Genomic DNA, 72,089 nt, shown 5'->3' on the forward strand with positions numbered 1-72,089 from the left:
GAAGACTGGATTCAGAATGGTAAGCCTTTTTCCTTAGGCCCAGGATCAGATGCAGAAGACACGATGAGCGTTCTGCTGCTGAGGATGCAGAATAACGCAAAGCAAGATTCATCCATCTGGTGTGGTTTAAATAGCCTCCTGTAGTGCTTAGGTGTCTCCTTCCACAGCCACGCCTAAGAAAAGAGTTCCTGCTTTCCAGAAGAGTTCCAGTGTTCTGAATCTAGGGAGTGGCTCCTGCCCCACCCAACAGGAAAAGTAGTTCCAAACAGAAGAGGATCAGAGACTCAACTGGCAGGCAAGTAAGCAGCATGGTCTGCTGCAGGTAAGTCCACCCAAGCATTATGAGCCCGGCGCTTCCAGCGCTGGGACTGGGCATATTTATGAGCCTGGTGCCACTGGCGCCAGGACTGGGTCCAAAAGGTCCCAATTGGGACTGGTTGGCACTCGGAACCTGGGTTATGGATCTGCTTCCAAGGGAGTTGGGAAAACCCTGACCTTTTGGAAGCAGAGATCATGACAACTGTCTCGAGGACGAAAGTCTAAAAATCAAGGACAACATGGAGGCATACCTTAATTCCCCCCATAAAGTCTTTGAAGAAGACAAGTGTGAGGGAATGCCCACTGCCTATGTGGATGGATGCTCTTACCATGTTGACAAACAACGGGGAAAAATAATGTGTGGCCGGCGTAGGGAATGCATGGGGTAATGAGTCCCCAGAACCCTCCGCTGGGTACAAAATTGGTCCCAGAAGTAGTCAGGTAGCAGAGTTGATGGCTGTGCATCAGGCCATCCTCACTGCTGTCCAACATCAACTCCACAAACTGGTCATAATCACAGATTCAGATTATGTACGGATGGGTTCGTGGAGCACCTGGTTAATTGGAAAACCAGAGGCATGTTATGTACTAATAACAAACCCTTGAAACATGGGAAGTTAATTGAAAACATTGATGATCTGGTCACTGTGAATGGGATGACCATCTACTGGAAGAAGATCAAGGGTCATTCCAAAGTAGAGGGACCAGACAAAACTGGAAATGACTTACCTGATCAGCTGGCCAAAACCGGGGCCATCCAAGGGGATCTAATTGAGATTGAGTCCCTGTTGGGGGAAATCCAGGTCACTGCGATCACTAGGTCCCAGACAAATTCCCACAATGATTTTTCAACTGCACAATGGAGTAAGGAGACCCCAGATGCTGATTTGATTACGACTCAGAATGGGGATCCAATAATTGGTAAGTTTTACCAACACATTGAGGACCATGAGAACTTTCCCCTGACGGATACCAATTACATTGGGAAAGAGGACCTTAGAGTGTTGATGAAATGTCCAAAAATGTTCCGAATCCAAGACGGTTTGTTGGTAAGGAAATCCCAGCTGGCCATGATCAGTGGGTGGTCCCTACCTCATTCCGAAGCCTTATGTTAAGTCACGCCCATGATGCGGCAACCGCCGGTCATAGGGGGTTTCATACAACACTTGAGATCTTAAGAGAGGTTGCATACTCGCCACACATGGGGCAGGACCTCAAGCAATACTTGAAGGGGTGTCTTGTGTGTGCACAATTTCAGCCAACATCCCTCGCACACCGTGCGCCTCTCCAAAAGAGGGGGATGACACTGCCATGGTCAGATTTGCAAGTCGACTTCATAGGCCCGTGATTCACTCCTCTGGTTGAAATAAGTACATGTTGACGGTTACATGCTAATTTACTAAATGGGTGGAATGTCTCTCGGCCCCAAACTGTAAGGCAGAAACAGCAGCTGCCCTGATGATCAACCACATCTTTTCCCGTTTTGGTCTACCCCAAAGGATCGAGTCAGACAGAGGTAGCCATTTTACCAGCGAAGTAATGACTAAGATGTGGGAGATACTGGGGGTTAAAAGGAAGCTACACATTGCTTACCAGCCAGCCTCTTCTGGTGCAGTAGAACGTTACAACCAAACCATTGTGAGCATATTAAAAAAGTTTGTGGCAGATTCTGGGCCAAGTTGGGATATCCGATTACCTCTGGTCCCAATGGCCATCAGATCTACCCCTTCATCTGCAACTAAAATGTCACCATTTGAGCTGATGACTGGACGCAGGATGGTGCTTCCCTAGCATTTGCTCTACAGGACCCAAGAGCGAACCTTGATCAATGCCTCCACAACGCATGAGTATGTTGAAAATTTAAGGAAACAATTCCAACATGCTTTTGCCTATGCTCAGCGAAACCTAGAAAGATCAGCCGATAGCATGAAGACTCACTATGATTTGAAGACTACTAGGAAAGAGTACAGTGTAGGGGACCGGGTTTATCTATACAATTTCCAAAGGAATCAGGCCAAACAGCAGAAATGTCTGCCTAAATGGAAGGGACCTTTTGAAATTGTAGACAAGATCTCCCCAGTAGCTTACAAGATCTGCATCCCCAAGGGTAGTTTGGCGGAAGGGGAAGACAAGTGGGTCCATATAAATCAGCTAAAGTGTTGCCATCCCAGGCACACTCTGCAGCAACTGGAGGAGTCCTCTGCAATGCCAGAGGGGGCCGCTCCAGAGTAATACAAGTCCAACCCTAAAATATTCCACATGTAGCCTATAAAATCCTATGATTCTTGAATGAAAATGTCTCCTGATGTATAAAATGCATATGTTCGCCCCACCATTAATAGTGGTGGGGAAATGTCTACGAATATGTTTCTGTCGCTTTGCTTTGTCATCCTAGGAGAGATAAACCATGGAGACTGATCAAGGAGGACGACCCAGGGACCGGGGGCAAAGATCCGAGGGGCCCGGGGTACCGCCCAATACTCCCATCAGGACCGGCAAGGAGAACTGATCGATCCACCCTGATGGAGGAAAAGATGCTGAACTTTGCCATCGGCGGAATCGGAAGAAGATGAGGCGAACATCCCAGATCTTGCGAGTTCCATCAGTGAAAATTCAGAATGGCCATCGCAAGAGGGGGGCTTGTGGGATGTTTTTACACATGCATCCAAGCCCTACCACAGAATTGTGCATTACTGGCATTGAAAACATCATGATGGCCAGAACACCCCAGAAAATGCACAGGGAAAACATGAAAAATAGGTTGCCATCCATTTTTGCCTCTGTTAATGTTAATACAAGAGACCATTGCCAGGCCCTATCCTTTGTCTACACACAGAGCAAAAACCAGTGCAAAGAAATGTGGTGCTGTTCAAAATCTGAAATGTATTAATTCAAGACAGCTCCCAAAAAGGGGTGCAGTACCGGCGCTTGACACTAGCCGGCGCTAGCAGTCTAAACTCTGACAGGAGGCCTGTCTTTCAGGAGCTGACAAGGAACCTGAGTTATCTGGAAACTTCAAAGCCTTGCTGGTTAATGAGAATTCTTAACACCTACTGTTCCAGGCCCCACATCAGAAGGCAGTCTGATCTAATTAAAAGTTCAAGAGGCCTCTGTCCATGGGAAACATTCACATCTGCCCTTACCAGCAACAGCACAGGAGATCACATGGTCGAGTTAATCGAATGCAGAGTGGCACCCTCGTGTGCTGACCTCAGTCAACACAATAGACTCTTCAGCTGAATAGGATATGCTGATTTGAAGTGTAATTGTCAACAGTTGCTCTGGGGGAAGGAAGACATTTGATCTCTGAGTCAAGCCAAGCTCCTGGGGGTGGACCCAGACTCAGATGTGAATTTCATTAAGGGCAAATGTATGTTTTATTTAATTGCTTGTAAAATATTGTATTAAGCTTACAAACATGTACAATTTGGAGATTCTTAATATGAAAAATGTACCTACAAATTGAGACTAAATTCAACTCTGTGTGATGTTCTGAGACCGAACCCCGGGATTTATGAATATTGTGGGTACGGTGTTGATGCTAGAGACATGATAACTTATAGAAATATGCTCAGGGAGTGGGTGTACCTCCGTGTAAATTTTGAGGAAAAACCAATATGGCGAAAGTCAGTAAAAAGCGCAAAATGTTGTCGTTTCTAAACCCAAGCTCGTAGAAACATGTGCTTGAACCAAACTGTACCTTAAGCAATCTGTGAGGTGTACATGTAATTTCAACGTGTGTATCTGGGAAACCTGTTTGTTATGAAAAATTAATTTTCTAAGTAAAATCAAAGGGGCGTTTCTTCAATAGATTGTAAATTGGTAGCACTGGATGACTCACAACTCTGTTCCCCAGTCAGGCGACAGAGAATCCTATAGCCTATAAGGATCCTCAGAGGGTTGGGCATAGAAAGTCAGCCTTCCCACCCACTTTCAAAAGACAAAAAAAGAGCCACTGAGACCCAGGTAGAGACATTCACTTCCCACTCAAACTGATTTCTTGCGAAGCACTTTGATGGAGGACTTCAAATTCAGGAAATATCCAGAGACCAGAATTTAGAAAAACAGACTCCAGACTTCAAATCCAGACAGATCCTGAGATCCAGAATTTAGACTCCAGAATGACATGATGACGCCAATACGGAACCCCACCACACCACCTCAGGTAAGATACAATGCAGCCCATATTGCAAACCAGGGCATAGTGAAGCACACATTCGGAGTGCTCAAGTCACGGTTCTGCTCCCTTGACCGCTCTGGTGGGCAGCTACTAAATGGGCCCCAGTAGTCTGCAGGATCATTGTTGCAGCATGTGTCCTGCTCAACGTTGCAACCCGGCGGGGCATACCGGTGGACATGGTGGTGCCCCCACATCCCCAACCACACCCACGTCCGCTGCGCATGGGAGGGCATGTGGGGAGGCAGCCCGTACCCAGCTTGTGGCTACATTTTTCACTTAAACTCCTCCCCCCTGTGGAGTGCACACAGGCCTGGCACATACCAGGTGACAATCGATGATGACAAAGGGATAGTCAACTGTCACAAGCTAAACACCCTGAGAATGTGTCCTTGGAATTGCAGCATTGTGTGCATCCCTAGCCACCTAAATAAACACAATCCCGTGTGACCAAAAGACACACATGCAAGCCACAGATTGCAAACCCCCCATGCAAAATAGCACATCCAAATGCTGGTATGTCACCTAAACCTCCCTCGACTCCAGGTCACCCACCCCACACACCATGGCATGGCATGCAATGTGAAAACCTCATTATAAATATCAACACACATGACACAGCTGTCACAAAGCACACTTTTCCAAATGGGAACAGGGCACAAACAATCCCCTCAGACACGCACTATGAAGAAAAGAGTGATCAAAAACATCCAACCTATACTAAAAGTATATAAATGCATGCCACCAAAGGCCTGAACACCAAAACCTCAAACCTTTTGTGGCATGCATTTCAGGGAATACCCCCAAAAAAGAGAAAATACGGGTGCTGCATCGTTGTCCCCCGTAACACCCTGCTCACTACACCACAAAGTACAGTGAGTAGTGTCAGTGGCCTGGAAACCCCTGCAGCTGCATAAAAAAACAAAGGAAATAAATGAGCCAGCGGTGCCAGTCCCCAATCACAAACGTCAATGTGAACATGCGCAGCAGGGACACAACATGTCTCAGAAGGGAAGTAGTGGGTGGATGTTGGGGTAGGGGGTTGGCTTGGGGGTGTGTAGTGTGTGCTGTGGGGAGTGTTTTCAGGGAGATTGAATACAGGTTAGCATAGGAAATGCATGAACATACACTGTAGCATACTCTTTCCATGTTAACCACTCTTTTGCGGAAACATCTGCAATGGAAACATGTTGCTGTTTCTGTGACACATCACAAGCAAAGCCAAAACAGGACTATCAATATTACCAGCATAACACATCATGAACACAGGACCCAACAGTCACAATGTCAGACAGTGAGCAAACACCATAGCACAAGTCCCTCAATGTGACATTGCCACCACACGTCCCCCTACCATCATGAGAGTGGCCTTGACGGCTAAAGTGGGTATGGGACCACATACAGCATGAAGTGCATCAACAATGTATACAGACAAGGCAATACGTGAATTAGCAGAATGAAATCATGCACAGTCAACAATATACTCACCAAAATGCAGTCCAACCATGCACTGAAGAAACCATCATGAATCCCCAATAGGGGTGTATACACAGGTTGGACCAATGCCTCTGTGTAAGTTTCTGTCACACAATGCCATCCTTGCAAGCCCATGGAAAGGGGAAGCAGAAGTGGCATATGTGTCCGGACCTCAAGCCACAAACACAAGCACAAGACAAGCCTGTATAGGCCCAGCCGGAACACACAGTGGATGCCATCAGATGCCACATAGCACCACACTGTAACATAAATGCACAATAGACAAAAAATAAAAATGCCCATAGTGGAAACAGGGGCTTGGGGGGCCATCCAGGAGGGGGGAGGTGCAGGGTGCACCTCAACACCCACATGTGTCGATGTTGAGACAAAAAAAATCCTCCATGGGCTCATGGTCTTCACGGCATGACCTGATTGAGAGATAGATCATTGTTGTTGTTAACCCCTGGTTGTACATCAGGAGGTGCGCGTGGCACACTGTGCCTGACCATGCATAGCCCCACCAAGCCTCTCCACAGCAGAAAACATACCCCCGGTACCCCTTGCGCAGTCAGCTCAAATAAGGCTATCCCCGGAATGAGTCCCAGGGAAACCCTCACGAGGGGATAAAAAACCCTGGGTTGAGCTGCTAGAGAGCGTACATAAATGTTCTTCCTTTTCCGGTGCCGTATGACTCACTCTTGCCTTTCGGAATCTGAAGGTAATGGATTGTTTCAAAACAGTCCAGCTATAGATGTGTTAAAGAAGAGAGATTAGTTTTAGAAAGAAGTAAAAAATCAGAAAGATAATAGAAAAAGGACTAATCCTCAACCCTTACCACAAGTGCTAAACTGTTGGGCGCTCGGTGGAGAAGAATAAGGTCCCCAACCAAAGAGCCTTCAAGTACTGTACTTAAACCTACACCAAATAATAAAGATTTATCAGATTGGAAATGATAACACACAGTGTATACTAATAGATTCCTAAAATAAGAGGATTCCCCAACCTGGATGGACGAAGGCTGACAAGTATTCAAACTTGCGGGTGACTTGAAAAGAATTCTGGAGAGGATTCTGGGAACGGTAGTTCCGGTAAAAGAAAGTTGAAGTTGTACCTCCTAAATAAGTTTCGTTTCCTAAACAAATAACAGCAAGATGAATAATTATGTTTTCCTATCCCGGACTTGGAAGAAACCAAGGAAGACCAAAGGACTGTACCAGTGCCTACCTGCTAGCACCGAACATAGGTTGTACCGAAATGACAAAGAAGCTGCCGACCCCAAGTGAATGCTGGATGGTACGCTACAGTAAAGAAAGGCGTGCTGATCTAACAGGACAAAAAGAAGGGAAAAAAGGTTCCCGAATAAGTATACACAGTCTGTAAAGAATACAATACTAGCACAAGTAAGCACAAGTCAGACTATCCCTACAGCGTACTTACGAAGCGTTTCGCAATCTCTGAGAGAGTAGCAACGCGACGACTTGTCTGTTCTTCCTGCTTTTAAAGTGTAGCTCCTTCCCTTCAAGGGCGGGGCCATACCTTCTTGGCAGATTACTGCTTCCGGTACGGGCGTCCTAACCACTAGACTGTCACTGCCGCCGATAGTCCAAACTTCCTGAAACTCGGGAGATACACTCTCGCCGTAATTCTGGCGTGATGTAATAGAGGAAACCATTACAATGCGGCCTATTTCTCTGTGAATCCACTGTGTCGGGAGGTAGACATGGTCAGTTGCATGACTGTCCAGTGGTGTGTGTGCATGTGATCAGCATGTCCCATGATGCATGTGAGGTTCAGCCCACCATTGTATGTTCCAACAGTGCCTTGGACATGGATGCAAATGTCTGTTGCATGTGCCATGCCTGTTTCTGCATATGTGTTGCTTGCACTGACCCATGTTTTGTGGAGGGGGATGATGGAAGTGACGTTTGACAGTGCCACTCATGTGCAATTGCTTTGTGTCTAGGAGACTATTGTTCATTACCCTGTTGCTTGTTTTCAATCTCTCCCTGTTTACAGCGGCGACTGAGGAAGAGGGCGGAGACGCCGCTGTGGAGCAGAGTGGCAGGGACGCCTCCACCATGTGGGGACGCATGGCCCAGTCACCCTCCCAGGACATGTCATCTTCCAGGAGCGAGGGGACTGGTGCTGCGTCCAAGGCCGGGCCTGTCGATGGGATGCCCAAGAGGCGGAGGTTGGAATTTGGCTCCTCATGAGCCCACCCAGGGGCTGTCCACAGCGGAACACGGTGCAGAGGCATCCAGGTTGGTGGTGGGTGAGGAGGAGGAGTAGGCCGCATCAGACCCACACATGGGGCTTGGTGGGGGTGGTTCCACTGGTGCAAGTGGTGCAGTCCAGGGGCAGGGGCAGGAGGCAGCACAGGTCGCCGCGGAGGGGCTTGTGCATGTTCCTATCCCTGATACTGAGTCTGCATCACCAGGCACCAGCAGGGATGCCCCGTCCCAGGCCCGTCTGCAGGTAGGGGGAGGCCCATGTCAACTGGCACTCCTCTACCTGCGGACGTGGTGATCTGTGACAGGGTTGAGCCCTCATAATCGGTGTCGTGTTGCACACACATGACATTCGTGATGATGTGCGTGCTTCCTGGGTGGACCACGCACGTCATCACGAACAGATGTGGGCCAACGTGGGCTGGCTGGGAGGGCTCAAGGTCCGGGGTTTCCTCCATGTGCAGGGCACTCTTGCAATCCTCTCCTCCTCTTTACTCACTATGCGCCAGTCGTCCTCCATGCCGTGTTCCAGCCCACATGCCGCCAGGGCCGCCTGTGGACCTGCCCAAGCCACCACGGCCACGCTGATGGAGAACCCATCCCGCCACAGTCGGGAGTTGGAGGTCCAGCAGAGGTGGTCAGCCCAGCAACTGGACCCCAGCCAGTGGAGGATGTGCAGGCACCATCAATTATGGCACGTGCACGTGCACCATTGCCCCAGGCATTTCCATCTTCCCAGGGGCTGTCATGGTTGCAGAGGCAGTTGGCATTGAGGCATTGGCAGGTTCGATGTGGGAGGCATCAGGGCTCTGGGCCATCTAAATCATGGGGGCAGGCACAGGCCGATGGGCAGGAGGACACTGGACTACGTGTGTCTTCCATGTGGCAGCATTTGGGCCAGCAGATAGATGCAGAGAACGGGTGGGCGGAGAGGGCACGGCTCACCATGGTCAGGGCAGAGAACTTCATGCACCGGGCATTGAGGCAGGCAGCATTCGTTGAGGAGACTCGCAGGGAGTTGGTGGAGACCATGGTGACGTCCCGGCAAGCCCTTGAGGACAGAGCCCAGGCCCGCCTCCGGGACATCAACATGGAGTTCGATGATGCCCTGGCCAAAGACATTAACATCAAGAAGTGAGCTGTAGGACTAGCCCGCCGCCTTTGTAAATAGTTGTTTAGAGTTTTTTGGACATTGCTCCACTTTCTGTAAATAGTTGAAATTTGTATGGACCTTTTCCCTGGATGTTTGTATTTTTTTTGGAATCATGGACCCTTGGAGACTGAACATGCACATAGTTGGATGTTTTGTGGATTTCAATTTTTTTTTGCTATGACGTAATGGTTTTATTTTTTCTTTCTTTATGGACATGCGGAGGTGCTGAAGGACGATGGACCATGTTTTTATTTTGGATCGTTTTCCATGGATTTTTTGCACAATCAACATTGCTTTTCATTCACATTTTCAAGCACTTTTTTGTTTCTTAGCCATGATTCATTTCCATTTTTTTATGTTTATTTATTTTAATACATTTACTTCATGACCAGTGTTGGTGTGGTCTGCTCTAATTTGCTTTGTGCATGTGTCAGCTGTCATTGGATCAGTCATGTGTCACTGTTATGTGCCTATGTTGCACATGTCTAGGGGTACTTGCACGTGTGCTTCTGGGATTGACGTGGGGTGGGGCATGTGCTGGGGAGTGGCGACAATGGATGGCCGTGGATTTCCATTGTGGGGGGTTTCAATCGTGTTGAATTTGGCCGTGCATCCGATACTGGGGTCTGTGTTTCCCTCAACGGGGTGGGGGTACATGAGTCGGGGCCTGCTGGCAGTTTGCCGTCGCTTGTGGGGGTTAAGGGGATATGAGTCGGGCCTGCTGGCAGGTTGCCGTCACTGGTGGGGGTTGGGGGTACATGAGTCGGGGCCTTCTGGCAGGTTGCCATCACTGGTGGGGCTTGCGGGTACTTGAGTTGGGGCCTACTGGCAGGTTGCCGTCACTGGTAGGGGGTGGGTGGACATGAGTCGGGGCCTGCTGGCAGGTTGCCGTCACTGGTGGGGGTACATGAATTGGGGTCTGCTGGCAGGTTGCCGTCACTGGTGGAGGGTGGGGGGACATGAGTCGGGGCCTGCTGGCAGGTTGCTGTCACAGGTGGGGGTGAGGGTTCATGAGTCGGAGCCTGCTGGCAGGTTGTCGTCACTGGTGGGGGTGAGGGGATATAATTGCCATCACTGGTGTAGGTGGGGGGACAAAAGTCTTGGAATGCTGGCAGGCTGGCGCAAGCTCCCTCTCTGTGTCGCTGCGTGCGCTACTTTTGTGCTGAAATCTATGAATTACCCCCAAGGTGTGTAGTGCAGTGACGTGTGTTTTCCAGATTATGAATAATGGGAAAATATTCTTTTCAAACAGTGCCTTCCGCTTCTTTTATTGTCAAGGAAGTGCTCTGTAAATTGAGTAGGCTGCCAAGTTCACCCAGCATTTCATATCATCTTCCTCTCTTTGTTTAGGTCTTGAGTGAGGCATCCATTTGTTAAAAATGTGTGTTTTCTAATCAATGGGCCAGGCGTTGTTGTTTTTTTAATCCAATGCGTTAAATAATCACCTAGATTGTTTAAAGATATTCTGAAATGTATTACTTTCCGACAGGGGCGTTGCTAGGGGGGGGCTAAGGGGGCTATAGCCCCTGATCTTTTGCTTGTAGCCCCTGATAGAATCTCAGGAGCTACAGCCGAAAGACTAGCTAGCCCCCAGTCCCAACAGTTCTGACATCAGCGTAGCCCCGGGTCTTTTCCAGACCTAGCAACTCCCCTGCTTTCCGAATCCTTCATAGAACGCCTCCTGAAAAATATGAAAAGGAGTTACAAGTAAGCCATTTCCAATCCCTTGAAGCGACTGTAGATACATTTAACTAGTTACACATGGAACTAGATCTTCTATTGTCGTAAAAGAAATTTCAAAATCCTCTGTCCAAATTCGGCGGACTGAATCATTAATATCCGTCTTTACAGAGCCAATGAACATGTGGTCTAGAATGTGTCCCATATGGTGAGAGGGGTTTGTAATGGGGGATTTTAGGTCCAGAGCATTCAAAGGGGAAATAAAGGGTTATCTCTCCCAACACATAAATACTAACACTCACCGTGATTCCTGTCATGGGATGCAGACAATTGCAGAATTCGGTAAAGAGGTGCACTGTCTGCCTCCCAATCACTGGGGGGCAGATCCATGCCCTCTAGAACAAGACCATAATGCTTCCATGGCCAAGCCCTGGACCTAAGTGCCTGCTGAGAGTGAATGTGAGGGTTAGGAGGCTGTTGTTGCAAGAAGTTGAAAGAATAATGGGATACAATATAAGCATCATATGCTGGGTTCCACTTGATGCACTGCCAGAGGGAACTGTATGGCAGCTTCACTCATTTTCTCCATCCCATTTCAAACCTGGGGATGTTGATCCAACTGTCAGTGTAGCATGGAGAAAAGACAATGACTGCATTGCCCATGCTCAGCCTAGGGGAGATTGCCTGTTGACACTGGGAAACAAGATCAGCTGCTCATGTGTTGTTGAAATGCTGTTGCTCTGCCTGTGACAGTAACGCATGGGAACAGTGTAATATTGGTTTCAAACATTTGGTTATGATGTTATTCAATGAATTCCACCATCTAAAGGTGCTAAACTCAGAGTTGGTTCATCAATACACCCCTCTGTGCTATGGTGGGATGGGTGCCCACATTAAATGTGCATCCTCTCCCATGCAGCTGTGTGTTGGACATTATTGCATGTCCCCCTCGTGACGGGAGTATGGCAAAATATGTATGCACCCCCTATGCCCAAAGAAGTGCACCAGAAATTAAGAGTGTGAGCCCATGGTTCCATAGTGCTATAAAATGTATTGGGTTCACTCTTTTCTGTGGGAGTATGTCATAAATTAGATGTGCACCCTTTTCTCTGTGCTGTGCATTAGGAATTGTCTATGAGCTGCCCCTTCCCTGGGGCAGTGTAGCAAAAGGTAGGTGCGTACCTACTTGCCTGTGGCAGTGCAGTAAATATTTGTGCTAACCCCTTTTTCGTGCAGGAGAATCTGTGTGTTGAACTCAGTTCCATGCTGCAGTGCAGTACAAGTTTAGTGTGTACTCTCTTCCCTGTGGGAGTGTTAGACATTGTATATGCATGCCCTTTCCATCAGATTTGCAGCAAATATTAGCAGAACACTCCTTTGCCGGTGGGCGTGGATTAGACATTGATTGCACTACCCCTTGCCTGCAGAAGTGACACATAAATTAGGCATGTGCCTCTTTCCTTGTAGGAGTGTGTTAGACATTGTGTGTGCATGCCCTTCACTGTGGGCATGCAACAAACTAAAGGTGTGAGCAGCCTTCACTGTAGGGGTGCATTTGAACATTCCTGTGAACCGCCTTCCCTGCAGGTGTGGTGAAAATTAGGTGTGTGGCCCCTTCCCTGAAGGAGTGCATTAGAAATTGAATGTGTGTACCCTTACCTGGATCCGTGCGACAAACATTAGGTGTGTGCCTTCTTCCCCGCAGAAGTGCATTTGAAAGTGTGTGCATCCATATCACTGCAGGAGTGCACCAACAATTATGCGTGTGCCCTCCTACCTATGACAGTGTATTAGAAATGGTGTGTGCACCCTCTTCCCTTAGGGAGTGTGATAAAAATAAGGTATTTCAGTGACATAAGGCCTCATTATGACCCTGGTGGAATTGGTTTAACGGTGCTGATAATGGTGCCGGTGCCGTTAAACCCATTCCGCCCTATTACGAGGTTCCCTTGCGGGACCCGCTCTGGACGTCTGGTCAGACCAGACGTCCTTTGCGGGTCCCGCGAGGGGACCAGGGAGCTAACAACAGGCCTGTTATTAACGGGCCTGTTGTTAGCTCCCTCACCATTCCCATTGAGCCCTATGGGGGCTCGAATGGGGAAGGGTATTTTGAATGAGGAATTAACGGGTCCTCCAAGGTTGGAATGGCCCGGTAATTCCTCATTCAAGGAACTCGGACCCGAGTTTGGAGGCAGCCATGCCCTTATTAGGGGCATGGCTGCATCCAAACTCGTAATGAGGACCATAGTCAGATCGCTTGGGACAGTGCTATGTCCAAGATGGGAATTGTGCATATATCCCTATGTTGTATTCTTATCATGGACATAAAATGTGTATCAGGTTTGCTACTTCTCACTCTGGGACATCAACACACTAGTTGCCTTCTATCACTATCATACTCACAGTATCATTTAATATTCAGACCAAGAGCTAGTAGTATCCTTGATGCCAAAAATAATAGACACCCACTTCAGTGCCCTGGGCCTAACTTCTGTGGGCGGTCCTTTGTACATAGAACAGAAAAATAAAACATTCATCAAAATCTAAATTTCGATGAAAATTGCACCATTTACCCATGTCGTACCTTCCACCCCAATTTTAAACAACTGAGTCAATGTTCAAACACTTCAAATGCATCCGGGTATCCCTTTAATTCAGAACGAAAACCATATCAATTACGGGTGCACTAATTAGGGAACCAAGAACAGTGCCCTAGCATTATTAATAGCCTTTAATGTCAGCTATTCGTCCCTGTTCTTCCTAAAATCTTCCAATATTACGTGCTTATTTCCTCCAGGAACAGGTTTAGATAAACTTCCCAGCTCATTTAATGCATGGGATGCCCCAACTTTAATGAATTCTGCTCTTACATGTTTTACCCAAGGAATTTCTTGGGATTCACCACTGTGGAAATGATCAACCAAACTAATGTGCGATAAAAGGTATCTATGGTTTATCTAGTGGCCTAAAAATAGGAAAACAGGATTTTCTCTTCTATGTATTTGATGCCCAATTCCTCATGCAGCCTCATACCTCCTCCCTCCTACATAGGCGATGATGTAGGACATCCTAGTACCCTCCTACAAAATATGATTTAAATTATTTGCAGAGTATTGCTATTCAGAAAAACCCAAATATGAGAACAATACAGAGCTCCGGCGTTCTCTTTGGCATAATGGCACAATAAGCCCATAATAATGGGTTTCACTATTTGTGCATGATCTTTATTACAAAAGTTAACATTTCCCCAAATCATAGGATCATCGTACCATCCCGTTTGTCAATAGGTAGATCACCCATTAATCTTTTGGATAACCTTATGCCTGAGGAATTGAAATGGCTAACTCTCTTTATAGATTGAGATGCACATTTGAAAATAATGGATATAAAGTGGTGTTTTCCTCTTGCAAATGCCATGTCACTAAACTTACACACAATTGGCCGCATTACAAGTTTGTCAGTATCCTGGCGGTAAATCTGCCAGGATACCAGCAAATTGTATTACTGTTACTGGCACTCAGTCTGGCGGAATTACCACTGGATTATGAGTGAAGGTAAGGGTGGTAAATCCCCATTCCATGGGGGATTTGCCAGTATTACCGGCACCAGTAATACCGGCTAATTTGTTCCTAGTAATGTGGCAGAATTACCTTCAGGTCTTGGTCATAGGTAATTCCTCCATCCAACCGGAAAACTTGTACTTTGCCAGTAGGAAACGTGGCAGTATACAGTATTACTGGCACATTATTTCCGGTCTGGCAAAGTTGTAATGAGGGCAAATGATTCTCAAACCTAAATAGTTCATGAAATCAGTATAAGCTGTAATACGTTTCTGCATTATTAGCAAGACTAAACCATCTACTGCGGCTAGAAATGCAATAGGAACCCTATAACTGCCTAATTAATACTGCACTCACATTGGCAACTCCCAGCACTCATGGGTTCATATAACATGCTTGTCTCTTATTCAATTTTCAGTATACAAAAAGGAAAAAAATGCTCATTTAACTTTTTAGACATAACTGTGCACCTGCAAATTGATCACATGTATTTCATAATGTCAGCAAAAAAAGTTTGAATATCTTGATTCCTTTTTGATGTCCTGTAAAAATATTCGGAGATGTTCAATTTACTGCGCGGTTTTGGCTTAGTGAATAACCCTTCTTCGGGAAGGGTAATTTCTAACTTTAAAATTCTATCAGAAAAATATAAAGAAATAATTATCAAAAAACAATAATATTTAATCTCTTAAATAAATATATATTTTATAAACTAGTGACCAAATTCATAAAGGTATATCCATATTGAAGACAGTCCCTGAGGGATAAATCGTTGTCCTCTTTTGTTCTATTCGGTAGTATGTTCCTCATCTTGGGCACTACGCAACGCCTTAGTATACTTGAGCCGTCCTACCAGTCGTTTACCATTGATGGCAACACCATCCAAGTTTCGAAAGACACTAAAACCTTAGGCTTCTACCTTGATGCCACTTTATCCTTATCCCGACAAACAAATGCAGTAAGATCAGCCTCAGCATACACCTGCAAACTCATTGCAGCCTGCAGGCCATTTCTGACCACCCTGAAAACGGTCACACTGGCCAGAACCCTTATCATGTCCAAAATCGACTATGGCAGCACCCTCTTCTTAGGAACAAGCCAAGAGAATCTGAACAAATTACAAATTTCCCAAAATAACGCTATTAGAGCAGCTCTAATCATCCCGCGAAACCACCACATCTCCGGATCTAGATCCAACCTACATTGGCTACCTGTCAAACAGCGAATTTCACTAAAATCCCTAGGCCTCACTCACAAATGCCTGGCCAACCAAGCCCCCGTTTACCTCTACAGCCGGCTATCCCGCCATGTGCCCACCCGACCTCAATGAACCGCCCAGACCCACTGTTTAACTATCCTTAGGTTCAAACTGCAAAAAGCGGGTGGCTCAAGCTTCCCCGCCCTAGCTTCCAAGCTTTGGAATGCCCTCCCCTTCATCATTAGATCTGAAGAGTCCTTTAGCGCTTTCAAGGCCAAAACGAAAACCTGGCTCTTCAATCAGCCTTGAAATATGGCTCACATATGTACCTGGAGCCCTGTCCTGGTAGAGGGTCTGTTCTAGCCTCTACTCTGTAAATTATGTATCTTGATATATGATATATGTTCCGAATATTTTGTATAATATTTTGTATATACACTCATTCTGTGTCTAAAGTATGACTATATCTATGCTCTTTATGTAACCCTGTTCAAGTTGCACCCTGATGCCTCCGGGCCTGATGGTGCGCGTTACAAATAAAACAAATACAAATGTTGTTGGAGGGTCAATCACTCACTCCTACTAAGCTCATCCATGTATAGTTCTTCCCACATATATGTATGTAAGTCGTTAGAGGGTCGTATGTCCTCTGATAATATGTTTCAAACATTATGTCCATGTAGCACACTTACCTCTGAGTGGACGGATCGGTTCACCTCTCTACAAATGTCTGACTCTCTTGACTGCAGCATCAGAATTAAATTTTGCTGAATTTGTTGGTAACTCTGCGTTACCCATAAAAGGGCAAACAAATTCCTAAACAACTAGAAAGATGCCTTATGTTGAATGTGTATTCAATGGCCGGCCATATTGGTATAATTCCTAGTTAGGCAGCTCTTTATAGATACCTACAAAGCGTTTTTTGGGGTTAAACAGCTCGTTGTTGATACCTAATGGAAAATATTGTTGGGAACCTCATAAGGGAACCATAAGAATATTGAACAGAGTCCCTAATCTTTAGGAATCTTGCTTCAAACCAAAACTCAGAAAATTCAAGCTCCAGAATTATTCGGAACATCACACTTGGAATAATTACCCAATAAAGGTATAAACAAGCACTGAAAACAAATACTTCAGTTCAAACTCTAAACATGAGTTTTCTTTTTGCCATGCATATCAGTAATCCAAAATACTGCATTTCTAATTTTGAGGTAACAGGAAGCATCCCAAATCCTAATTTATTTAGACCTAGTTGGAACCCTGACAGACCCAACACTGAGGGCCTCATTGCACGGTAGGCGGTAAGGGTTTACCGGTACCGGTATTTTACTGATACCGGTAAACCCTTACCGCCCTACTACGAGGTCCCTTTGCGGGTTGGGGAATTTAACGCCTGCTTTTTGCAGGCGTTAAAAACCAACCTGCAAAGGGACCAGGGAGCTAATGTTTCCCATAGGTTCCACTGGACCAAAGAATCAAATGCAGTATTAAAGTCCATGAATACTGAAACGTTTTTGTTTTCTCATTTTATATGTACTAAATTAGCTGAAATGAAAAGAAAATTGAGGGTTTCTTGCACCGTCACTAGAAATGCTCGAAATCCCTGATTGGTTATGCCAGGATTGGATTATCTTCAACAAATCCCTGTAATTTAGCAAAAATGGTGTTCCCAAAGACCTCAAGAGAATTATCGAGAAGATAGATAGTATAGATATTTTTTTTGGAGTGATCTATTTACTTTCTTAAGAATAGGTTCCCTTATCGCGTTTCTCCATGAGACTGTAGGCATTACATGCAATCATGACCTTGAACACCTTAAAAAAAAGAAAAATGACCCAAGCATCAGTATGAGTATTAAATAAATGTACTTGAACATAATCATTATCAGGGCTCTTAAAGATTTTCATAGACGTGAGGGCCATTAGCACATTACGCATGGTTATCTTCTGGGAGTTACAAGCTGAGCCAGGGATATCCACTACCTAATTATTTTTGCCTGGACTACTGCCTATATTAGTCCAGTTATATGGCACAACAGCATATATGTTAGAAAGATGTACCAACCCACTCCTCAGCTCGAACGTTCATCTTAATACCCAGTTCATTAGATTGTCCTGGACCATGGACAAGCAATTCTACAAATGTGCATGAGTTACGTGATCTTGCTGCCACAATAAATTCCATCTAGGCAATGGGCTTCATTACACGGTAGGCGGTAAGGGTTTACCGGTACCGGTATTTTACCGGTACCGGTAAACCCTTACCGCCTTACTACAAGGTCCCTTTGCGGGTTGGTGAATTTAACGCCTGCTTTTTGCAGGCGTTAAAAACCAACCCGCAAAGGGACCAGGGAGCTAATTACGGTACCGCAATTTGCGGCACCGTACTTAGCGCCTTCCCCATTCCCATAGAGCCCTATGGGGCAAAAATGGGAATGGGGAAGGGCAATGGGGGAAAAGGCAATTACCGCCCCGCCAACCTTGGAATAGGGCGGTAATTCCCCTTTCCACCAAGGCAGTGCCGGTATTTTAGCTATTAGCACCTTGGTCCACCGCCATCTGTGTAATGAGGCCCAATGTCTGGTAATTTGTTTCACTGATCAGTTAGACAATCTTTAAAAACGTTTCTTGTCTGCTCTATGACCACTAAGCTGCCCCCTCTGGACTGCAGAGTCAACAAAAGTTATTTCCTTGCTTGTTTGCAAGTTGCATCCAGCCAAGTGCAATTACACTGGTTGTGAGGTTTAGTGGGACACTTTGTTCTTTCAGTTAGTAGTGTACCAAAAGCCTTTCGGCATTGTCTTTGCCAACAGGGAGATTGAGGAAATGTCAAACAGGGTTTCGTAAGAATCACTCTACCTTTGTTAACAGTACTCTTTTGAGACTGGTTCAAAACCTGTTCAAGAACAAAACAGTTGTCTCCTTTGAAATGACACAAGCCTTTGATAAAGTAAATAGGAACCATCTGCGGCAAAAACTAAATAAGTAGGGACTCCCATGGGAATTACTTAGCCAATTAATTGTATTATATTCAAATTCAAAGATTATGGTAAGACTTAACAACCAGGGTGGTCCATCAAGAGAGATCCCTACTTCTTCAGGTGTGAGACATGTATGCTTATTCGCTCCCTGTCTATTTAATCTATATATCTCTGACATAGGGGATTACTTTGAAAAGGTAGCATTGGCATCCCCAAAACTGAACAAGCAGAAGTTAATAAGGCTATCGTATGGCAATTACTTATTATTGTTTGATTTATCTCCTGTGGGATTTCAGCAATTAATTACAGCTTTTACTCTATACCCTCTCAGAATTACCTACAGATTAATAGTAGAAAAAACAATGTAACACACTGCACATTAAAGAGGCCTATACAAAGCTTGTCTTCAGATGTGTGGGAGATAAAATAGATATGGTATCATGCTATGTTTACCTGGGGTTACCGACTTTCTAAAAAAAACCCCACAAATAAGGCGATAAAGGGAGTTTTAAATGACAACGCAAAGGGGCTGTGCAATCAGCTGGTTAAAATCGAAGGGAAATACTACTGGTTTTCAATTTTGCCAGCTTTGAAGTTCTATAAGGTTAGATTGGACCTAAGTTAACATATGGAGTTGAAATGTATGACTTTAGTTATTTAAATCTCCTTACAGATATGCAAACTATGCTTTGGAGGAGAATTTATCAATTGCCCAATTCTCTACCTGCGGTAGCAATAAGATATGACCTGGGTCTAACATCACTGAAGTGTAGCGGGATGTGATGCTTTTACATTTTTTGGTACAGGTCTTACTGCCATCCCAGGAACTATGTATGAAGATCTAAAAAACATTTTGGAAGATTCCTCCTCCTTGCGTGGCCTCCTTCCACTCCTCTAAGGTCATCATTAATGTTTACCTAAATGGTACCGTCTTGGTCCAAGGCCCTACGGCCAACCATCTCCTCTTCGATAGATGCTTCCTGCACCTCATCAATTTCCTTTTGTCTCCTGCTGTCCCCTCTCCCCCCTCCTCGGCTTCCTCACCTCCCCCTGCTGCCTCCTCCTTGGCTATCTTACCCTCTCCTCCTTTCTCTGCTGTCCCCTCGGGCTTCTTCCACACCTCCGCAGGGTGTACCTCGGATTTGTACCCTTTCCCGGAAGTCTTTCAAGGAAGGCAAGCTTCTCCATATTGCTACTCTAAACTCTCGCTCAGCTGTCAAACACTCCTCCGACATCTGCCGCCTTCTTGAGGAACTTGACCTCAATGTCCTTGGTCTCACTGAGAGATGGTTCATGGCCAGCTCTGTCATAAGCTTTGACACTCTCCTCCCTGATGGCTGCAAGATCCTCTGCGCTCCCAGGTCCAACCCTTCCAGAGGGGGTGTAGCCCTGATCTTCCCTGAGTGGATTCCTGCCTCTGTCATTCCTATGCAGGCCTACTCCTCATTCGAATGCCTCGTCTGCAGGCTCTCTCTCTCTCCTAGCCATTTCCTTACTTGGCTACTATCTATTGGCCACCTGACCAGATCTCCTCCTTCCTCTCTGAGTAGGCGGACCTCTCCTCTTCCGTCCTGGTCTCGACCACTCAACTTCTCCTTCTTGGAGACTTCAACATCAACCTGGATGCTTCCTGTCCCTCCTCTGGACTCTTTTGAGACCTTTGCGATTCTTTCTCACTCTCTATTCAATCCTCTGTCCCAACTCACTCTGCAGGGCACACTCTGGATGTTCTGATCTCCTCAGACCTTCCCCTTTCTATCCCTCTCACCACTCCTCTCTCCCAAAGTGATCACTTTCTACTTTCCTCCCAGCTCACTTTCTCTACCCCTCAGGCCAAGCCAACTCCAGCACTGCCATCCACCTTTGCGGTCATCCGACCCATGAAGCATGTTTCAGTTGAGGCTTTCGCTGCCACTTTCTCATCCCCTCCTCCCCCTTTGGTTGACTCACACCCTGACACAGCCATTTCCATGCTCCACTCTGCTATCTCTGACTCTCTCGATGCTCTTGTGTCTGTCATGAGGATCTGCCTGAAGCCCAAAGCCAAGGGCAAATCCTGGTACGACTCATACCTCACCACCCTCAAACGCAAGTGCAGGGTGGCTGAGAGAAAATGGCGTGCTTCTGGTACATCCTCTGACAAACTGGCCTGCCACCTGCTCCAAAGGCAATAACGGCTCTATGTCCTCACCAAGAAGAGAGCTCACGTCCAAGCCCGCGTCTCGGCAGCATCTAACAACTCGGCTGAACTCTTTCAAATCTGCAAGGAACTGGCCAATCCTGCCACTGTCTCTACCTCTCCTGTCCACTCCCAGGCCCTCTGCACGGTGCTGGCCTCTCATTTCATCTCTAAAACTCAGAACATCCTGTCCTCTCTATCCTCCTCACCCCTTCCTCCCTTTACTCCCTGTTCTTACTCTGTTGCTTCTTCGGCCACCTCTCCTTTCGCCTTCTCTTCCTTTCCCCTGTTCTCCCCAGATGAGGTTTCTAGACAAATCTTATCTATGAAAGTCCCATCAAAACAGGTTCTTCCCTGTTCCTCCAAAACCATCAAGGACCACATTGACTCTCTGGCTCCTGTTCAGTCGCTTCTCCAAGCAATGAGTTGGTGGTAGATCTCTTTCTTCGGCTGAGGCCTCCCTCTGGAATAGCCTCCCTCCCTCCCTGAAACTTGAGGAGAATCATCTCTGGTTCCGGAAGCACCTCAAAACATTACTCTTTGTTTCTGCTTTCTCTCCTCCTCTCCCCTGCTGACTTCCTGGCTGAAACTGTGTCTGCACTGGTTACTTTGCCTCCCTCTATTCTCAGGCACAGGTCCCCTCCCCCACCAGTCACACACCTGCACTGCCTTCCTGGCAACCCCAGCACTTGGGACTGTTTTCTGTTTTCCCAGACTCCTAATACACCTGATGTCTGCGCTAACCCTTGCACTTGCCACCAGCTGGCTGCACTTTACATACTTATTTATTCTATTATCCCAAGTACTGCACTGTCCCTTCCCCCTTCCCATGCACTTGCGTGATCTGAATGACACCTGGCCTAGCAGGATCGTTATCTGTCTGCCCTCTGTTCCCCCTCCCTAGCCTTGTCGCGCCTTGAAACACTTGTGTATAGGCTTGTTATAAATGCCATATCATATAATATGAAATTGCATGCCACTATTTTGTGTATACAATTCTGCCTTTCCTGTGACAATCTTTTGAATGATATCGGGTCATCTCGGGAACAGTTAAGTGATAGACCGGCCCACCTAAGAAATGTTTGGAATGGTGGGACTGGACAATTACTGTGGAAACAAACCAATGCACAGTTAAATCTTGCTGCTTCACCTGGGCAGGGAACACAACAAATTGGTTGCTGTGGTTCTGTTTCTTGCTATTTATCCTGGGAAAAAAGTCTTCACTCTTTTTATTAGATTTAGGTGGAATTGCATTTTGACAAAGGAAATTCTTTATAAGTACTGGAAAATATCCCTGTAAGCGACTATGGGCCTGAATCTTGGAATTATTTGCGTGGTAAATGGGGACATTTCGTGCCAAACTGTGTGCAAAATCCTGTTTGTCGATTCATGGAGTTGACTGCATGGCAATTTTTCGTTCTTTGCTGGGACTCAGCACTGGCTCGGCACATCCCTGCAAGTGACCAAGTGCCTTGCATGAGACACCACGCAGAGCATAGGTCTGTCTTGGGAGGGGGAAGGGGCAGAACAAGTTTAATGGGGAAGAACAAGGGAAAATGTGGGCGTTACGAGGGACGCCCACTATTGCGGGGAATGAAGACACTTGTGCATAGGATTCACCGTACAGAGGTAGGATTAGGTTTCAGATTTAGGGATGCGTGTACACAGCTGTGGTTCTGATCTAACCTAGGGGTGCACAAAAGCAGTCTAGCAGGGTGCAGGAACGGTTTATGAGGGTTTGCACGCCGATTTTCAGAGTTTTACCCAAGTTATGAAAAATCGTATGCATGTTGTCGGGGTGCCACTAACAGTGACATGGAATCCTGCGCACCGTCCCCAAAATTAGGGCCTGCTTGCAGGGGACCCCACGCACTGTTTCAATGGTGCATGTATCCACACCCGGGAGCAGTCAAAGGTAGATGTTTCTGGCTGTTATTGTTTTGTGTGGGGCCGTGTCAGGGGTGTTCCAGCCGTGACTTGCATATACGGTAATTTGTGGGAACAATTCCATGAATACACAGGAGCTTGCGGAATAACTTCTGCGCGCAGGTTTTCACACGGTCGTTCTCGGTGCGCGGCCATTGCAGGATCTCTGTGCACTTTTCCATGTATCGGGCCCTATGTGTAGATTCTGTAATAGCAAGACTGAAATACTGCCTCACTTGATTCTTGAGTGGCCTTGCATAATATTTTTTTGTGTTAGATATTTTAGTCCGTTTTCTAATGCTATCTCTGTTATTGACGGGGAGGGTGTCTGGGAACGATTTTTAAGGGGCACTGTAACATCTGATGTGGTGGCAGTGGTAGGCTTTTTGGGTGCTTTGGCCTTGGAATAATTGTCTGGTTAACATTGTTGTAACAAATGAAGGAGGAAAACAGGGAAAGGAAATAAAAACAAGTATGTATTCATACCTTTTATTTGGAGTGTATGGATTACTAGTGTTTTTTAAAATCTCTTTTCAGGGTTTGATGTGTTCTATGTACTTTTTAAATGTTGATACATTGCTGGGGGTGTTTTTTTTTTTTTAGCTCAGTGGGAAATAGTTATATTGCAATGAAATGGATAAGCCTTATTATTTTGTATTGAAAAACTATCTTATATGTAAGTAAAATGTTTTTATTTGGAAAAGGTTCATTTTGAACCAACAACAATAAATACAAATAAATTAAAAAGCCTCTAGTGTGCCCTCCAAATCATCATCGATCAGAAGGGAACAGGACAACACTTGACTAACATGTATTAGCAGCTTCCCCAGTGCAACTCCCATCTGAGAAATCTTCTATGTACAACCAATGATTTCTCTGGCATGACAGGCCCAACTGGTCTAACCCCTGCTTATTGAGAAATAGCTATCTGCAAAGCTGGCCCAGAATGTGTACACTCTGTCTGGGGGAGTTGGAGTACCACACAATCACTAGTAGACTCAAGTGAGTTACAGGGATATCGAGATAATCAGTCTTTGATCTGCACCATGGAAAACCGAAAGACCTGGTACATCAGAAGTAACTGCCCATTTAGCAACCTCTGGACAGAAAGCTATGAAACAACAGCTCTTAAGTCCTACCCACCATAATAGGGGATGGAGTCCAAAAAGTAGTATCCTCCATTGTATCAGAAAGGGACGCCTGGAAGGCCATTCCCCAACTTCTAGTTCAAGTCACCTACTAGTATTGCCAAAGGGCATTCAGTCCAGCACGGACTTATCCCTTCATTTAGCTGAGTACCTTCACAGTGCTCTCACAACGTTGTGAATAATCAGCATAACATTTGAGCAAAATAATGGAGAACGTACATCTGTGAAGCAAAGCTGACATGCTGTTTACAGCTGTACCCCTCAAGTGAGAGTGTGCTATCACAGTAATCTACACTAGTATGAAGTTTAATGACGACAGAGCGCAGGAGTTAATGCTCACAAATAGAAGCATACAATGCCCGAATGGCTCTCGGATCCATGACACACAGACATGTAAAGAACCCTTGACCACAGAAGGTAGCAATTTAGCATTAAAATTGTAAATCACACCTTGTCTTTGCATTATTCTAAATTTTGTTACGAACCGGTTGCTACAACCCCCAGAGTCAGTCAGAATGCACTTTGTAACCAAAGCCCCAGGTCTGCGGGGGCTGTTGTGCTCACGAGACACCGCACATGGCGCAGCATTTTAAGGGAAATGCCAGATGCACGGTACAGCTGTGTGTTGACGCACCACCAAAACCACCTGCAGCGTTTTAAAATGTTGCCCACAGAAACCAGCTCCACAGGAACACTTCCATTGTTTCCGTTATTGTGCGTCATCAGCATGGCCAATGACAAGCAGTATGGTGCCGCCGTCCCATTTCTGAGCAGATTTCAGTCTGGTAGTAAACATGCAGATTCTGCCGTGGCTGAAATGTTCACATTTATGTGAAGGCAGAAGTGCTAATGATTTTAAGACAATTGAACAAAAATAACCTCACACACCTAATGTGAAGTTGTTCTGTAGTTACGAGTTCCTCACCACACGTAAAGATAGGAAATAAATCGAAATTGTGCTCCAGAAATGGAAAGAGAAAACTCTGATTGTAGACGTTCAGTGCCAGATTCTCAAAACTGTGTTTTGGCACAAGTGGCTTGTGTCAAAAAAGGTCCAGCTCAATCCCCAAAGCGCACCTGAGTGTGTGCATCACCACCTTACTGCATATTAGTGGGATGCGCTCTGATAGGTGCAGAAAGCTACAAGTAATAGGGTGACCAGACGCCCCGGTTTTCCCAGGACAGTCCGGGGAAATCACCATTCGTCCCGGGGTCCTGGGAGATGTTTCGTTTTGCAAACCCAGTCCGGGGTTTGCAGCAATGGTGGCTGCCTATGGTTTGTGTTTTTGCGGGGACCCGATTTCTAAATCCCGAAATCGGGTCCCGGCGCATCTCTAAGTGCGCAAATGGGGGCGTGAAAAGCATTTCACACCCCCATTTCCTCCCCGGCCACTCTCCACCAATGAGGGCAGTGTGCATGTGAGAACAACCCTTCCGCACCTTCCCCTACCCCCGCAACAGGCCAGTGACATAGAAGTAAGACTACATTTGAATTTATGTTAGTCCTACTTCTAAGTCTATGTCCTGTCCGGTTTTTTTTTTGGATGAAAAATCTGGTCACCCTGCACTGTAAAGTATTTTATTTTCAAGTGTGACATCAGTGGCTTGAACCGCTGCTATTAAACGTGCATTTCTATTCCTCAGTGTTAGAAATGTTTTTTTTTTTTGTATGGTTTACATTTCACCTGCCACTGTGCCCGGCAACCACCTGGGTGCTGTAAGCCAGTTACACATCAGTGTTCGGAGCACGATCCAAACACTAATCCACGCAAAGGAAATGTACAGCTTATAGATTGTGCCTCTATTCAGCCCACTGAAATGAATGGGCAGATTACCTTTGAGAATCAGATGACCTGCACATTTTTCAAACAACCACAAACAAAAAAGGAACATCTGCATGCTTTTATTTGAGAAAATGGCCCATTTTATGGATCCAGTATGGCACATTTTAATTGAATTGCAATTAGTGCCATAAGTGGCAGGGGAAAATGAGCCAGGGCTCCTCAAGAAGGCGTGGCCTAATGGTGGGGAGGTCGACGGCCAGGTATTTGACGAGGTGCAGCAGCAGCATTAAGGCTTAAAAGGTGAGGCTGTTGGAAGCCAAGACCCTTTTTCCTGAAGCCTGAAGCTTGCGCGAATGAGTGTTTGATGTTTATATATTTCAATGTAGTATTGGGTTGGTTGGAAGGGCTGCTCTAGTAGTGATCAACCTTAGATCTTGGGATATGTCCCTCTTCGGGACTCTATCTGTCTTGGTACAATCACTGAAATGAGATTCCTAATTAATGTGAGTCTTTGTTATACAGCTATTCACTGGCATCGGCATCGCTGCGCTGAGTGCCAGGAGTGGTCTGCAGTGGCTGTGTGTGCCACAGTGTATGTGAGTTCCATAATGAATGCCATCTCATCCGTCCATGTGCTAGGCTGCTCTGTTGGCCAAGATTGGAGTATTATTTTGGCGTTGCAAGATCACAGGTGCTGTTGGGGTTAAGCCAGTACCCCAATTTGTTGAGTAGAAGAAAAGGAAAGTTTGTCTCCTGGCTATCTTGCTTCAGTAGTTGAAATGATCGTTCTAACACTTTGGTTAATGCGATAAAGGATTCGCTTTTATTAATGATAGTGTCGAACTGTTTCTTAATATTACATCAGATAAGCGTGAAGTACACTCAAAGGCAATGGTGCACCTTGTTTGTCAGCCGACACGTGTTTCGAGCTGTGGGTCTTTATCAAGGCTATTGTCAAAAGGTCTTGTGCCCCCTGTGGGGTCCTGGTCCTGATATTGGTTCTGTCCTGTTGACAGGCGTGGCTCCTGTTGGGCCCTGGTGCTGCTTGTATCCTAGGTCCGTGTGGCTCCCACGGGTCAAAACACGTGTCGGCTGACAAACAAGGCGCACCATTGCCTTTGAGTGTACTTAACGCTTATCTGATGTAATATTAAGAAACAATTCGACACTATCATTAACGAAAGCGAATCCTGTATCATGAAAACTTAGTGATATCATTTTCCCTATAAATAAGCCAGTTGTATCAGAACTGGGTTCTTCAAATCCTTCTAAGAGGCAACCTGCTGTCGAAATCTGGCGAAAAACATCACAGCAGAGAGGCTTAAGTCTTACATTAAGCCCTGTGGTGTCAAGGGCTGTCATTACTGGTGCTGTTTGGCTGTGCTTCGTGCTGCGTGAGAGGAGAGGAGAGGTGAACACGAGCACTTGCTGAAAGCTGCAAGGAGAATCAGCTGTTTTTGGACCGAGCTTACGGAGCACCGTGAGGCAGAGTCATTGATTGACAAGTCTGCAGAAGCCCACCTATGACCCTTGGCTCCGCCTCCTTCAGGAAGTTGCTGGTTCAAAAGAACCCCCCGGCGGCCCTTGCGGCGTTAAGCCCTGTGGTGTCAAGGGCTGTCATTACTGGTGCTGTTTGGCTGTTTGCTGCGTTGCTGCAGCGGTAGCCAACGAATTGTGAAATACAAAAAAAACCTCTGAACAGGAACGTTTAAATTGAGGTGTTAAGGTCCCGGATGCGGGGGAGAGTTGGTGGAATGGCTGAGAATCGTTCTGCTGATGTGGCTATCCCGAGACACAACACCCGAGCGAAGTCAAGACTACCTGCCCACCCTCCTACTATTTCATCTTGAGATATGCTTACGCAATTGGACTCAGGAAGATCAGGTAAGGAGGGGGACCGGTACTCTTCCACGTTATGTTACGCAGTAGCTACAGAGAATGGTGGTAAGGGCGGCATGTTGGGGAAACTTAAACAACATGAACAGACATGTAATCTTGTAATAGATGAACCACGATCCAACATAGGGAACAGTTTAATACAACCATCTTTAAAAAACACTGCAACACAAATGCAAATGCACCTAACAATGGAAGGCAGTCCACAAGAGCTGCCTTCCTGCTCTCAGGCAGGAAATAGCAGCCTGCAGCAAAGTATCGGCAATATTTTACAAAAAAAAGGCCTTAGCGCAACAGAAACTATGGCGTGAGACTCAGGTGAAGCCATTTAACATCAACAAAAGAGGGGAAAAAACCCTGGTGGTACCGGCGTGGAGCTCTCCAAAATAGGGAATCAGATTGATGATGTCCTTGCTAATGCACAGTTGGTAACCAATGGTGGCGACAGGCTATTGGACAACAAAGCCACCGAGGGTAATGATTCATTAAACACGCCATATGTTTCAAACTTAGTAGAGATTTCAGCCGAGTTGGACTTAGAGCAACCAATTCAAAACAACCTAAGTCTTGACTCTGTCACAAATCTGGATGAATCTATATACTCTGATGCATCAGATATAATGCTGGCCGCCGAGCGCTACGAGGATACGATACCCAATGGACAATCAATGACACAGGAACTATTAACTAAAAACAGTGCTGAGGTTCCTTTAAACTTTGATGAGGCCTTGAGGGCCGCTGATAAAATCCCTAGGCTGGTCAAAGGAGTAGAAGAGGTTGGGTATGTGGAACGGAAAGGTCTTCTGACCACAGGCAAACCGGCGAAAATGCTCTACCAAACCGTAAAAAAAATGTGTCTCTAAATTCCAATGGAAAGGAATACGAGGTGGGAAGTGAGGAGGAACCTAAAACTCTGAACAAAGAAAAACGTGTTTCCAAATCAAGAAATCTACATACACAAGTGAAACGGCTATTAGATGAAGTGAGAAAAAAAGCTGCCTCCCCCTAATTGGGAAAAGAATAAGCCAACAAAGTACAAGTAAACGTGAATTATCTATTGCAGATGAAATTTGTGAGCAAGAATGGAGAGAACAATTCATAAAAACGATGAAAGGAAACTCCAAGAAGAACAAAGACCAAGATACTTCAGTTCAAATGGCATTCTATAAGGACTTGACGGAGTTGGACGGAGGTGCTTTTGTACATTCCCTACTACAAACACAACATGATACAACACCTATGAATCCCCAGATGGTCCCACACCAACTTAACAATTCTGAAGATGTAGAAACAATCAAACTTGTGCAACAAGACAAATATTGCTTACAATCTACCTTTGTGGCAAAAGGAAGAAACATCGATGGCACTAAGCCACAAGAAGTAACGAACCGGTCAAAAGAAAAAAACAGATCAATCGTGACGCAAACAGAAAATCTTACGATCGCCACAAAAAATAAAGGTGTGTCGACTGGAAGTGAAATCAATATAAATGAAGACATAGAAACAAGTGAACTAACTAATGAGGCATCTAAAACAGTCTCTGACAAAACTGACATCAGTGAAGGGAATCGAGGAAAAAAAGTCAGCTGTCAATTGCAGCTGGCATGCACATTCACAATAACGTCATGGCCGCACTGTCAATCTCCTTAGCCCCTATACGAGGCTGTACGAAAACATAAGCGACAGCTTAAAAGATAACAACGCATTATTAGCCCTAATGCTAACCAAACTGTCAGCTCAAGAAATGATGTCAGTTAACTTGGATGCCAAACTAAATCAGGAAGCTGAAAATTCCGCGGCTTGGCAACGAAGACTTTTTGACCTAGCAAGTGGTGAAAAAAGCGAAAAAGAACAACTATCGCATGCACTGGTGAACTCCTTAAAATGGATGAGGAAAACCTACGAAACCAGAGACATTGACCTAAGGAATGGGCATGAAAAAAAGATCAATAATACGATTGAGAATAGAGTGATCTCTGACTTGGAGGGGAATTGCAGCTTTTCAACCACGCAAAAAGAAAGTGGAAGCAGACGGGGAGATAATCATCCCATGACAGTGCGAACCACGAAAGGCACAAACGAGATACCAAGGGCACAGATTGGAGAGGGTCCAACACAAGGAACAATGGACTCAGAACCTAACAAAGTAAAAGAGATCACTCAAGAGAAAGATGCCAACATAAACACCTCTATAACCTTAACAGAAAAAGAGGGGGTGGAAAAATCAATACCTATACAGAAGGGAAGTTTGACAGAAACAAGAAAAAGCACTGTGAATGACGAATTATTCCCTGTATTTGGGGGGGAGTCATGGTCCGTTACTATCTAGAACTCCACAGGATTTACAAAAAAACTGCAGAAATGGAAAAAGAATAATGAAGGGAACGGCTCCTAAGGACGCTCAGAAATCAAAAAATGTAAAAGGAAGTCAACAGAATCAAAATACGGGTGCAAGAGCATTTTTTAGAAATATAAATCTGAAGCCTAAGGTCACGATGGAGGAAAACAAAGGCTGCACGACAGTTCAATCAATGAAAATGAGACCGACGCAGATAGTAGAGAGCATCATGGACTCATGTTCAGAGGGCGAACAACAATCGCAAGAACTGATTGACGACGTTTCATTTTATATTAATGAAGCGGAACAAATACCAGTAGCAAGTTCAATGGGCCAAATTGAAGAAAAACTGAGCACAGGAACAACACGAAATGGTCGGGTAGTGGAGATCAGGAGTAATGGCTACACAGATACAGATGATGAAGACATAAATGAAAGGGATCAATCATTTCTCACATTAGATAAAAAAAGAATGAAACTTGAGAGACAAAGTGAACATCAACGGATGGAACAGGGGAAAAAAGAAACTAAAATGGAACATAAAACAAAGTGGAATCTAACAATGCCAGGCAAAAGTAACAGTAACAATAAGAGTAGGGAAAGCGAGCCCCAAAAAAAAAAGAAGATAAATTGCCCAAATGAATTAAAGATTGTGATTGAGAATATCTTACCTGAGAACAGTGAGTATAACCTGAATCGGAAAAATGTAATGAAACTATTACAATGTGTCCCAGGTTATAAGGGAATAAGTTCCAATGACATTGTTGTTGTGGAATATGTTAACGAGGATCGGGTTGACCACGTGATTCTGCATCTAAAGAACAAAACAACAAAAATATCTCTGCTTAAAGATGCAAAGGACCTTAAGAAAAGAGGCTATGATATGAGGGACCTCAACGATGAGTTCCCAGAGAGGGAAAATGATGATTTTATCCCATCTTTTGCGAATAAAGTGGGTGAAGTTAGCGTGCCAAATAAAAACGTAAAGGAAAACAAAAAAAGTAAAGAAGATTTTAAAATAACAATAAGAAATAATTACAGTGAGAATATGAACCAGTCCCCAAAACAGATGGCTGGAAGCTTAACAAACAACAGCGAGGACTGGTCTTGGATAGCAACCTCGTTTGCAAATAAGAAGACACAGCAGTAGCATGATGCAGAAAAGGTCAAGTCAAGACATCATAATCTCATGGAACACAAGGGGCTTCAAACACCTTATGACAACCGAAAATCAACATCTAAACAATGCCACTCTAATATGTTTACAAGAAACATGGCTAAATGACCTACCAACTACCAACAGGTTCGACGTACACATGAACGGAGCTATAAAAGGTCTGCTTGGTCGACCATCTGCGGGTTTACTGATACTGGTCAAAAAAGGAAATGGTCACAGGATAACAAAGAGTGGAAACCCTAATACATTTTTGCAATGGGTATTACTTTAAAACAGAGAGAAGGAAAGTTAAAAGATAGGTAAAATATTACTGATCAATGTTTACTGGAACCACACAGGGATTACGGCAGAGAATTTACTATCAGCAATAACTGATTTATTGCGCATCCAAACTGCCATTAGCACCAACTTGGACATACTCATCTGTGGTGATCTGAACATAAGATGTCTGAATGTAAATGGAATTCCACGTCGGGACAACTTGGAGTGTGGTGGTTCAAATGCCGCAAAATGGGTTCAAATGGCATTTGAAAATAATCTATTAATGCTAAATGGCCAGACAAAGGGTGACATTCCCGGTGGTGCCACATGGTCTAATGAAATGGTAAAATCAACAATTGATTACATGTGGGTATCAGCGTCAATGTTGCAAAAAATAAAAAGGTTCAGAATTATTGAACAAGAAGACAGCGACCATAAAATACTGGAAGCTTCCTTATGGCCAAGAATGAAAAAAGAATGATAACAGATAACATAGGCACACAGGACTTGTCATTGAATCCAGCTGGAAATCGGCTGCGGTTTACCATCAAAGACATTACGAACCTAAGTGAAAATATCACAGCTTTGAATAATCATCTTGAATATGATTCCATGCTTACAGTATATGTGCCAAAAAAAACAGGCCTAAAACAAGATGCGATGATAAGAAAACATCAGTATAGCATCGAACTAGTGGCAAGAAGGAAACAATTTAGGCAAGAAATAAGGCAATTAAAAAAAGGAAATCAAAAAAGTATAGATGGTATGGCAATGGCACGGGCTAAAAATCATTATAAATCCTGGCTTAGAGAATTTAAAACCAGGAGATTGCAAGAACAAGGTGAGCTAATGTTAAGGTCTCTATGGATTGCAACAACAAGAGACACTTGGAAGATCATTACTGACTGCACTTTAAATCAACAACAGAGATTGACGGTTGGGGTTGGCGAAAAAGACTAGATCGCTCACTACACTCAAGTCTTCAAAGTTCACGACGAAGATGTGACTCAGTGTGAAGTGGATACAAAGACTCTGTGGTCAGGGAGGATGGAGATAAAAGATCTATTAGTTAAAATAAAAAACCTAAAAAATTCGACAGGGGCTGGTCCGGACGGATTAACTAATATACATCTGAAAAAACATCTGAAAAAATGGGCATAATTAATTCATAATATATTCAATCAGATACTACTACAGAAGAAAATACCAGGAGTTTGGAAGAAAAGTATCACATTCCCAATATATAAAAAAGGAAATAGGGACGAACCAAAAAAATATCGTCCTATATCCCTCTTAGCAACTATGGGTAAGAATTTCGCTGCAGAACTACAACGGCAATTGACAAGTTGGGCGGAAAAAAACAACATAATTGACCCCAGACAAACGGGTTTCACGAAAAGAACAAGTACTGACCTGAATCTCTTTATATTAAACATTGTGAAAACAAATGCACAAAAGTCGAAGAGTGAACTACACCTGGCATTCAAAGATCTCAGTCAGGCATTTGACACGGTACATAGAAGAAAATTATGGGACAAACTTGAAGACTGAAACTGCCCGAAAAATCTTCTAAACCCGAAAACAGCTCTACATCAAAACACTACAACACAGATACGTCTCGACAACACAGGGACGCTGTCTCGGGACGTGGCTATAAAAAAAGGAGTTAAACAAGGATGCCCGTTGGCAGCTACCCTTTTCAAGTTATATATAGCCGACCTCCCAAAAATAACAACCAACATAAGACACTTCCCTCCAGAACTGAATGAGAAAGAAGTACCACTCATCTGCTATGCCGATGACATAGTATTACTGGATGAGACAAGAATCGGGCTACAGAGGCTACTAACCAACTTGAAGGTATATATGGCAGACAATTACTTGGTGATCAATAGTGAGAAATCAAAGAGCGTCACTATTGGAGGAAGTATGATGCTCTCGACAAAAAAATTTAAATGGCAAATTGGAGGTGAGCTACTGGATAATGTCACAGAGATCCGATACCTCGGTATCAGGTTTAACAGCTCAAGCGTAGAAAATAAATGGGAAGAAGAGTTACTGTCAAAGGTAAAGCTGTTATGCACACAGGGCAATATTATAAATGGAAGATTTGGCAAATTCTCTCTTGTACCGGTGAGGATGTTTTACTCACAAAAAGTGGTGCTGTCGCTAACGTATGGAAGCGAGGCAGGCATGAACTTAAGTCACGAAATCTGGCCAAAACATGAAAGTATGTTTTGGAAGACCCTACTAAAATTGCCTAAATCTATGCCAATAGTTGCAATAAGAGCAGAACTATGCCTTGAGTCAATGGAAGCAAAGATGAAATGGAATTGTCTATGTCTTCTAAGGAAAATCAGCAAAGAAAAACCTGCTGAAGGGTATAGAATACTGGCAAAAAATGGCAAAGGAAAAAGTGCTGAGCTCCTAAACATATGGAAAAAGGAGTGGGGAGACTTGCTGGTAGAGTTGGATTCATCTATGGACGAACTAATATCCAATCCAAATAAAGTGAAGGAGAAACTTCTCAGACTCGACTGGATTGTGACAAGAGAAGCGAAAATGGCTCTAAAAAACAGTGGAAATATGGCAAACGAACATCAAAAAAGAAATGAAATGCCCGGATATCTGCACAAATTTCCCTCAAATTTCGATAGAGAAAGACTGATGAAAATTAGGCTGGATGTTTACCCAACCAACGAGTATAAAAACCGGACTGGTAAAAAGTATCGGCAATGGGATTGCCAATGGAACCTGTAGAGGATGTCAAAACCTAAATCAAATGGAAACAACAGTCCACTTACTATTGGAATGTAGTGCTGAAGAAAATGCAAGAAAAAACTTGCTGAAGAAATACGTTAACACAGAAGGTGGAACAAGCAACAAAGAGCGTTTGGACTATTTCTTGCAGGGACATAACCACAAATTCACATGCCATGTGATACAATTCCTAGAAAAGACTCTACAGAAATTTGAAACCAGCGTGGAGAAAGCTACCATCGATGAAGTGATTATGAAAAAGGGGATTTAGGAATACAATGGTGTTGTTTGTGGTTTATGTAGGAGAGATGGATTTTAACAAATAGGAATGTGATAAAAGTTTTCAAATGTAAAACAAAATGTCGCAATAAAAGAATAAAAATAAAAATTAAGTCTTACATTGGAGACAGGAGCCAGGAGGCATAGAAGCTGACAGGAACCCCTTGGATGGAAAATAGTAGACCCTTGACTGACACCCTTCCTGTACGTAGAACTACCCCAAAGTCATAGATTGTGTAGGCCCTATATTCCTCCAGCATTGTTTTAGTTATTTCCTCATTGAAAATATCCATTTTGTCTATGTAGATCCCTAGGATATCTGTCAAAGTAAATGAATGAATGAATGAATTAATTCCCCTATTGAATTCACAGGATCTCTATTGTTGGCATTCGAAACCAACAATCTGTTCCCACTGTGTTTTGAACCGGTATATACATAAAGATCTGCCAAAAGGATGAATCCCTAACCCTGCTTCCACGTGTGTGCGCAGGGTGTAAAAACAAAATTCCCCCAATTATTCCCTTCATCTTAAATCAGAAGTGTGAAGCCTGGTAGTGCCTTTGCATATGCATGGTGCAAAACAAAATTGCCCCTTTGTATCCATTGTGCTCTGATTGTGCTCTGAAAGAAACCCCATAAACCCCACCTGTTCTTGGTAGGTGTTGGAAAGCAAATGTTCCCATTTGCATTTTCTTTCTCACAATGCATCTGTGATTCCGACCCAAAAAATCGATTTTCCCATTCTGTTCTGACCAAAACTCCAAAGCCCTGTGTGTTATTGTTAGGTGTGGCAACACACGTTTTTCCCATTGCTTTTCTGTCTCCCATACTGGTTCTGTGATCAAATATCCCAAAGACCGTTTTTCCCATTGTGTGCTGACCAAAACCCCAAAGCCCTTTCTGTTCTTTTTAGGTGTGTCAAAACGAATTTCCATTGCTGTTCTTTCTTTCACATTGTTTCTGTGAGTAAGACCCCAAATCTGATGTTGCCATTGTGTTCCCACTCTCTGCCACTGCCTTGGATTCAGAGGAGTCAAGTCTAATTGATGCTTGAAGGGTCAGGGATGCTGGGAGAAAATAATAACCCTGTTTGAAATCACTGTGTGTATTGAATTTTTCTTTTCTTGTATTGGTGAGTGATTTAAAAGGAATTAACTGTGCCAGCCTATCTCTATGTTGGTGCCTTTACGGAAGTAATTTTGTTCTTGTGTTGCCACAAAATTGGTGGCTGAGTTTAATCTATTTGTGATATTTGGCTAAATAAATAAATTAATAAATATATTCTGAATACACACCAGCCTGGTTCCTATTCCATTTTGTCACCGGGTACTTTTTGAGGTTGGGTGCGAGACGGGTTGGAGGCATCACCAAATAGAACATGAATCTAACCTAAGCGCTTTATTGTGCGCCACATTCATTGTGGGGAAAGGAACTCCATGAGTTGGGTGTGACCGTGTATTAAACCGCTACCGCATGAATAATTCCATGAATACGCGTAGCGCACAGAAAAACGTCTGCGGGCAGGCTCGCGCAGAGTCACTCTCGGCATGCAGGATCTGCGGGATCGATGAGCCCTTTTCCATGAATCGTGCCCAAAATGTAAATTAAATATGTTCCCAATGGCAGAATTTACATCTCACTGGCTGTTTTCTGCAGAGAAGGGTCTGTTTTTGAGTTGTTGAATCGAACTTCCAATTCTTGCATGTTTTCCCTCACCATTTCGACACATGGCTGGTATATAGTTTGATGAAGTTCCATATAAGATGTATTACTGAAACTTTTAGGTTGTGTAAAAAAAAGCAGTGTATCCCAAAGTAGTTTTCACAGCAGCTAGCTTTATAAACAATATGTGTCTTTTGAGTTTTAAGTGCTTCACTTGTTACAAACCATCTGAATGCGTTTGTAGAGATTGGTATTTTAAGATGAATTTAAATTTCGGATTTAAAAAAGTATATGTTTTAGAATTATTTTTTAAGAATGTGTATTTTATGATGGATTTATTTGGTATTGTCTTGTGTGTCGGAAGTTTGTTTTGTATGAACATGAATGATATCATATGATATTTTATTTACATCGCGCCTATACACAGGTGTTTCAAAGCACGATGTGGCAGGGGAGGGGAACATGGGGGGACAAGACAACAAACTTAATAGGCCCATTTAAATTAAATTTGCGCAAGTGCAGGGGAAAGGAGAGGGGAAAAGTGCTGGAGCAAGGGGAAGAGGAGCAAGTGTAGGACATAGGATAAAACATCAAAGAAGAAGTGCGGCCAGCAAGTGGCAGTTCAGGGGTTAAGTGCAGGCAGCAAGTGTTAGATAGAGCAGGTAGGGGGACTATAGGGTTGTAGATACAGTCCCAAGTGCGGGGGTGCCAGGAGGCAGTGCAGGTGTGCAACTGGGAGGGCAGGGATCTAGGTCAGTGGTTCAGAAGTGCTCCCCGGTAATCAGTGCAGCATCAGACAGGAGAACAGCAGGGTAGAGCAAGAGAAAAGGCTGAAGCAAAGAGGAAAGTCTTGAGCTTCTTCCAGAACCGGAGATGGTTCTGCTCAAGTTTCAGAGAGGCAGGGACGCTGTTCCAGAGGGAGGCAGAGGAAGACAGAGATCTGCCCCCAGCTTGTTGCTTGGAAAAGCGACTGACCCTAAAGGAGTTGAAGGTGAAGGAGTGAAGAGCTCAAGTAGGAAGATACTTCAGAAGAGAAAGCTCTAGATATTTTGGTCCCAGGCCCCAGAAGGCCTTGTGGAAAATGCAAAGGGTCTTGAACTTGATCCTTGCAGCCACTGGGAGCCAATGGAGAGATATCAGTGCTGGTGAGATACCATCCCTGGGCTTGAGGCCAAGGACGTGTCTTGCAGTCCTGTTCTGGATGAGTTGCATAGGACGGAGAGTAGAGGCGTGCAGATTTAGAAAGAGGCTGTTACAGTAGTCAAGCTTAGAGAGAATAAGAGCTCTAGAGACAGTGAGATTCTGGGGAAAGGAGAGAAAAGGGGGAATACCTCTCAGGAGGTGTAGTTGGTAGTTTGACTTCTTAGAGACATCAGAGATGTGAGGAGAGAAGGAGAGTGTGAAGTCGAAGATAACCCAGAAGTTCTTGGCCTCACAGGAGGGAGCAGGAGGAGGGCCAAGGGAGGCTGGCACGAGAGTGGAGTGAAAGAGGGGTACAGGTGTGCCAATGAGGAGGATCTCCATCTTGCTAGCATTCAGGCAGAGATCATTGGTGGCGCACCGCTCTCGGATAGCAGACAGACAATCCGGGATGAGCGAAGGAGAAGAGGCAGCGAGTTGGGTGTGATCCGCATAGCACTGGAAGTTGGAGCAGAGAGCAGCAATGTGGTGGACGAGAGGTGCCAGCTATTGGTTGAACAACCAGGGAGAAAGGTTATGGATTTTCATCCCGAAATAGAGTTTGTGCGGACTGATTGGTTGCTTTTTACTGGAGGATGTATTTCTGCTGCTGTTTTTTTTTCAGATAGGGGTCTCATTAAAAGGTCTCTTCTCGTGAATTTAGGTTTTTATACAAGTTTGTACAGTGCCAACTTGGAAGGGTGACCCGTGTCAACGAATCACAACTGATCGTATTGCAGACATCCACAATAGCGTGACAATGTCTTGCTCTAATGCACTCTTAATTACTCAATGCAACATTTACTTTCAAGGATCTGCTTAAGATAGGTTTCCAATGGTAAGTGAAAGTATTCTGAGAACAGTGATCATTTTACAAAAAATCAGAAGTTGGCCCCACATAGTAATCCTACATACCCTACTAGTAATTGTTCACTTTTTAATGATATATGTCCGTTTTAATGCCTATCAAGATATTGTGGAAACTTTTCTTTGTCCAATAAAATTGTCATTGTCTTCCTTATTATTCATAGTACACTTGCCACAGTGGTGAGTTCCCGGGTCATATTGTGTGGCCTTCAGTCACTATATGCAATGATTTGGTGTGAATTATTGGAAATTAAACTGGTCATCACTACACAACACTTGACAGAGCGTGTTATTTGAAAGCCATGACATCCAGCAACAAAATTATCCATCCGATTGGACTCGGAATACAGCATATTTTCATACCGAAAAAAAATTGAACTCCAATAAGTAGATTTTGATGTTTGCATATGACTGGAATAAACTGGAGGCGATCCAGTGTGTGCAAGCCTGAATGTCCTTATATGATAAACCATAACATTATTATATTTTGAACACATTTGTCTGAATTTTTCTTGGTTTATTTTGCTATATTGACCAAACTATTGCCCTTATGCCCCCGCTTGGCCTACCTCCTCCATATCCCTCATAACCTTAACCCCAACCACCATGTACAGTATTCAGAAGGCCTACTGAAATTCGTAAATGTTGAGATTTCTTCATGATAAGGATGCTTTGCTCTTTTTCTGAATTTTATTTCTGGAAATGTATAACAATCTTGTGAAGATATTTTATGTTTTGTCATGGGCTGCTGGGCCCTGCTCATCTTTTTTCAAATTGCAGTGTCCATCAATAAAAGCCTGTGCAAACATCACAGTAGACTAAGACAGGCCGATGTAAAAGAATATATTGTGGCACTAAAAAACTACAGGCAAAAGAGCAAGATAAATACTGAGAAGTTCACAGCCTAAAGCCTGTGCTATCTTCAGTTGCTAAAATTGCACGTGGTCAGCACTCTGTGTTTTTTAGAGCTCTACTTTCCAGAAATTAGAAGCAAGCAAGTTGTAATCTGGAAATCAGTAAAGATCCTGTTAAACCACAAGAATACAATCTATCGTCGGAGGCTTTGCACAGGAGCAAGCATTTTGCAGTGGGTAGGTCGCGCCATGGCATTTCATTTCTTCTTATATTCAACGTTTTAACACAGGTGTTCAGCATCAAATCACGGATAGTGATGCCATCTCATGTGATGCTGGACCATGGACTGCTTCCTGATCCAAAAAGCCAGAGTATGGTATTGCACAGATGTGCTGTTTCACGAGTGACTGGTGTGGGACCATGATCCTGTCTCCTTGTCAGGTACCTCTGTCATGAAACCACAGAGCTACACCATACTCCCAGGTCCTCCTCGGCTGCCAGAGTCTGCAAGATAGGATGTGCTTAAATTGAATACTTCATCCCAATCAGGGCCAGTGGATGGTGATGTGTAAGTGATTTCAATTCGGCACACACCCAAGTCAAAGCTCAACATGTAGTGCACAACTGAAATCCCTATTTATTTTTGTCTAAAAGTTCAATATTCTGAACGATATACCACTCATATCATACCCTTCTCCTGCAACCCCCCCCCCCAGTCACAGTGAACTAGGAATCAGGCTGGTTTGCAAAGGTAAATATTTATTTATGTATTTAAGATTTAATCACAATATGTTTTAATAGGTACACAACAATCACCAATGGGGTGACAGAACACTGAATAATATCTTTAGTAAACTAGGAATAGGTAATGATCAAAACAAATGCAGCAAAGAAAATAATACTTTTGGGTTGGTTCAGATCAGATAGCACAGTGGTTAGCAGTTCCCCTTGCAACACCCCTCCACCCACCAATAGGCAATGTAAAGAGATTGGAGGAGAGAGTAGGTATTCAGGAATGGCGCAAATCAAACAGTTAAACAGTTGCACACAAGCATAAGCAATTATTTGGTCAGCAGAAAACAATTGAAATCTTAAGGTCCAGGTCGGAAGCAGTTAAAAGCTATTTTACACGTGTAAACATTTCTCAAAATGGAAATTCGTGGCAAACTTTTCAGTGCGCGATATTCGCGATAATGGGAGAGTCGCTCTGATTTGCAATGAAGTATGGGTGCTGTTGATAGCTACAGATGGTACCTACAAGTAGAAGTTGAAACTTCGTTTCTATCACAAAAACGGAGGGAGTTATAGCGGTTTTAGCAAAGGTCAATTTTGCGAGATGGGCGCGAGAATGGAAAGAGGCTTTCGTTTTAAAATCAGAAAAAATATTGACTATGGACTAGAGCATCCAAGCTATCCCACCAGGCCGGCACAGGAAAGAGTCAGGAGTGATTTACGACCCAGTCCTGGTTCCCCGCTGTCCACCTAGGAGCGCTAGGCAGGTCACTCGAATGAAATTAATAGATCAAAGTTGAAAAATGAATAGAAAAAGGATGCTTTTAAAGATAGACAGAATAAGATTTCACTACAGATTTAACAATATTACTGATTATGGAAGTAAGGATAGTTCAGAGATTAGGAGGGGACAAAATAATTCGCGGAAAATAACAGTTTCTAGCTTCCTGTCAATACTCACACAACAAATGGATTTAAGATTGTGGACGGTCAAGATTCTGGACCGTCAGGATTCTGGATCATTGAATCGGATCTATCAGGGACTGACAGCTGAGCACATCGGACTGGACAGGGTCAGCAAGGTGCTGTGGTCACAGCATGCACAGCACAGCATGGGATCTGCCCTTCTTGGTTCTGAGGGTCTTCCAATTCAGCAGGCAAGCAGTAACAGCACAGCCCCGCTGTATTGGATGCTTCCCTTAGAATTTTTGGGTTCTGTTCTAGAATTTTAGGCCTAGCTGAGAATGGTTCAGCTATGCAATAGGCCTTTGCTTTGCAAGTTTCTGGAGTCTGGAACAAGGAAGATGTAGATTTCAGCAGCAAGGTGCTCCACCAGCATCAGGAGAGTGAGTGGATCTGTCTGTGTCCCTATCTGCTCTGAGCTGTCTCTATTTATGCCTTAAAAATGACATCACAAAGGAGGTGTATGGGCCGGCTCAGCTAAGTTTGCCCCTGTGAAAGGTGATTGGGTCAGAGTCTACTCTCTGACTTGATAGGAGGAGAGAAACAGAATGTCATCTTTATGGTGTAATTTTATGATGCTGAGAATCCACCCCTAGACACTGGAGCACAAAGTTTAATTTTGGCAAAATACATATTTACACATATGCAACCTCTATAAAAATCACATACACAGATTGCATATTTTACATAGCAGCTATTCCTCAAAACCTTATAGCTGCATGATAATTTCTCCCTTTCTACAGAATTTTGCCCTTTTCGCTATGAACACACTTTTCAATTTTTATGCAAGTTTCTACCAATGTGTGTGTTTAACATGGGAATGAGTGTATAAAGTTTCACAATTCTAGCGGAAATACAGACCCATAATCCAACATTTATTGCCTTTCCTGTTCAGAAAAAGCTACACGGTTGTGCTAAATTTTCAAAGGTAGTGCTAAAAAAATGGTTAATTAATCTGCCATTTTCAGATTTTGGACCCCTTTTGATAATAAGTTATACACCTTCTAAAAATGTCCATTACATATCCTGTTAACACCACATGGTCAGTATTTGTCACTCCTTGAAGCATGTGGTGGCCCCCTCCTTTGGAATTTGCTTCTGTCAGCCAGGAGTTTCCTGTGCTGCAGCAGTTTTATGGCCTTTCACACCTTCAATGTCCTGGTTTGGAGGATGGTCATTGTTCCTTTGCCCTTTGGATCAGCTTATGTTCAAACCCTGCAATTAACACCTCCCCATGAGTTCCTGCTGAGAGAAGGCCTTCCTTCTGGGTGAAAAACCTGCTTTTCAAGTTCTGGCAACTTCAGCCAAGCTAATTACTTTTTAAACCTAGCAAAACCCATATTTGCTGCACCACATACAATTACATTTCTTTCTTGGCCTAAACATCTGTGGAATCAAAACACAACTAAAATATGTATTCCTTTTTGGCAACAATCCTGTTTGTGTTACTAATTCAGCAGACGTTTAGTTTTAGGTTGAATTGAAGCTTCCTCAGTTCTCCTCTGACAGCTGTCATTCAGGCGGCCCAGGGTACTGCACCCAGATTTTGGGATAGCTGTCAGTTTTCAGACAATCCAGTTTTCTGATGAATGTTTTGCTCTTCATACCAGGACTTTGTATGTTTACAATGCTTCATTAGATACATGACTTTTAGCACCAGGCAAGATTGTGAATGTTGAAAAGTGTTGTGTTATGGGCATTTTTGGAGTTTTTGGGAACAAAACAAATGTCATCTGTAGGCACATGTTTGGGTTTCATTTGTAAAGTGCTGCTTTTCTCTGTGCACTCTCTTTGATGGTCATGGGACCCACTGGCACATTTCTGCAGGATGTGCTCTATTCCACTGCACATGCACCATGGGTGGCAGGTTGTGCATCCCTCTTTTTGTGTGCTGAGGCACACAGTTTTTGTAGGTTTTTGTAGGTTTTTAGCATGCCCAAGGGTTTGCCGCCATTGTTGCTGTCTCTTTCCCCACAAATGGCATGGTGATGCCGTATAGCATAGCGGAGTGGGTCAATACATCCCAAAAACCCCCTCCCGACTTGAGTTTGACCGCCCATCAAGGGCAAGTCGGGAGATTGGGATGTTCTTTTCTTTTGTCCATGTGGAGAAATTCAGCTGCTTCTCCTGTCAGTGATGAAGCGACACGCTCTCCTCACCGGTTCTGGTCAGGAGTATTGCTGGTTCTGGTTGGGAGTATGGAACGGTACTCCAGGCTCCTTGGGTCTTTTCTCTCGGTCCCCGAGTGGTCCTCCTTGGTAGTCCTTTGGATAATTCTTAGTACAGATGCTAGAAGATAGAATGGAGCATGGTTATGGATATTTTCCCACTACTGTGTTCACACATCATTGGGGGATGTCAGCAGTGGGAAGGACACTTGCATTCTTTCTAATTGGCACTATTCCCCATCTGGGTTTCCAGTTGGTTCCTCTATTTGCTTCAAAGTATGCCTGGCATAGCAACTCCTCAGCTGGTTTATGTGGACCCACTTATATTCCCCTTCTGCCAAACTGCCCTTGGGGATGCAGATTCTGTAGGCGACTGTTGAGATTCTGTCTACAATTTCAAAAGGGCCCTGCCAAGTTGGGAGGAACTTGCGCTGTTTGGCTTGGTTCTTTTGGAAATTGTACAAGTAAACCCGGTCTTCTACTTGATATTCCTTTTTAGGTGTCTTGAGATCATAGTGGGTCTTCATACTGTCTGCAGATCTTTCTAGATTCCGCTGAGCATAGGCAAAAGCATGTTGAAGGTGTTTTCTCATATTCTCAACATACTCATGAGTTGTGGAGGCATTTATCAAGGTCTGCTCTTGAGTTCTGTACAGCAGATGCTTGGGTAGCACCATCCTTCGTCCAATCATCAGATCAAATGGAAACATTTTTGTTGCAGAAGAAGGGGTAGATCTGTTGGCCATCAGGACAAGGGGTAATCGAATGTCCCAACTTGGCCCAGAATCTGCCACAAAATTGTTTAATATATTCACAATAGTTTTGTTGTATCTCTCAACCCAACCACTAGAGGACTGCTGGTAGGCAATCTGTAGTTTTCCTTTGACCCCAAGTATCTCCCACATCTTTGTCATCACTTCGCTAGTGAAGTGGCTACCTCGGTCTGACTCAATCCTTTTGGGGTAGTCCTAAATGCGAGAAGATGTGATTGATCATCAGGGCAGCTGCTGTTTCTGCCTTGCAATTTGGGGCCGGGAGACATTCCACCCATTTAGTGAACAAGCATATTACAGTCAACATGTACTTGTTCCCCCTAGAGGAGCGAATCACGGGCCTGATAAAATTGACTTGCAAATCTGACCAAGGCAGTGTCATCCCCCTCTTTTGGAGGGGAGCACGGTGTGTGAGTGATGTTGGCTGAAATGTGCACACACAAGAGACCCCTTCAAGTATTGGTCGAGGTCCAGCCTGATGTGTGGCCAGTATGCAACCTCTCGCAAGATATCCAATGTCATATGAAACCCCCGATGAACGGCTGTGGCTGCATCATGGGGTTTGACTTAGCATCAGGCTTCTGAATGAGGTGGGGACCACCCACTGGTCATAGCCAGATATGGATCTCCTTACCAGCAAACCGTCTTGGATTCGGAATATTTTTGGACATTTCATCAACACTCTGCAATCCCCTTTCCCAATGTAATGGTATCCGTCAGGGGAAAGTTCTCAGGGTCCTCAATGCGTTGATAAAACTTACCAACTATTGGATCCCCTTTTTGAGCCATAATCAAATCAGCATCTGGGATCTCCTTACTCCATTGTGCAGTTGAGAGTTCATTGGGAGCATTTGTCTGGGACCTGTATTGATAGCAGTGACCTGGATTCCCCCCAACAGGGACTCAATCTCAAGTAGATCCCCTTGGATGGCTCTGGTTTTGGCCAGCTAATCAGCTAAGTCATTTCCAGTTTTGTGTGGTGCCTCCACTTTAGAATGACCCTTGATCTTTTTCCAGTAGATGGTCATCCCATTTGAGGTGACCAGATCATCAATATTTTGTATTAATTTTCTGTGTTTTAAAGGTTTATTATTAGCACATAGCATGCCTCTGGTTTTCCAGTTAACCAGGTGTTCCATGAACCCTTTTCGTACATAATCCGAATCTGTGATTATGACCAGTTCGTGGAGTTGGTGTTGGACAGCAGTGAGGATGGCTTGATGCACAGCCATCAACTCTGCCACTTGACTACTTCAGGACCAATTTTGTATGCAGCAGAGGGTTCTGGGGCATTATTCACCCATGCATTCCCCACGCCGGTCACAAGTTCCTTTTCCCCGATGTTGTCAACATGGTAGGAACACCCATCCACATAGACAGTGGGCATTCCCTCACACTTGTCTCCTTCATAGAATTTGGGTGGGGAATTAAGGTATGCCTCCATGTTGTCCTTGATTTTAAGACTTTCGTCCTTGAGACAGTTTTCTCTGGCACAATCATGCAAGTCAGCCAGACCTTGCGTGAGGGGACTCTTCTTGTTTTGGCCATATCTGACCTCCACAGGAAAGCCTTGCATTGACAGAATCCAGGAAGTTATTTGGGAATTGCTCTCATTTCCGGCTTGGATTCTGTCACTTTGAAGATACTGAAAAGGTTGGTGTGGAGTCTCTACTATGATGTGTTCTCCCTGGATAAACGGGCAGTAATTCTTCAATGCCCACACCGTTGCCAGGAGTGCCTACTCACAATCGTTGAATTTTTCCTCCACAAAACATAAAGTCTTACTCACATAGGAGATTATTTTTTTGACCTTGTCATGCTTTTGATATTATATTGCAGTCAAGCATGTATTTGAGAACCCTGTCTCCAAGAAGAACTCTTTGTTTTTGACAGGGTAAGCTAGGCAAGGCGCTTGTGAGAGGCTTCCTTTGAGTTGTCTTACTGCCTCAGCTTGTTCTGGGCCCCACTCCCACTTGACCCCCCCTTCAACAGATTGATCAGGGGTCTCGTGATCTCGGCGTAGTCCTCAATGAACTTTCAGCTGAAATTAGTTAGTCCAAGGAGGCTCCTTAGTTCCCACAGAGTTTTTTATTTTTTTTATTTTCTGGAGTGCTTCTACTTTCTTTTCCTGGGGACAGAGACCTTCAGGAGTTATCTCATGCCCCAAGAAATTGACACGGGTTCTACACCACTGTGCATTTTGGAAAGAGAATTTTGCTCCGGCAGCCCTCAACTGGGTCAGAACATAACGGATCTCCACTATGTGTTTTTCCACAGTTGAGCTTTTGATTAGAATATCATCAGCATAGGCCAGGTTACCCCTCTTGCCCAAGTCGGACATGGCCTTATACAGAAAGATGTTAAATCAATTGCCGGAGTAGATGTAACCTAAGGGAGTCAGGGTCCAAGTGTACTGCTGCCCCCGAAGGTAAAGGCCAGCTTGTATTGGTCCTCCTACTGACAGGTACAGTCCACTACCCATTGGTCAGGTCAATTGCAGTGAATACCAGCCTGGGCCAGCCCTTGGTCAATGTAGGGAAGAGGCCATTGGGAAGTATGGACCCTTTTGTTGAGCTCCCTTAGGTCAGCACAGAATCTCCACTGGCCGTTTAGTTTCAAAATCCCCAGCACCGGATTATTGAAGGTGCTGTGGACTGGACAAATTATCCCATGGGACTCAAGGTTGTTAATTATTTCAGTAAGGGACTCCATTGATGGGAGAGGCAAGCAATATTGCTTCACAGACACTGGAGTTATGCCAGGGTCCGTGGGAATTTTTGTTGTGTGGATGTCGGTGCGACCACAGTCACATGAGTCCACCACAAAGAGATCTTGAAAATCTAAGAAAACGTGTTTCAATTTTTGCTTTTGCTCCAGAGTCTCACAGGCATCAGTTAGGTTGACTCTCTCTTCAACCATTTACCTGAAGCCCGGAAAGACTTCTGTTTCGGCTATCTCAGCGGCCTCCTCCAGCTGGGTGGAGAAGTCACTGGTCAAAGTACTGATTTGGACTGATGGCTTCAGGGGGGAAGGCAGTCCTTGTGGACTTGAAAGATCACCTCATCCCTCCTGAAGTCACAGGTCACATCTTCCTTACCATAAGGACAAGAAGAGTACACCAGGACATTTCCCCATGCTGGGTGAAGAGCCTGTCTGGTGTTGTGTGATTGTTGTTGTCACTGTCCTTGGGGATTGGTCCTAACAGTTTGTTACCTAAATATATGGAAAAATGTCGGTCATCAACCTCCATTCCAATAATGGTGCCTGCACCCAGAGTGATACTCTTTAGGTCACTGTTATACACCTCTATTGGAATGGTGTCATGTTCTATGTTGACTAGTGGTGCTGGGTTTACCCCCAACGCTTGCTGTTGGAAATGAGCATTAAGATGAACATAGGCATCAGGATTTTTCAGTTTCTGTCCTCTTTTAATTTTTACTTCAAGTGAGAATTGTTGGGTCCGTTCTGGGATGGTGACTTCCTCTCCAATCTGAATTTCAACTGCATATGGCAGTAGCTGAGCTGACCAAAATGGTTTCTCTGGCTCATCAAAATCCATGGAATTACCCGCTAATCGGGACCATGCTTTGAAGTTTATTAGGTCCAAACTAATGGCAAGGCAATTGAGAATGTCACTGCCTAAATAAAATGCAGCAGGGACATCTCGCACGACCCAACAATTACGGACTATGCTCTTGTTACCCACGGAAATTTTGAGCATACACCTGCTAGGCAGGAGATGTTTGGAATTGGGTGTTTCCAGGTCCATTTCCCATTTGTCTATCAATTTAAATGTGGGAAAGGCTGGATCTTTTGGGAGTTTGGAGAATATGGCCTCGCTGATGAAGCTCTTAATGTTGTTGACACACACTCGGGCGAGAACATAGTCCTTACCTTCATTTAACTGAGTAGGGATGAACAACTGCTCTCCACTTTTCTGAATATCAACCAAGCTTTGAGCTGATTTCTCTTCATTTTGGACTATAGAAGTAGGACTTTCAGAGTGTTCCCTTCCAGTGTGGAATGCCATCTTAGACTGGAAGGAAGGTTGATTTTCAGAAAACAGAGAGGACTCCCCATCACCAGTTTGCTGTCCTACTGCAATTACTGTCACGTCTGGGATTTGGTTATTCTGGAAGTGGAATTCAATTTGGTCACGTTTATGTTGAACCATGTGGCATGTGACATTTAAACTAACATGGTTGACACTCTGTTTCAATTTGATTGGTCGGTTAGTCTGGGTCCAGAGGACCTTGTTTACACAATCTATGAGGGGAGACAATCTACGCAGGATGTCATTCCCTAGTAAACATGGTGTGCGCTCTGGAGTCACAACTATGACTGGGTGCGTCACCTTGTGATGCCCAATTTTAATGTTTAAATCCGCAGTCCCCTCAATGGGAATTTCATTCCCGTCGAAGTTCTGAAGTTGTCCAGGAAGAGGGGTGAGAGGGATTTGGTATTTCTCCCCCCTTCCCGAATTCAACTGGATAAAGGCCCTTTTTGACATAATGTTGGCTTGGAATGCAGTGTTCACTAGTGCCAAAATTGTACATTGCCCCTGTATTTGGACCGGGGCATAAAGTCTTCCCTCCTTTTCCTCAAGGGGCGTAAAGATAATGCACATTTTTGTCCAATTGGTGGGTTAATTTCTTTGCTTTGGATTCTGACAGATGGGTGATTTGGGCAGGATTTTGTTTGGGATCTTGGGAACCTGTAAGAAAACAGTAGCAATTGGATATGGGGAATGTTTTGGGCTCCCCTGGTTCTGATTCTGGGCTGCCCCCCCCATCCCGTTTTTGGAGGCATTCACCAGAATTGTTTTGCACAAGGTGATTTTCTTGCTGGTCATTCTGGGGTTTTATGATGGGCGGTTTTACCTCGCTCCCCACATCTACCCAGTCTTGATCAGGATCTCTTGGGACCCACTTTTCTTTGGGAGGAGTTCCCCCATCCCTGAAGGAGAAGATCCTTTTCCCAGAATCCTCTGAGGACCCCTCTCCTTCAAATTGGAAGATTCACACCTCCTCCACAAAATGGGCCTTCTTAGGCTCTTTATTTCTCCTACCCGCCCTCTGTTCCTTAGGTTGCAGATTTTCAGGGGCAGGAGATTTTGTTTCCGGTTCCTGGGTTTCCAGGGGCTTTCCACAAGTGGAGTAGCAAGCTTCCTCTAAGGCTTTACACCCCCCCTTACCCCTGTGCCTCCTGCCTGGGAACTGGTGGGTTGTTGGGGTTCTTCCCCCGTCATTGTTCTGTAGCACCAGACCCTTGATTTTAGGAGTTCCAAGTTGCAATGCTAATCTGAGGGTTCTGTTGAGCCCTCAGCATGCAACCCAGATCCTGTGCCATGTCCTGGACCTGGCGCTCCAGTTGGGACACCCGCTCTGGCTGGTACGGGGTTCTCTGGTCTACCCTTGGTTGATCACGGGAAGGCTAACTGTCCCTTCTCCCATAATACCCCTGGTTGGGATAGTTTTGGTACCCCTCCACTCTTGGCCTCCCCTCTCCCGGAATTGGGCTTTCTGGGCTCAGGAAAGTGGGGAAAGAAAGAAGGGTTGTTTTGGGGGTTGAGATTCGACAGGTACCGAGGAAAGAAACTTGGTTCGGCATTTGGGAAATTACTGCCCTCCTGGGGAAAGTGAGGAGGAAAGGTCCCTGGGTTGGCAGCTGCCTGGTTGGACCCCCCCGCCCTTGGGCTGGGGGAGTTCACACATAGCCCAGGATTGGTATGTTGCCCTTATAATGGGGGCTGATGTAGTCAGGGGAGTTAGGGGTCCCATTTGTGGGGTTACCACCTTGACTCCCTGTTTGGGATTGGCCCGAGGGCCTTCTGGGCCTGGGGTTGGTAGGATTCTGTGCAGGAATGTTTTTAGGCCCCCCATCTCCAAATCTAAAATGGGGCAACCTTCACCTCTGCCACCTTAGAAGCAGCAGGGGTGTTGGTTGGTTTTGGACTTTTGCTAGTATTTTTGCTTTCTAGTCGCTTCTGCACTACGTAGATGCGAGTTGCTTGTTCAATGACCCAGTCTAGTGATCTTTTTTCAAGAAAGTCCCTCACTAGCTGGTTAATAATGCATTTAGGGAGGGCATGAAAGAAGGTGTTGATAAACTCCCTACTGTCAGTGCGCACCCTTCTGATGGTCTGCGCAAAGGCGCGTTTCAATTCTTGGACAAATTCTTGTGGGGCCTGATCTTCCCCACATTGTAGATTGTAGGCTGTCTTGCGGGCCTCTTGAGGGTTTCTATGAATAGAAAGATGCTTTAGGATGGCCGCCCTATAGGTGGACCATCTTAAATGGTTCTGATCCTCTAGCCCCGCAAAGAAGCTGGAGTATTCAGGTGAAAATTTCCATTTGACATACTGAATACAGATCTGGTTGTCCTTCAGGTGGAAAGTCTCCATCATTTGCTCAAACAATTCAAGGTGCTCCCAAACTGAATATTTGGCATTTTTGTGGTAGGGAGTGATGATGCTCCTAATAGCTTGTATTTGCTCAGGGGATCTTTGAGTAAATCTCTCTTAACTTTGTTGGACTTTTTAGTTCTGGTCACCCTGGTCCACTCATCCTCTGACTCAGAGGCACTGCTACCAGAGGTGGCTGTCTGATCTTCTAGGTTCTCCCTGATTCTGAGAGCTTGGGAATGGCTGGCAGAATGTGGGGGCCTAGTCTCTTGTGACCTGTGGTGCTCAGAAGAGTCTTCTGACTCTCCCCTGCTCCCAGGATTGGCTGAGTACCCCCCCACCCCCACTGTCCTAGCTGGGAAGAGGTTTTTAAAATGCTCTTAGTGGGTCTAGTCTCATGGAATTCCCCACCACTGACTGATCTCTTGGTTAGTGATATTTCTGAGGATCCAGTTCTCTGATTCACCCCTCACTAGAGTCTCCCTGATCGGAGAGGCTGGCCCTAATATTTGGGAACCTGTACATAGACACCCGCCCATCTATTTCTGGGAGGTGCTGACCTGTCAGTCCCATATGTCCCACTGTATTGAAGTCTAGCATCCCCATGGCCCTGGTTCATATGAGCCAGTGGACATGGGGGTGGCAGAGTTCATGGAATTGAAGGGATTAAATTCCCTGCTACCAGGGTTCCTGAGGTTATGCTCAGGGGTTTATCTCTCCCATCTTACCTCATCTCTTTCAGCCCCTATTTCCTAATGACATGCCACGATCTGACCTTTTTGCTCCTCTATTAACACCTTACTGGTCTCTATGAGTTGTTCTTGCATGGCTATCTGTCTATGGAGCCTGTCATTCTTTTCACAGAGAGCCTCATTGTCTCTCTGTGCTCCCTGTCTGAATTGGGAGTATTGGGCCAATTTTTGCTGCAGGAGACTCACCTCCTGAGTTTGGTCCTTACTGGTCTGATCATTCTTTGCCAGAGCATCCTCCACCCGCCTGGTGTGCTCTAACAACTTTTTGTAATCATTTTTGATTTCACCAAGTTCCTGAAGGGCCAAGTGATTTTCTTCTTACTTTGTTTTTAAATGACTGACTTCCTGGCCTAAGGTGTCCCTTTCCTGAGTTAGAGTGCCCCTCTTTGCAGCCAGGTTGTCCCTTTGTTTTTTGAATGCACCAGCTTTCTGGCGCTCCTCGTAAAACTCTGTTTGGGATTCTAAATCTTTAATAATTAATTTATTATTTCCCCTTTTATGGATTCTAGGTGGTTTTCTAAGGTGACTATCTGTTCTGCGCATGCTCTGTTAAAAGTGAATTGCTGCGCCAGTTTTTGTTGACTCTGTTTTAAAGAGTCAAGCCTTTCCTGACACTCTTTTGCAGTTTCAGTATCTGAGCATCTTGCTCTGCATTCTTTTGCAGTAAGAGCATCAGTTCTTCTTGCCGTTTGGTGGCATACTGCCTAGCCTCTGTTTCCGCTTCTTAGCTACTCTGGAGCCTTTGCTCTGCAGAGTCCAGATTAGTCTGGATTTTCTGCATTTCTTCCCCTTGCCTATTTGTGAAGTCTACATGGTCTGCATATTTTTCCTATATGACTTCTTCTGTTGATGTACAGGTAGGCCGCTATTTTGGCAATTTTGCATTGCTCCTCTTTTATTTTAGGGGTCATGTACAGCTAGCTCACTGAGTGCTTGATGTAATGGCCCCGTGTCCTGCCAGATATTAAGGTTGGTTTCTGTGACTTCTTGTTTTATTCCCTGCAGCCATACCTGTTCGTCCTGTTCTACCCATTCACCCCTGACAAACAATTTGTGCAGTAGGTTTTCCCTTGCAATATTGAATTCCACTGGGGTCACCATTTCGGAAATATTAATTTCCTTCTGACTTATCTCAGGGTTACTTTACTTTTGAAAACAGGCCCAACTCCTTTCAGTATTTCTTTTGAAGGGTGCTTATACAGTGTAGCACAGTATGGTAACCCAACAAGGTGTATGTACCCTGTCAGTTAGCATGATGTGTTAGATTGTCACAAGCAGTATGTCTAATTCAAGATCTCGTGATGAGCCCCCAGGCTGTAAGTGATTTCAATCTGGCACTCACCCAAGTCAAAGCTCAGCGTGTAGTGCACAACTGAAATCCTTATTTATTTTTGTCTAAAATTTCATTATTCTGAAGGATATACCACTCATATCATACCCTTCTCCTGGAACCCCCCCAGTCACACTGAACCAGGAATCAGGCTGGTTTGCAAAGGTAAATATTTATTTATGTATTTAAGATTTAGTCACAATATGTTTTAATATGTACACAACAATCCCCAATGGGGTGACAGCACACTGAATAATATATTTAGTATGCTAGGAATAGGTGATAATCAAAACAAATGCAGCACAGAAAATAATACTTTTGGGTTGGTTTCGATCAGATAGCACAGTGGTTAGCAGTTCCCCTTGCAACACCCCTCAACCCCCCAATAGGCAATGTAAAGGGATGGGAGTAGAGAGTAGGTATTCAGGAATGGCACAAATCAAACAGAATATCAGTCCCACTTTCCCCTTTTCAAACACAAGAGAAAACGTAATTGACTGTCCAGCAGTCAGAAAGGCTTTTAAGATTGTCTTTAGAATGGACTGGGCAAAAACACCAAATATGGTCTAAATTACTGAAATTGTTATACATTCTTATCGGAGCTGTTTTGAACAGTTGCACACAAGCACAAGCAATGATTTGGTCACCTGCAAACAACTGAAATCGGAAGCAGTTAAAAGCTATTTTACACGTGTAAACATTTCTCAAAATGGAAATTTGCATCAAACGTTTCAGTGCGCGATATTCGCGATAACAGGAGAATCACACTGATTTGCTGTTGATAGCTATAGATGTTAGCTACAAGTAGAAGTTGAAATTTTGTTTCTATCACAAAAACTGAGGGAGTTATAGCAGTGTTAGTAAAGGTCGTTTTGCGAGATAGGCACGAGAATGGAAAGAGGCTTTAGTTTTAAAATCAGAAAAATATTGACTATGGATTAGAGCATCCAAGCTAAGCTACCAGGCCGGCACAGGTAATAGTCAGGAGTGATTCGCGACTCAGTCCTGGTTCCTCGCTGTCCACCCAGGAGCACTAGGCTGGTCACTCGAATGAAATTAATAGATCAAAGTTGACAAATGACTAGAAAAAGGATGCTTTTAAAGATAGACAGAATAAGATATCACTACAGATTTAGCAATATCACTGATTATGGAAGTAAGGATAGTTCAGAGGTTTGGGAGGGGAGAAGATAATGCACAGGAATCAACAGTTTCTAGCTTCCTGTCAATACTCACACAACAAATGGATTTAAGATTCTGGACCGTCAGGATTCTGGACCGTCAGGATTCTGGACCATTGAATCAGATCTATCAGGGACTGACAGCTGGGCACATCAGACTGGACAGGGTCAGCAAGGCAGTTTGCTCACAGCATGGCACAGCACAGCACAGCACGTGATCTGCCCTTCTTGTTTCTGAGGGTCTTTCAATTCAGCAGTAACAGAACAGCCTGGCTGTATTACGATGCTTCTGTTAGGCTTTTGGGGTTTTGTTCTAGAATTTGAGGCCTAGCTGAGAATGGTTCAGCTATGCAATAGGCCTTTGCTTTGCAAGTTTCTGGAGTCTGAAACAAGGAAGACATAGATTTCAGCAGCAAGGTGCTCCACCAGCATCAGGAGAGTGAGTGGATCTGTCTGTGTCCCTATCTGCTCTGAGCTGTCTCTATTTATGCCTTAAAAATGACATCACAAAGGGGGTGTATGGGCCGGCTTAGCTAAGCCTGCCCTTGTGAAAGGTGATTGGGTCAGAGTCTACTCTCTGCCTTGATAGGAGGAGAGAAACAGAATGTCATCTTTATGGTGTAATTTTATGATGCTGAGAATCCACCCCTAGCCACTAGAACACAGAGTCTAATTTTGGCAAAATACATATTTAAATATGTGCAACCTCTATAAAAATCACATACACAGATTGCATATTTTACTTAGCAGCTATTCCTCAAAACCCTGTAGCTGTGGGATCATGTCTCCCCTTTCTACGGAATTTTGCCCTTTTTGCTATGAACACACTTTTGAATGTGTATGCAAGTTTCCACCAATTTGCGTGTTAAACATGGGAATGACTGTATAAAGTTTCACAATTCTCACGGAAATACAGACCCCATAAACCCACATTTATTGCCATTCCTGTTCAGATTAAGGTACACGGTTGTGCTAAGTTTTCAAAGGTAGTGCTGTGCTTGAATTAAATACTTAATTTCAATCAGGGCCAGTATAAGGCTTAGACAAACTAGGCCTTTGCCTAGGGCGACAAACTAAAGAGGCGCTGTGCCAATGATCCTGGCGCTTGAGGAGATGGTGTGCCATTTCACTCTATTTTTCAGGGGCCTGCTATCAAACAAGCACAGTGATAGAATGAGACCACTATGCTCTGGAGCAGGCAAACCAGCACAAGAGAGTTGCTTGAGGCCTGCTCCCCAAGCATGAGGTTCTGTGCTCCTGGCCGACACCGTGTTACATGTGACCAATCTGACATCTCTAGCCAGATGTCGCAGCAGGCAGGCCCAGCCTTGGGGTAAATCGTGATGGCACAAAACCATGTACCCTTTGCTAATTCGGATTTGCATCACTCTAGCCTCTTTTGCTCTCCCAAGGAAACATTAGCAGACAAGGGCCCTGCTGCAGTATTCGTTTGCTGGTAAAATTAGAATGTTGTCTTACAGGGTCTGGTCTGTTTTGCAATGAAGCAGGCACTAAATCAGGGTTATCCAACTCCAGAATTCAAGGGCTGGATCCATGACAGGTTTTCAGGATACCCCTCATTAATATTCTTGAGATAAATGTGCATACAATGATTCTAAATGGATGCCCATTTTTCCTGATGAATATTAATGAGGGATATCCTAAAAACCCGTCAGGATTACAGCCTTCGAGGCCCAGAGTTGGACAACCCTGCACTAAAGAGTTACAGGTTTACATGACAACTTAGTCGGCTTGCTGGCAATGATCATAGCAAGAGGTTTTGTTTCTTTTTGACGCCTTTCAGCTACTATTGCTAGTTACTTATAATGAGATCCAACCTATCACTCGTGCTAAAACCTCACAGTTGCAGTGATTTATGTATTTAATTGTTTTCCCATAAAACGACTAATAACTGACCTGAGTTTGGATTCTAATCTTATCCAGTATTCAAACCTCTGTTGCTATGCGGTCTTGCTTTCATGACCACCGCATTGCCCCTGTGCTATGCTCTGATGCTCTTGAAACGTAGAACTGTTGGCTTAACATCTGATCCTAGCACACACTAAGCTTTTATTATTATTACAAATGTTCAGGGGTTACGACCAAATACCATTTATGGCCGCCTGATAGCCATGTTTTTTTTAAATCCTGCAATCCATGTATTCATTTCATAGTGAACGATGTCAACTTGCATACTGACACCCCCTGGTCTGATGCTAAGAAAGCTGCAGTCTGTAAATCAGAGCTGGTGTATAACACACATAAATAAACAGCAAAACTAAGATAATACTCTAATATTTTGAGCATTATCAACCAAGGAAATTGCACATTATTCTTCATGTTCTGCAATAATCTCGATTTACATTAATTTCTCTCTGTGTTTATTTAAAAACGTATCTATTCATTTTCCAAACTTGTATCAGTTAATAAATCAGGCTCACTCTATGCAGTTATTTGTATTTCCATATGTAAATATGTACCTCTGTTAAGTTTAAAGTTCAAACAAAGTGAGTGGACGGAATACAGTATTTCGTGTTGCTCTCCTAGGCGTGCGTTCCCGTGGCTACAGTGTACTGTGCATATTTCCTGGCTTGGACAGAGGCGCCACACTGTCTCCCAGGCCGGGGTCAAGTCCTAAAAAACAAATGTGGGGGACTCATCAACATACGCAATGGGATGTGATGTCACCAGAAATAAGCATAGAAACTGAAATATGCAAATGTAAGCCAATTGGCTATGCATAACCATACAAATTGCACAGGGCAAATGGACATTTGCCTTTCATAAAATCAGCATACACAAAAAAACAGGAGGATATTTTCTTCTAATAGGATTTGAAAATCAATGCCAATGTTTTCCTTGGAGAGTGCAGTCCTGAAATGTGACGCTTTACCTTTAGTTATTCATAATTATTTTGCAATGTCATACAGTGCAATGGTGAAATGTCCAACATGTGAACCTGGTGACCACAGCTCGAATCCCCATGTCGTTTATTTTCGGAAAAGACCACCAAAGGCCTGATTCACAGAACGTTTCCCTATGGGGTTGCACCATTATAAAACACTGATGTGAATCAGGCCCAAAGTGTCTTCCTTTACACATAGCCTCTAAAATACCCCAGGGGATGGAATCCACCTTCTGAAAATAATTGGGGGACGATTTGCACCCACGAGTACCCTCTACTTGAGCCATGCTGCCAGGCAATTCAAGACTGTTCTCAAACGTTGAATAACACCCATTGGTCGCCTCTGAGGGCATCATCATTATTGAACGCAGCACACCAGCAAGGCAGGCATGTTTATTCTTTTTAACTCCTCACACATGCCAAACATGGAAATACTCCACATGGCGTATCACTGTAGTTACTGGTTCCAGTAACAGTGAAATATGGTCCAAGTCAAATGAGGTTCTCACTGTGCATTCCTTGGATTCTAGAAGCATGTATGCATTTTTTTCCAATGCATGATTTTGTGGTGTCTGTCTATGTGGAGCACAGCACACTTTTAATGGTGGACATTATCCTACGCACTGTATGTTTATACATAGATACCCTGCATTATTATACAGAGGACATATGCATCGCTACATGCTATGTTTAGCATGGACAGACATTGCGCATATCGGTCTATGCTAGCTTCTCTGAGCTATAATCTCTCTTTTCCAGGACAGTGAATGTATTACTCAACATATAGGGCAGCTACAAGAATGTATGCTATGGGTCAACATCCATGTGTGTGTGTGTGCGTGTGTGTGTGTGTGTGCGTGTGCGCGCATGCGCACTTCGGTGCGCCTGGGCCTTTTCAAACAGAAAACAGATCCATTATTTGCAGGGGGAATGTGCTGTCTGCCTTTGAGCAGGGGTCAGTCCTCTTGCCAAAGTTTTTCTTTTTAAATGTTGGTCCTAATGTGAGACATACCAAGGTCAGTGCTGCGGCCACTCATAATTGTGCTAAAAGCATATGAGCATGCTGACTGAGTCCTCTCCTCTTCTGTCAGTCATCGCCCGATGAATGGGTTGGGCCTTCCAGTCTTGTCTCTGTCCTGAAAGTACAAGCAGGATGCAAGTGAAAATGTGTTGTGTGTTTTGTGTAATGTGTTTTTAAATGCATTCATACAAGTAGGATTGTCTGAGTGTGCTCGTGGGAATGTGTCCATGTGTGAATCTTTGTTTTTATGTATGTGTGCATGCAAGGGTGTGTCTGACTACCTTATGTATTTGCGGGTGAATGAAAGAACGTATGTTGCATGAATATATGAATGTGTGGGTAATGAGAGAGCGTATGTTGTGTGAGTGAGACTGTGCATGTGCCTGTCCTGTGCTCAGTGTATGAAGGGGATAGGGTCTCTGATTATTTGGGGGATGTCACTGGTGGCATGACAAGGGTAAAGCAAATATGAGTACTATTGCATATCTAGACTGGCATACTTTGGTTTGGCAAGTCTAGCTATCCTTTCTTATGTGGCATGCTATTTTGTATTGGACATTGAAGCAAATGTGATGAGTGCTATTATGTATCTATAGAGGCATACATGTGTGCAGCCAATCTAGCTATACCTTCTTTCTGTGGTATGGCATGTGTACTGTGACTCAAGGGTAAAGCAAACATGATGAGTGCTCTTACATAGCTAGGCTGGCATACTTGAGATCAGCCAGTCTGGCTATGCTATTGTATGTCGCATGGCATGTTTTGCTGAGAATCAAGTGTAAAGCAAAGATGATGAGTGTCTCTATGCAGCTAGACTGGCATACTGGGTGAAGCCAGCCTAGCTATACTTTCTTACTGAGGCATGTCTTCACTGGTAAAGCAAACATGATGAGTGATATTATGTAGCTAGACTAGCATATTTAGGTTTAAAAAGTCTAGCTATATTTTATTTTGCGGCATATTTTTTACTCGGCATCAAGAGTAAAGCAAACATGATGAGTGTTATTATGTTGATATATTGGATTTCATTGGTGCAGCCTTTCTATCTATACTTTCATCCTATAGCATGGTATATTTTACTGGCCATTAAGGGTAAAGCAAATAGATACGTGCTATTATGTAGCTAGACTGGCATACTTTGGTGAAGCCAGTCTAACTGTACTTTCTTCTGTCACATGGTATTTATTCGCTGGGCATCAAGGGTAAAGCAAACATGATGATTACTATTATGTAGCTAGACAGGCATACTTAGGATTAGCAAGTCTAGCTATGCTTTATTTTGTAGCAATGTACTTTTTACTGGGCATCAAGGGTAAAGCAAACATGTTGAGTGTTATTATGTTGTTAAATTGGATTTAATTGGTGCAGCCATTGTAGCCTTACGTTGGTACTATGGCATGGTATATTTTACTGCCCATTAAGGGTAAAGCAAATAGATAGGTGCTATTGCATAGATAGACTGGCATACTTTGGTGAAGCCTAACTAGCTATACGTTCTTACTGTTGCATGGCATTTATACTAGGCATCAATCAAGGGTAAAGCAAACATGATGGGTGTTATTATGTTGATATATTGGATTTCATTGGTGCAGCCTTTCTAGCTATACTTTCTTACTATAGCATGGTATATTTTACTGGCCATTAAGGGCAAAGCAAATAGATACGTGCTATTATGTAGCTAGACTGGCATACTTTGGTGAAGCCAGTCTAAGTATACTTTCTTCTGTCACATGATATTTATTCACTGGGCATCAAGGGTAAAGCAAACATGATGATTACTATTATGTAGCTAGACTGGTATACTTAGGTTTAGCAAGTCGAACTATGCTTTATTTTGTGGCAATGTACTTTTTACTGGGCATCAAGGGTAAAGCAAACATGTTGAGTGTTATTATGTTGTTAAATTGGATTTAATTGGTGCAGCCAATCTAGCCATACTTTGTTACTGTGGCATGGTATATTTTACTGGCCATTAAGGGTAAATCAAATAGATAAGTGCTATTGCATAGCTAGACTGCATACTTTGGCAAAGCCTATGTAGCTATACTTTCTTACTGTTGCATGGCATTTATTTATACTAGGCATCAATCAAGGGTAAAGCAAACATGATTGGTGCTATTATGTAGACCGGTGTTATTATGTTGATATATTGGATTTCATTGGTGCAGCCTTTCTAGCTATACTTTCTTACTATAGCATGGTATATTTTACTGGCCATTAAGGGTAAAGCAAATAGATACGTGCTATTATGTATCTAGACTGGCATACTTTGGTGAACCCAGTCTAACTGTACTTTCTTCTGTCACATGGTATTTATTCGCTGGGCATCAAGGGTAAGGCAAACATGATGATTACTATTATGTAGCTAGACTGGCATACATAGGTTTAGCAAGTCTAGCTATGCTTTATTTTGCGGCAATGTACTTTTTACTGGGCATCAAGGGTGATAGCAAACATGTTGAGTGTTATTATGTTGCTAAATTGGATTTAAATGGTGCAGCCAATCTAGCCATACTTTGTTACTGTGGCATGGTATATTTTACTGGCCATTAAGGGTAAATCAAATAGATAAGTGCTATTGCATAGCTAGACTGGCATACTTTGGTGAAGCCTATGTAGCTATACTTTCTTACTGTTGCATGGCATTTATTTATACTAGGCATCAATCAAGGGTAAAGCAAACATGATTGATGCTATTATGTAGACCGGTGTTATTATGTTGATATATTGGATTTCATTGGTGCAGCCTTTCTAGCTATACTTTCTTACTATAGCATGGTATATTCTACTGGCCATTAAGGGCAAAGCAAATAGATACGTGTTATTATGTAGCTAGACTGGCATACTTTGGTGAAGCCAGTCTAAGTATACTTTCTTCTGTCACATGATATTTATTCACTGGGCATCAAGGGTAAAGCAAACATGATGATTCCTATTATGTAGCTAGACTGGTATACTTAGGTTTAGCAAGTCAAACTATGCTTTATTTTGTGGCAATGTACTTTTTACTGGGCATCAAGGGTAAAGCAAACATGTTGAGTGTTATTATGTTGTTAAATTGGATTTAATTGGTGCAGCCAATCTAGCCATACTTTGTTACTGTGGCATGGTATATTTTACTGGCCATTAAGGGTAAATCAAATAGATAAGTGCTATTGCATAGCTAGACTGGCATACTTTGGCAAAGCCTATGTAGCTATACTTTCTTACTGTTGCATGGCATTTATTTATACTAGGCATCAATCAAGGGTAAAGCAAACATGATTGGTGCTATTATGTAGACCGGTGTTATTATGTTGATATATTGGATTTCATTGGTGCAGCCTTTCTAGCTATACTTTCTTACTATAGCATGGTATATTTTACTGGCCATTAAGGGTAAAGCAAATAGATACGTGCTATTATGTATCTAGACTGGCATACTTTGGTGAAGCCAGTCTAACTGTACTTTCTTCTGTCACATGGTATTTATTCGCTGGGCATCAAGGGTAAGGCAAACATGATGATTACTATTATGTAGCTAGACTGGCATACATAGGTTTAGCAAGTCTAGCTATGCTTTATTTTGTGGCAATGTACTTTTTACTGGGCATCAAGGGTGATAGCAAACATGTTGAGTGTTATTATGTTGCTAAATTGGATTTAAATGGTGCAGCCATTCTAGCCATACTTTGTTACTGTGGCATGGTATATTTTACTGGCTATTAAGGGTAAAGCAAATAGGTAAGTGCTATTGCATAGCTAGACTGGCATACTTTGGTGAAGCCTATCTAGCTATACTTCCTTACTGTTGCATGGCATTGATACTAGGCATCAATCAAGGGTAAAGCAAATATGATGGGTGCTATTGTGTAGACCGGTCTTCATTGTTGCAGCCAGCTTGGATATACTTTCTTACTGTGCCATGCCATTTTTACTGTCACAGCCAACTGCAGTAAGTTCTTATGTGGTAAAAATGGCATATATTGGTGCAGTCTGCATGGATATGCAAGGGCGCAGTCAGCATGACAATGCGTTTTATACTGGAAAATACTGTGAGCAAAGGCATCATGAAAATGTTTTGGAAAAAGCTCCTTTGCACTGTTGCTGACTTGCATTGATTGGATTATTACATGCACTACTATACAAAACTGATTGCAAACGTGTTGGCTTTTTACCCAATTTATCACAAAAAAGTGTTCTAGAAAATGCACAATTTTAAACTATTATTTTAAAAATGTTCTCAGGGAACAGTGGTCTTTGCTGAGCTATCTACCTCGCTGGTGAAGCGAGATTTTTAATGAGGCCTTACTGTTTTTTAGAGAACCTAGTCATGCTGCTGCCTGTGTTCTGTGCATTTGAACAAACGCTGAAGCATTGTGGTTGCCCATGCTTTGGGAGGATAATCAGGGTCTCGGAAGGATAGGTCAGGGGCAACCCGCTCACCTTGGAAGCACCACGGGTTCGATCCCCGGGTCCGTGCTTAGAAATCTCTCGATATTACAGAGGTTATAAATAACCTATCATAGGGGATGTTTCTCTGCTACTGATGAACACGCTCCTTTCTGCGGGTGTTTTCAGGCCGTTCTTGGATTGCTCTATGCATTAAAAAGTGTCTGCTCTGTTAGCCTGGGGATTTTGCATTGCACCTGACTGTGATCTACCTGTTCTCTCTATGTGAAATTAGCGTTCAATCATACTGGATGTGCTCCACATGTTTTCTTTGCGAAAGAACCCTGCATTGATGCTAGTGAGTGTGTGCACTGATTTCCGTGTGTGATTAAAGCTTGTACTTCTACCACCAGTAGTACTTCTGTTTAGTTTTCTAAGGAATATTGCACTGCTTCTACTGCACTGAGTCCACGTCTGAATGTCTAGAGGGTGTACGATCTTGCCTCATTATTTTGAATTATTGTTATGGTTGTTTCTAACCTTGCTTATACAGTAGTTATTATTTTCTTGCCTGATATTGTAATTACCTTAACTGCCAGGCTATTATGCAAGTCTATGCAAAAAGTACGAACATATTCGTCCTTGGCACTTAAGGGGTGGGCTACTTCTGATCAGGTCTGTGCATTGCAGTTATAGTTTGTGGAGTCGATTTAATTTTACTCTGTTTTGACTATTATTACTGTTTATAACACTAGATGGGAGATTAGAGGGTGGGTGACTAAATTAACTTTTGCATATGGTGGCAAAAATCCTTAATTGCCCATAGCTTAATTGTGCTTGTCGTCAAAAAGCCCACCCAGAGTACCACCCCCGCTTCCTTGGAATAGGCAGCACCATGTTACCATGAGAGTCCTAGCAATGGGCCACTGTAGTTGGTGAAGTTATCAAACTTCCTGTTCTCCCATATATATCCTGCACCATGTGATCGATCAGCTGCAGTATCCAAGCACCAAGGCCCACGGTGACTGGTCTTGAAAAATTTTACAGTGGCTTCTGCGAGCTCTTCTTGCATGCAATAGTGTCATATTCGTGGTCATCATAGCCAGGTTCTCTTTGTTCTTCCTCCTTGAAGTGCCTGGAATTCCTGACGACATAAGAGCACGAGTACTGCCATTTGTAGCATGAGATATTCACATATTTACAACTAAAGACAAGTATAACAAATCTGTACTTAATCCTTCCACATATAACATTGTGAAGAATCTGTACTAGTTTCAATGCCACTGTCACTTCCCAAACTGCCCGAATCTTGTACAGGTGAGATAATGTCTTTATTTAAGAAGATGGCCTCTCAGGGTGACCCAATGCATGCTACTTTTCAATGGTTGTTGACCTCAAGGTACGTATTTTCTAACTCATCAATGAATTACATCCGCCCTATGTTCTTCAACGCTGTACCTTGTGTTGGAAATCATATTAACATTTGAGGCAAAGCCGCCCTAATTGCAGATTTTCTGTATTATCGCCCATAAACCAAAAAGCACAGGATTAAGTTTACTTTTTCGTTTAGGACCCAGAGAAATGTCTGAACTTTGCCCAATGTTCCTAAATCACAAAGAAGTGGCCATGGGTAATTTTAACTATTATCCAACCTGCACAGTTGTGCCAAGACAACCACAGAAGTAAATTGCACAAGCACAATTGAGCATAGTGACAAAGGGAGTAGTACAGTGGGGTACTTTTCATCACGTGATACAAGTGAGAGGTGGCCACATCCCTTTATCATTGCCCCAAACCCATATACATTTGATTGAACCCCAACAAATGTAATTCCCCCTAAAAATGTTATATATATTTTATGTAAACTTGATAAGAACTCTTCTGTAGTGTATATGACATTTGATATAGACTTAGCTGAACTCCAATACATTTTATTGAACCCCAATAAATGTGACAACCACCCAAATAATTGTATATACATTATATATATATATTATATACATTTGATAACCCCAATACACTGAATGACCCCCAATACATTTGTTATCAATTGGATATAATTTTGATAAGAACCCTGATACATTTGATGACCCCGAATACATTGTATATACATTCAATATAATTTTGATAAGAACCCCAATAAATTTGATGACCCAAATACATTTGATATAAATTCGATATAAATTTGATAAGACCCCCGAAACATCTGATATAAAAAATAAAACTTTGAGAGCAACCCTATCAGTTTGATATTGAACTATAAAATAAAAAAATTACACATTTAATACATGCTATTGTTAGCATCTGACACATTTCAAAGTAATATTTAGCTATTTGGTCTCGGGTCAGCACGTTTAGGATGTTATACATATTCATGCAGATGTGATAGAACAGTACACAGTTATATTTATGTATTTCACAACAGATCAATTCTTTTCATAGCAATACATAACTTTTATAACTGTTGTTAGATGTATAGATATATTCAAAGAAAATACCCTACTTGCAGGGACTTTAAGGTGAGAACTTAACGCAACAAAACCCCTGAAATTCAGCTAAAGCCACCTTAACTTCACTCCCCCCTGCTGCGCAGCCTATGACCATAATGATGACATCACAGAAGGCCACTTCTGACATCACTAACGACATTACAATAGTAACCGGCATTACGCATGACCTTCAGTGATGGTTAGTGTGCATGGCCAAATATATTCTAACACATTAATGGACCACTAGTCATCGTCTTTGGCTATGCACACTGGCCACAGCCTACAGCCATTCCCACTACATTTTTTAAAACACTAACAGACCACCAATCATAGCCTTTGTCCTTCACCACAGGCTACAGCCTTCAGCCGTGTGCACTGTATACTACATGCACTACCCAGCCATTAGCCATGGCCTTCAGGGCAATATTAGTCAGTGGCCATGGTCTTTGGCCTTGCGCACCATATATTCTAAAATATAAATGGGCCACTAGCCATGGGCTTTGATCATGGCCAGAAGCTACATCTTTTGGCCATACACACTGTATATTTTAAAATACTAATGTTGCACTAGCTATGGCCTTCGGATGTACCCACTGTATATTATATAACACTAACCAGCCACTAGCCATGGCCTTCAACACAATACTGGCCAGTGACCACACGCTTTGCTTTAGCAATGGCCTTTAGCCATGGCCAGTAACTATGACTTTCAACTTTGTCCACTGTATATTTTACAACAATAAGGGGCCACTACACACGGCTTTCAGCCATGCCCACTGTGTATTTTACTACACTAACTGACCACTTTCTATGGCCATTGGTGATGGCTTGTGACCTCAGCCTTCATCATGGCCAAGTCCACAGCCTAAATTGTTATCAAGATAATTAAACTATTTATGAGCTAACTTATTCACGATGATATGATTAATGCCATTATTGATGTCATCTTTTATATACAAGGTAATTAGTGTTGTCACCAGAAATGGAATTAGTGATGTGATCTGTAATGTTATCAGTGTTCTCATAGAACATGTAAGTAGTGATGTGATCAGTTATGTCATCTGTGATGTCATCATTGTGGTCCTAGGCTGCACATTAGGGGGCATGAAGTTAAGGTAGCTTTAACTGAATTTCAGGAGTTTTGTTGCATTAAGTTCTCACTTTAACGCCCCTGCTACTAAATTTTGTTCCTTGAATTTCAAGGGTTATTTTTACAATAAGTTGTTCACCTCAATGTGTCTGCAACTCAAGATTTTTTCTTGAATTTCAAAGGTTTTGTTATTCCATAATTTATTTATGTGACACTAGCCATGGCCTTCAGCATTGGCCATGAGCCACGGCATTCGACTGTGCCCACTATATATTTTAGAACACTACTACTATACTACTACACTACCAGGCACACAATACAATATATAAACAAATATATGGTCTGCACAATGGCTTACCTAATTTTTTTAATGAATGTCCCATCTCTGTTCAATCAGCTAAACATCTCTGAAAGACATTGCAGTACATTTCATAATATAAATAAAATAGTGGTGACTTTTTTGTTAATAATAGTGCTAAATGTATTTATTTATTTATTTAATACATTTGAAGAGCACTCTAAACCCTTGGGCATCAAGGGGATGGTTGCAGGATTGAAGAGTTATTGGTAACAAACGAGCAGGTCAACCCAGGAATTGGCCCTGGGAGAAGAGCAGTGAATTTAGGTGTTTACGAAATGTACAGTAGGATTGTTCAGGTGCTGGTGGTAGTACGTTCCAGTTCTTGGTGGCGATAATTGGGAAACTCAACCCACTGGCTCCCTTTAGTCTGAATCTTGGGGTGATAAGCAGGTGAAGGTTAAAGGAGTGGATGGGTCTGGCGTATTGTGCTTTTTTCAGTTTTTGGCAAAGGTAAATAGGGGCAGAGTTGGAAAGACATTTGTGGGTGATGGCTAGGGTTTTGAAGATGATGCGCTCAAGAATGGGCAGACAGTGAACGTTTCTTCTGGCAGCCAAGATGTGCTTGTACCTCTGGTCAATTAGAGCAGCATTGAGTTCATTGTTCAGAATGACCTGGAGTTTGTTGATGTTGCGTTCGGAGCTGCCGGCAAATAGGGCATTGCAATAGTCGAGTCTGGAGCCAATGAGCATCTGGGCAATTGTGTGGCAGCTTTGGAAGAGAATGCCCTGCTGGCATTTATCAGTTTCTTGGTGTGTGCCGCAAAGGAAGCAATGGCATTGACCTACCGACTTAGGTACAGGGTGGTGTCTAAGTGGATGCCCAGTGTCTTCACAATGCTGCAACACAATCCATTACATATCTTCACTTCCTGCAGCCTTCCGGTCCTGTAAAGAAGTAATCATGTCACCAGGAGAGGATAAGAGGCAAGGTGGCAGAACATTGCCTGCGCAAACTCACATTTAGTGAGGGGGAGGTTGTGGTCCTCACAGATGAGGTCATTGCGCACTGTGAGGAACTTTATGGCAGTCGGCAGCGGAAGACCACTGGGCAGCGCAGGACAGCCATCTGGAATGCCATCTGCCAGAAGCTGATAGCAGTGGCAAGTGTACCCGGTGATGGAGAGTACTGCTGCAAGTGATGAAACGTCTTCAGGGTCAGGGTGTGGGGACTGCTGTCACAACACCGCCAGGAGTCCCTGGCGACTGGAGGAGGCACTGTGGAGCCACTGGTCCTTACCGCCTGAGAAGAGAAATGCAGTACGGTGCTTGACATCAAAGGGTTAGTCGGCATTGCAGAGGTGGTTTCCAGCAGCCAGGAGGCAGGAGGTGAGTCAACACCCCCCCAACACAAGTGCATGCACAATTGACAGCCCAGTATAAGATGCCCCATTGGACAGGGACACATGTCAGCAGACCCAGTAGCTGGGCATGCCAACAGGGTGGAGTGAGGGGGTGGCACATTAGCCACCCTGCACAGCAGCCATGGGGCAGGGCACCAAGGGCTCCCCTGAACATCACAGCTGTGGGATGGGGTGGCATGTGACCCAAACAAATGCTATGCGCACCACACCCCTACTGGCGCACCCTGTGCCAGTGGGATTGAGGTGCATGAGTAACCACAATACCCTGCAGCAGTCACACCATCATGTTACAGTCCCAGTTGGCCACCCCCATGTTGGCATGGCAGAGAGGCCACAGGGAAGTACACGTTCCCGCACACTGACATGTGCTCAGCCTGCCAATCTCTGTGCACCACAGTGCAGCCTTGCTGGCTGCACAGAAGTGCCCCATAGAGCCACGACAGTGCCATGTACTAGGCCACCACCCCCACCACCACCATGTGAGTGCCACCCGAGGAGGGAATGTGGGGACATGAAGGACCACAAGCATGCATGGTAGACATCAGCTGCTCCAGCAGGTAGACCCTTCCCTCCGCACACACAGGCCAAAGACCAACTGGTCATATGTCACACAGTCATCGCTACAAGCAATCTCATGATGCTGGGCCAACATGCAATACCCCCTGATCAACCATGCCCATATGCCCATATGTGTGGGGTCCCACTCTATACCTTAGAAAATGTGTCTTGCATGCCAACAAACATGGGGGAAATATACCTGATAACATTTCCTATGTCCCCTACAGGTACTCATGCATAACCAGAGGCATCAGAGGAGGAAGAGGTTGCAGGTGCATCTGGGAGCGGCGCATACAGGCTCTCAAGGTCTGCCATCACCACCACCACCCACAAAGGGACACTTAGGCTACACCAAGGCAGATGCCCCATCGTGTAACACTGAAACACAGCAGGGCCCAGTCAATGCCTACACCACAGGCCACCAGGAGCAGTGCAAGGCCCACTGCTCCCACACCCGCAGTTGGAGGCACAGACACAGAAGCCACACCTGCTGGTTGGTGCTCAAATAGGCAGCTTTGAGACTGGGAGTGGCAGATCCAGTAAAAATAGCCATTGTTCTTTGAGTTGTTTGAGAAGGTTGTGTAGTAGTCCCTAGAGGGAATGATAGTGCATGAGCATTACAGGCTTGAGATTTGAGAGTGTCACTGTCGGATAAAAGGTGTTTAGTAAATGGTTGTTTGTCGAGATTGTGGTGTTGTGTCTCGGGTTTGTTGGCATATGCTTTTTGAGTTGTAAGTGGTGGTTTTAGATATTTCTGTTGTGTAAGGTGTGGTATGCGAAGGTCTTTTGTGTTTCACCTTTGTGTAAATAAGGGAGGTGTGTAGCATTGTAGCATTGTTGTGTTTCACCTTGGTGTAAAGAAGGGAGGAGTGTAACATTCTGAGTTGTGTTTCACCTTGCTATGGAGAAGGGAGGTGTGTAGCATTCTGACTGACTGCACTTAGTATATAATTAAAGGTGCATTGTAATGTGGAGTCTGGGAAGCCCCAGATTCTAGTGAAATCCATTCAACAAGCCTTCAGGTTAATACAACCTGTGCTCTCCTGCCTAACTTCTAATCTTATTTCTGTAACATGAATAAAGTGGACCCAGGACTGATACTTTATGAAACACCAACATTAACTGGGGTGGTGTGGGGGGGGGGGTGAATGGCAAGGTAAGAGTGTTCTAGGACAACTCGAAGTATGTGGGGCAGGATATGAAGCAAAGCAAGTGATGACTTGTCCCTGACACCTGAAATATATGGTGCTGAGAGAAGTTTAGAATGGCTGTTGGTATTGTAGGCAGCAGAGAGGTTGAGAAGAATAAGAATATATGAGCGGTTTGCATGATGAGTGGAATAGATGTAGTTGCTGACATTGAGGAGAGCTGACTCAGTAGAGTGCAGAGGTCAGAAGCCAGATGGAAGAGGATCCCGGAGTTTGTGTGTGTCAAGGAACCCAATGAGTCGTTTGAAAACTCCAAACCCCAGGATTTTGGAATAGTGAAGTAAAAGAGAGACAGGAGGAATGTTGCAGGACAATTAGGTTTTGCTCCAGGTTTCTTAAGGAAAGAGATGACAGTAGCTGACTTGTAGGAAGATGGAAAAGTGGCACTGTCAAGAGAGGAGTTGAAGAGGAAAGTAAGATATGGAACAACACTGTGAGCTATGAGTTTGGCTTTGTGCGGAGATAGAGGGTCTTTGGGGGCACATGAAGGGTTAGACCAGAGGAGAAGTTCAAGAATCTCATCAGGGTTAGAGGGGGAAAAGGAAGACATTGTCACAGTAGAGGAGGGTAGAGATGGTGGAGAAAAGTGAACAGGTGCCAGGGAAAGAAGACACTTTGCAAGGGTATTTTGAATGTTGTAAGCTTTTGAAGCAAAATAGCGAGCTAGATCATTAACAGAAAAAAATATAAGAGATGGATGAGGGTTTAGGAGGCAAGATAATTGAGTTGAGAAATTTTTGGAGGGACCTAGGTTGAGAGGATTGAGATGAAATGAGAGAGAGATAAAAGTCACGTTTGGCACAGTCGAGAGCAGAGGAATAGTTTTGAAGATCAGTGAAGGTCCAGTAGAGTTGTAGATCCAATTAGTTTCTACATCTTTGAGAAGTGCAAAGGTTTTTCATCATTGTTGTTTTCAGCGTGCGGATGATAGGTGTAATCTATGGCCGTGGAGGGGAGGGTTTAGGAGTGAAAGTAATAAGAGGGAAGTGAGAGGAGAAGTTAACGTTAGTGAAGGCTTTATCAGTGGATAGACCAGTGAATTTTGCTTTGGAGTAGAGAGAGTGGTATAGGCCAGAGAGGTAGATAGGGAATTTGGAGGAGGAGAAATTGCACCTGGTAATGGAAGTGGTAGATGGAGAGAGCTGGGTGGAAGTAGGAGTGGAGATTTTCACAAAGATTATGGAATGATCAGAGGGAGAAGGAGCGGTGCAAATGTTATAAGCCTCATCACTAGTTGGGTGGTGCAGTAGAAATGCAGCGGTAATAGTGTTACCACGGCATTACCGTACTGCCCAACTATGAGTTGGGCGGAAAGTTGGAGGATTCATCTCCAGCTCTAAGCTGGAGCTACATCCGCTGACTTTCTGCACATTTTCGACACAATTAGCACAGCAGAATTATTGCTGCAGTAATTGCACTGAAAATGCCCCATTGAGTCTAATAAGTGGGGACTTAAACCACCACCACCACTTGTAATCCAGCAGTAATACCGCTGTATGAAGTGGCAGTAATGGTAATTGCATTGGGTGGTATTTCCGGTGGATTTACCGCTGGAATACTGCCCATCTCTTGATGAAGGAGTTGAGAAGAGATGAGAATAAGGTCAATTGAGTTACCATATGAATGGAGGGGCAGAGAGTGGGCAAAAGAGAGTGAGTGGCTAAGGAGTAGGAAGCTAACGTCATGGATGGAGGAGTGGAGAGAGAGGGGAGCTTAAAGTCACCAGTGACAATGAGGTGATGATGCAGAGAGAGGGAGTCAATCAGTTGGAAGATGTAGTCAGTAAATTGACCAGCAGCACCAAGTGACTGATAAAGAGATATAGTATGAATTCCTTAGGCAGCAGCGATTGTGAAGATAGTGTATTTGGAAGAAGAGGAAATAGCAGGAGGTAAGGGAGTGGGGGAGATAGGAAGTTCGGAAGGTGCAAACAGTCCTACACCACCAAACCCAAAAGTTGGGTGGGGAGAGTGGGTGAAGGTGTAGGCAGGGTTCTGTAGGGCAGCAAGTGTTGCAGCATCTGAAGGAGAAATACAGGTTTCTGTAAGAGTAATAAGGTCAAGAGAGGGCGAATGGGAAAGAAGGAAGTCAGGGGTAAATGAAGTCTTGTTACAGTGTATTCAAAAAGAACAATATAAAGAGAGTGGGATGTAGAAGCATACTGATGTTGAGTCTGTGAATTAGAAAGGAGCCGGAGTAGATGCGAGAAGAGGAAGTGTGATGAAAGTAAGGGTTTGTTCTGACTTGAGTGTCGTGTAGACCGTTGATACCTCCGTCCTCAAGTGACGCACAGGGGAACTAAAAGAAACCCGCTGTGCGACCCTTGGGGCCACAGGTGGGAGATGTTACTTCCCGGATCCACGGAACCTCTGGAACACCGATGCTGCTGTTAAAAAGAACGAGGTTAAGTACCAGGCAATTACAATATATCACATTAACCAAAGGATCTGAATAGCCTTACCTATCTGGTGTTAGGAAAACCCAGGAAACCTAGGAGGGAGGTTCGAGACTCAGATGAGGCGGTCCCTAGAACAAGAGGACCGCAGAAAAGCGTGGATGCAGGATAAGCCACCTGTAGGACTGTAGGTGTGACTTGAATCCCAAAAGGGAAATGGCGTAGAAGTTCAGCAAGGTACCAAGGGATGATCCAAAGGCAAGTCAGGGTCGTGTCCAAAATCCAACAACAGGTAATCAGTTCCAAGCAAAGGTACAAAAGGGTAATCCAAAGGAGTCCAAGGTAGAGTTCCGAGATCAAGGTAAACAGTAAAGCAAAACGTAACGCCAAACAGGGTCTGAAGACAGCTGAGAAGCAATGAGTGTTCCGTGTCTCAAGCCTTATATACTGAGCGTTTTCGGGGTCATGTGACGTCCACCAAGGTCACGTGAGGAACGCCACTCTGGATCACGTGAGCAAGTGAACGAGCGGCGTGGAGATGTAACGCCTCCTCTTCTGCTGTAAGTTCTCCATGGCAACTGCCAGTGCAGAAAGGGTTGCAATCGAGCCCGTAAATCATACCTGGTACGCAGCTTTCGGTCCTTTGGGAAAACCGAATCACATGAGCCTCGAACCCTGGAGGGAGGTGTTCGGGAAATGTGAGCAGTGTTCTGGTGTGCAGTGGATCGGTGTGCAGCAGATTGCCTAACATAGCCCCCCCCCAACGGCCCACAACCCCGTGGGCCGGATGGGTGATCCCTATGGAAGCGAGCCACCAACCGAGGAGCGTCAAGATCCAAAGCGGAAACCCAAGAACGCTCCTACGGTCCGTAGCCCTTCCAATCCACTAAATACTGGAGCCTACCCCTAAACCAACGGGAACCCAAAATGGCCGACACCTCAAAAA

Source organism: Ambystoma mexicanum, chromosome 8 (assembly GCF_040938575.1).
Source record: "Ambystoma mexicanum isolate Mex_15411 chromosome 8, UKY_AmexF1_1, whole genome shotgun sequence".
In the NCBI taxonomy this organism is placed as follows: domain Eukaryota; kingdom Metazoa; phylum Chordata; class Amphibia; order Caudata; family Ambystomatidae; genus Ambystoma; species Ambystoma mexicanum.